Source organism: Coptis chinensis, chromosome 6 (assembly GCF_015680905.1).
Source record: "Coptis chinensis isolate HL-2020 chromosome 6, ASM1568090v1, whole genome shotgun sequence".
NCBI lineage: Eukaryota > Viridiplantae > Streptophyta > Magnoliopsida > Ranunculales > Ranunculaceae > Coptis > Coptis chinensis.
Genome location: NC_141461.1, coordinates 22,742,763 through 22,803,710, shown reverse-complemented (window position 1 = coordinate 22,803,710; position 60,948 = coordinate 22,742,763). Strand labels below are relative to the sequence as shown.

Genomic DNA, 60,948 nt, shown 5'->3' with positions numbered 1-60,948 from the left:
GGTTTGTTATTTGATTAATGTATGGATACTAACTATTAATGTTAAATTCGGCATGGTTAACATAGGGCTCCTGATAGGTACTGCCCAGACTTTTTGCTCAAACTTTGCATGCATTGCTCACATCAGATGAATTGTGGGCTCCTACTGAGGAGAAAAGGTAACATATTAACGGGGTCTTACTTGAATTTTATCAACTACAGCTATAATTTCTCTGGAAATGATTAATCCGGACAACTTTTTGATTTTTCAAAGGTTTGAGTTAGCACTGTACACATTGCTAACGAAAGCTACATTGTTAAAAGAACAACCCGAGAAAGGAAGTTCAAGCTGGTAAAGAGAAATAATATTATCCTTAGAAAGGGATGTGTATATATTTTATTCATTTTTCTATATATCCTTGATTATTTCTTGGTGTATATGGTCTATGGTACTCTCTTCAATTTGAATTTATGAGAAGTGTAAGCCTGATGCTCGGTGATCACCGCTGGATGCTGTCTAATTCTCAGCTTCTTTCTATTTATAATGAACTGATTAGTTCCGTTACTCGTTGCATTAAAAGGCGTACGGGATTGTTAAATGAATATATACTTCAGGAAAAATTAGAGCTGCTAGGAAATACTTCGGGGTTTTTGCTGTATTTCTAGAGATCCTGTTTGTGTGTTCTATTCGACCAACAGGCAATGACCACCTTCTCTGATGCGTAGACATTCAAATCGTTCACTAGTATGTTTTCAAGTTTATTTATTTGGTGATCCTGTTACTGGCTTCTGCCTAGGCCACATTATCTATTGATTTCCCGGCCTTCAAATTACTCAATATTAGTACATGAATGATTCATAGCTTTTCTCTATCTAATATGTTGCCTTTCAAATGTGCCTTTAGTAGTTTAGTGGATTGTTTGACAGTTGGGGGATGCATATCATAATACCATTTCTAAATACCCACACCATTGTTTGATCACGTCTCTCTCTCTCTCTCTCTCTTCTCCCAGAATGTTCATTTCTGGGTTCCTAACTAGTCATTGACATGTGTGGCCAAGTATGCTCAGCCGCTTCTTGGTTTATCAATTATAAGTAGTACATAGCAGTTGTGCTTCCTGTTGCTTGTATATCCATGTTTCTTTATATTATTAACACCTATCAAATCCAATCTCATCATCTGCCATACTAATATGTGTGTGGTTTTCACACTGCGATTCAGGTTATGTTCAATGCAGTCTTGGAGCACGCATGAAGTGAGCAAGGGGTAAGAATGTATGCTATGGATAGCTCCAGCAGAAATGCTGGAGACATGCTTGATCGTCTCACACTTACTTACAACATGTCTCCCATTATCTTTCTCACACTTACTTACAACACATGTATAAAAAAAAACAGGTGTATAACTTGTGCCAGTGTATCACATCCGTGCACATACTAACTGCATCAGAAATTCATACCTTTTGTTGTTGTTGCAACTTACTTATACTTGATATTGATCATTCATTTTATGATTTCTGATTATAGAACCCATCAAGAAGTTATCACCACTGAACTTATTCATCTCTTTATATTATGCCTTAACTTTTTTGTCTTTGGTTTCAGGTATGGGATCACCAAAAGATCATAGTAATACCTGATCATTATATATTCACAAGTGATGAGTGTGCGAACCGTAACGTGGACATCTTGTGGGACTTTTGTGGAGAGTAAGATATCAAGGATCTTGGTGATTTCAGGGTATGTGTTATCTCTTGTTTTGGTTGTGAACTTGCCATTGATCTTTCCAGCTAAGTGAATTTAATATTATGTTGGTATTTATCAAGTATTTTTTCAATCGTATTGCAGGCTAACCCGGATTATAAAGGTATGTCATCATTGTAGGTCTAGGGAGGTGCCTCTCTCTATCTCTCCTAATAGGCTTATTTTATTTTTGTGGTCCCTTTTATGACTTTATTTAATTTGCTTGAAGGTCCCGCTTGGTACTGATTCACACACATGTAATGCTGGTGCATTTGGCCAATTTCTCCAGTGGAATTGGAAACATTAATGCTGGTTTTGTTATGGGTGCTGGAAAACTCCTTAAGCTATGTTCGTGATTTCTTTGTAGCTTATTGATATTCCAATCCCATCCAGTTAAACTATGTATGAAAGTATAAAAACTGTTTAAACCTAAGTAAGATGGACATTTCATATTCTTGAACCCCCCCTAAAAAAATCTTCCCCGCTCCGCTCATACCCCCACTGCAATGCAATATACTAGTGTATTTGAATTACGATGCCACAAAACAATCTACTCAAAACTAACACTGCTACTATTTTCTTTCTTATTTTTTCATGTCTGAAGGGGATTGCAAGAAGGTTATTCATTTGTGGGAGTTTTTGTCTAGTGGAACATGGAAAGTAGAATCTACTCCTTTTGTTAGGCATGCCGGAAGTGTTGAGGATCTCTAGGTACACTCTAAGTTGATTAGCAAAACTTATTCCTTTTTTTTGTGTGGGTGTTTAATGCCGTAAGTCCTCAATTTGAAGTCTATTCCGTTCTAAAAGTTGTCTAAATCCTTCAAGCAAAGGAGCCCTACCGGCTGATGTTTTTATGCCATGTTTTGTGGATGGTATGTTGCCATATAGGATACCCGTTCGGGAAAAACACATGCAGTTTCTATTAAGGCACATAAAGCAGATGTGAATGTTATCTCATGGAACCGGTAATTTTAATATATTATGTTTCCAGCATTCTCTCGTGTATCTTTCTTTTTACCTTTAGATTGACCTTGTACTTGCATAATCATGAATAGGCTAGCATGACAATGTCATTTCTTTTGGTGTAATTATTTTGTGGGTTTTGACTGAGCAAGCATGGTTTGATCTTTGTCTTTGATAAAGCGAATGTGCTGGTTTTGACTTTTTGTGTTGTGTCTACCCTATGAAATTAACTCGGTTAAAGATAAAAGTAAAGTTGAATGTAGTTATATTGTATAATCGCGTATATGTTACTTTAGTTATTTTGTTAGGGAACTAGCTTTAGTGTTCCGTATTGGAACGTAGATGGAGAGCAGCAACATGAGATCTAGTAGTTAATGAAAGGTAAGATCCTTATGTGGGTTTCTTTCGTTTCATATGTGACAATTGTATGTGGATGTTGGAATATTCATGAGTTTTGTTTTGGAAGATGGGTTCTTACATGTGAGTAGTGTGAAGGTATGGTGTATATATATTCGAAGTGTAGTATTTCTGGTTGGAACTAATAGAGGTGTATAACACTTATATAAGTGGAAGTGATGTATATGTTGTTTTCATTTGAATTTTGGTATATAAATAACCCTAATATAAGTGGAAGTGATGTATATGTTGTTTTTATTTTAATTTTGGTATATAATTTATAGTGTCCTTTTGATTCGAGGATTAGTTATTTGACTTAACTGGCATTGGTCAAGATAGTTAAGTAGTTGGTTCTACGAATCAATATGAATTTGAGTAGTTGGGTTTACGACCGAGGTCTGAGGTTTTAATATATGTTATGAAATTAAAGTATATTATTTGATTTTCAGGTTATGACAGGATTTATGTCTATGAAATGTTGAAAATACAGAGGAGATTCTGCCAAAATTTTATGTCTTTCGTCAAGGTGTCTGACAAGGTTATAGGGTTTTGGGGCGTTACATAAACTTTCAATACTATGCTTTTATTGCTACTAGTCTACTACCATACTCTCTTTTCTAAATTATGTACTTAAGAATAAGATATAAGTATATATCTATACATATTTGTTTTCTACTGCCTGACTCTTTTTTATTTATTTCTATCGGTGTATATGATGAAAATGACTTTTCTGATGATATTATCCCAAAGTCATCTCCTGATGCTTGCAACTATTGAAGGTGGGAGTTCTATACAAATGACGTGAGAGCTTGAGTTTAGGGACAAGTCTCATTGATTTGGAAAACAATGTATATTTCATTCGTGGCAAGTGCTATTTATGAAAAGACGTTTTGGTGATGTTATTTTAATAAAAGATTATGTGATTGGATGTACTTGTGAGATTTCTTGTTTATGTTATGGACGATTGTAGAATACCCAATAAGTGGGGGCATCTTTATGCAGGTTAGTAGTCTCCCAAAAAGGGTGGTTTTGGGGGAAATTATTTTTTTTACATATGAAATAGTTTTGTAATGGTGAAAAACCGTAACTAAGCTTTGTAATAAGTAACACTTACTAAGCAACAAAACCGTTACCAAAACGTTACTAATTCTATAAATCAATTACACAAAAAAACGTTACTAACTTTCTAAAACCGTTACTGTTGTTGGAAAAGAGTAACACAAAAAAACGTTACTAATTCTATAAAATTGTTACTATTGTTAGAAAAGAGTAATGGTCAAAAAGCGTTACTATTGTTAGAAAAGAGTAACACAATTAAGAAAATAAAACTGTTAGCAAATATTTTTAGTTACGGAAAAAAACTGTTACAATAAATAATTTTGTAACGGTTTTAAACCGTTACGAATATTAATAACGAATTAGAAACGCCAAAACTGTGACGCAAAAAAACCGTTACAAATATTTTTAGTAACGGTTTCTGACCGTTAGGAATGTCCTGTTTTGGTATAGTGTATATAGTCCAAATTAATTAATCTACGCAAGGTATCATAATTAACATGTCTTAATCTACCATGTCATACATGTGAAGACTCAATCAAGTAAACAGAATATTCAACTTTATTGGTGCTCTTTGGCGCAATAGTAAAACAAGATATCCTAAAGAGCCCATCCTGAAGATAGCCCTTTCCCACGAATACATCATTCTTAGTTAGTACAAATTTATCAGAAACAAAGACTAACTTAAAGTCATTCTTGCTTAGCAAAATGACCGAAAACAAGTTCTTGCGAATGTCGCACATAGAGCACCTCATTCAGAGTTAGTTCCTTCCCAAAAGTCAACCTCATCACCACCTTTCATTTTCCTTCAACCTTGGACGTAGAAGAGTTTCCCATAAAGAGTTGTTCTTCCTTTTCCACAGCATGATAAGTGGTGAACATCGACTTGTTGGAGTATATGTTGCGAGTAGCACCAGTATCCACCCACCATTCCCTTTCATTTCTAATCATGAGACATTCAGAAACCACAACATATAGGTTCATGTCATTAACATTATCAGAAAGCGTGTCTATTGTCACATTTGCTTCAGTCTTTTGCTTCTTATACTTCTTTGGCTTGCGACATTCACTTGCCTTATGTCCAGCCTTCCCACATTTATAGCACTTGCCCTTGAACTTAGTAAGTGTACTACTCTCTTCGCCTTGAGCTTTGTCTTGGCGCTTCCTCTTTCCCTTAGCACTTGATCCTTCCACAACATTGGTCTTTGCCACCATGGGATTGTTGCCCTTCTTCTCAGATAGGCGGTTATCTTCCTCTATCCTTAGACGGACAATCAGTTCTTCAAGATTCATATCTTTGCGTTTATGCTTAAGATAGTTCTTAAAATCCTACCAAGATGGTGGTAATTTCTCAATCATAGCAGCCACTTAGAAAGATTCTCCTAGGGTCATTCCTTCAGCAATGACATCATGGAGGATTACTTGAAGTTCTTGGACTTGGCTTTATGGCGGTCTTACTATCCGTCATTTTGAAATCAAGAAATCGCCAACTATGAATTTCTTCATGCCAAAGATCTTCACTCTTGTATTTCTTGTCCAATCCAATCCCAAAGTTCCTTAGCAGCCTTGAACACACTATATACATTGTATAATGAGTCAGCCAACCCACTAAGGACATAATTTCTACACAAGAAATCAGCATGAAACCAAGCATCCTTGGCCAAAACCTTCTCTTTGTCGGTTTCATCAGGACTTACTACATCAGGAGCTTTATCCCATGGAAACCTTGCCAAGTTCAGGGTGGTCAGATAGAAGAGCATCTTCTATTGCCAGTGCTTGAAATCAGTTCCATTGAACTTTTCAGGCTTCTCCCCTTGAGGAACATAATGGAAAACAATAGGAATAGGAATAGTAACAGCACGAGTAACTGGTGGTGTTGCCATATTCTGAAATACAACTACACTTTATTATTCCCTTAAACCAAAAAAGAGAAGAAAACATAAACAAATTCTATTCGGTAAAGAAAAGGATGGAAAAGGAATCTGTCTTAAGTTGTTAGGAATATACAACTTAATTGTACTTACTCTTTACCAATTACCAAACTATACAAACCTTTTGTCTTGTAAGTGTCTTGTACTTCTTAATTAATTAAATCCGAGCCTAGTGTAGATACAATATGTCCTTAAGACAGATTTTCCCCCTCACGGTGCTTGAAGGTTGATGGGAAACTGTCTCCCAAGATAGAACGGATTTCCTTCTATAGAAAGTTAGCACTTCAATTCTATAGAATCAGCGAACACAACATAGTATTTGACTAAGAACAGAGGGAGAAGAGAAAGAGCAGAACTCTGTGTGATATGGTGTGTCTTTCTCTCCAAATTCATCCACTATTATAGGTGAGTGGTGCCTCTTTGAAATAACACAGTGACTCTTGGGAAAAAGTAAGCAACTCTTTGAAAAGTCACATGTTTCGAAAAGACACACCATTTCGGCATAAAGCACTGTTTCAAACTAGTGCCTATTTCGAAAGGTCACATCTTTTCAGCATGATGCACTGTTTCGAACCAGTGCACATTTCGAAAGGTCGCACCTTTTTTACATAATGCACTGTTTCGAACAAGTGCATCCTTTTGAAAAAGTTTTTCTCACTTTACATACTGTTTCAAGAAAAACCCATTTCATCTCAAGTGGGGTAACTTGGGAAACAAACTACTCATTCATATTTTAATGGATTTGTGCAAATTCAATTTTCTAACAGGTGTTAATGGAGTGACTTTGTGATGAGTGATATTGTGATGTTATTAGTTTTGAATTTTTAGGGTTGCAGGTCATAGCTCAAGTAGATTATATTTGACAAAGATTTTGCACAATAACTGACTTAGAGCAGTAAGTTCATGCGATAAATGATGCAGTCCATTTTTGTTGAAGATTTGTTTCGTGAAATGGCCCATTAATATAGAAAGTTAAGACATAGTGAAATTTAACGAATATTTTATTCAATGTCAATATATATATATTTTTAATTTGTAAATTTTCAACATAGTTATATGGGCAGTCTTTTATTTTTACATTTCTCTTTTCCTTGAGTCAAGTAGTCAACACATTTGGAAACATGCAAAGTAGAGATCCCGTTATCCCTAACTTAGTGATGTCCAGGCTATGAAGATAAAGTTCCTAACTAAATTTAACAAGCCTTGTCATAGGACAGGGTGATTACCTAGTAGTAATCAAGTGAGTAGAGCGAACCGTTGTGATTAGGTTGGTTTATGTCTGTCCTCATCTCTTCTCTTTGTCTCCCTCTCCACTCTCCGTGCCCTTCTAATTCTCCGCTCACGCCCCCACTAGTAGTAGGACCAATGTGTAAAAAAATCCCCCAAAAAAGAATATGATAGCATTGATATTTTGACAGGATAAACGTTGGGCACACGATACTTTCCAAGTCAGTCTCCGAAAAATCCGTGTTTTCGTTTCATCACGTTCTTCCACGAGTGTCTAAATTTTCGATATATTTCAACATCAGTTTTACTTTTCAAAGCGATATTCTTCAGACAAAAAAACGTATTTAGGGAGATGGGCAATACACTGGACTATTGGAGCCTTCAACTTTGAACTTTGAATCTATAGAGGTGCTATTCGAGACTCAATCTTCTTATCTTTATAAATGCTGCTCGTGTAAGTGTGAATGTGTGATTATGCATGCTTTTACTTACTTACTTGTTATGGCAAGCCTTGTGATTATGCATCTGTGTTTCCTTTAGATTGTGCGTTTCACTATTGCTTGCACCAAGTTAAATTGTTGTTGAAACTGAAGCAGAAAACTCAGATGGAAACTCGAACAAATTTGACTAGAATGTAAATGTAGTCATAATTATGACACTGATGTGTATTTTTCGTAAGACACAATTTTTATTTTTTTGATTAAAACTTAAAGCTGATAAGAGACTTCCTACTATGTGGAGAATTAACTCACACATACCATTCACCAGTATACTACTAATTTCCCACTCTTTGAAATGGTAATAGACAATCTCTTCATCACTACACCCTATGGATGTAAAGGCTATTGCTACTTTCTATCATTACGATGATATCCAAAACATCATCTCTCCAACTGCCAACTTGAATGTTTCCTCGACCGGTAATGCCTGCTGGAATTGATCAGAGACACTGGTTGCCTGTTCAAAACACCACGAAATAGAATTTAGAAAGTTGGTACAACTAATAAACAAAATGTTGTAAACACTAACTTTTTAGTTAGACCAAGCTATACATGTATCTTAACTTGACAATCCTATAAACCATAAGGTCTATAGTTTATATCGTGAGCACCATGCATGTAATTTGTTGGTATATATCGTGAGTATTCAATGACATTGTATATCTACTTTTCCATACACAGACACAAAAGGAGAAGAATAAAATAAGATATAGGACTTACATGGGCGTGGATAGTGTACATGTTCTTGTAGAGATCAGAGGAAATTTGAGCAGTGACCACATCAATTTTATGCTTCTCTAGTACACACACAATAGTAGTAAAGAGCCCTGACTTCTTTGGAGCACAAACACTAATTTGCGCATCCTCACCACACACATTCAAAACAACGTTAGGAGAAGACCATGTCTGAAAGCAAATAGGAATGCTAGGCACAACTTGGAGTGAGTTGGACGAATTTGCCACCATGCCTAAATTCATAGAAGAAACCTGCTCAGCCAAATATGCCTCTCTTGATGAATTATAGGTTAGCAGATTTGGTGTCACCATCAATGATGGATCATAGTCAATGGCTGCAGCCCCTCGCATCCTTTCTAGTTTTTGCTTTTGCAACTTCTGAAGTGTGAGCTGGAGGGTCTTGATATAATTAATAGCTTCATCAACAATTGTGGATTTATCGGCCTATAAATTTCAGTAGATGATCAAAAGAATGAAATTAAAGTTATGCACTGTATCTATATATAGAAACAAATGATTTACATGGTCAAAAATGTACATAAAAACATACCAGAAAGACAATCTAAAAAAGCACTAACCATTACCATTCTTTGTTTGTTGAAAACTAATAACCACATTAGAAAAATAAATAAATAATAAAGAAATAAAGGAGTTACATCTAAAACCCAACCGGTTTCAGTGAAAGCTTGAGTGGTAAGTGATTATTAGTGTCAGACCAGTAAGCTTAAAACAAGAAAAGGGAGGAATTATGAAGGGTTTGATGGATACTATCATACTAGCACAAAGACAATCATATGTATATATATGCCACTTTTTTTGGATGTGTGTGTCTGTGTGTTGGGGGAAGAGAGGAGGGGGGGTCTCCTAAAGCGGACCTCTATAAGCTGTAAAATGTCAATTCAAAAACTGTTTTAATGAGAAAAATACTACCTTAGATATTGCTTACCTAGATTTAACAAAACTAAAATGAATGAGAGTATAATTAGTGCCTTCCTAACAAAAGAAGGAGCAGAAATGAAAAGGAAGATCTGTGTTCTGCTGCATGCTACAATCTTTTGTAGATCGAGCATCCTGGATCCCCTCCTCTTTTGTGAAGAGTTTGTTCTTTCCTTTTTCTTTAGAACCATAAGGGTCTATAAATTAGAAGATTTGAATTAGTACTTGGGCTAATGAAGTAGCAAAAAGGGATTTTCATGGAGATATATAAGCTCTAGGAAATAGATATAAATCTTACTTTATATGTTCAATGAACATAAAAGCACTAAGTTTTTTTTTTTTCTATTTAAGCCTCATATCTTATGTGTCAAGTCAGAAGATTCTCTTTGTTATGTAGCATATTTCTAGGAATCACAAAGAAAGTGACAGCCCTTTTTCACTGAAAACAAGCAGCAATATAGAGAGCTGCTACATAGAGTCACCAGAATCTATGCTAAAGCTTGAAATTCTATCTTTGTTTTACCTTAGGAGGGAGTTGAGGAAGCAAAGCATGAAGATTAGAAAACATGTTTCTCATCTTTTTCCTCCTTTCTCTCTCAGTCCATATATGTATCTCATGATCTGATTCACCCCCACCCTCACCACCGCCACCACTACTTTTCCCATTCTTTGCATCCCCATTACGGCTTCGCTTTGGACCCGCCGGTGTTGATGGTGTGGTTGTCGGCGTGGGAGTGGGCGTTGGTGTCAGACTGTTTGAGCTTGGAAGTAGTGATTTTTTGCCTTTTAGATCGTTACTACCACCTGAATTATCTGAATTTGAGAAAGCCCATGAATTGCTTTCCCACAAAAAATTACTTTGGTCTAACTCATCACTCATAGTTATTTCAACTTTTGAAGAAAGATAGAACAGCTAAGAGTGATGGAAAGAGAGAGATAGGGGTGGTGGTTTTATAGGCCTTAAGAAGAGAGGAAGGGTGTTTGAGGGAACGTTTTGCTTAAAAAGGTGGCCAAGTGTTGTTGAGATGCAGAGACTGCAAGAAAGAGCCCAAAATACAATCATAAGACAATGCCGTTATTAGCTTCATTACAAAAACCGATAGCGACGCGTTCTCATAAATTTCTCTATGTAGGTCCCTTCACATATTTGGCTAACTAAATAACACAATTCAATTCCAAAACTACTAAAAGGGGATTCCCTTTAATCCTTCATAAATAAGATTTTTTTGGCTGCAAAGCATTCTTAAATGAGTCTTCGCTTGATACAACTTTGTGAGATATGATTGTTGTTAATTTCTTCAATCTTAGCTTCCATCAGGTGTTCAGATTGACTGTGCCCTAGCTTCAATAAAAAATAGTTGAAATTTTAAGGCTCTGATCTAGGATATAAGGTGTTCATGTCATACATTATTTGGCTGTATAATGTATATTGAAAGAAAATTGTAATACTCTCCTTAAATTCATTCAAACTAAATTTTACAGCGTAAAAGAATCTTAAGTTTTATACTTTGAGGAGTTTCAGACATTTTCTTCATCCGTTTAAAACACCAGAGACTGACAACTAAGTCTGACAATGCCAGTGGTACTAATGATTAGTATGAACTGTATGCAGTCGAATATTGATACTCAATTACTCTCAACAAAGATTCCCTTTTATCTTAAGATTGACAAGAAATTTTTATTGAGAAATTTGAAATAATTTTAGTTAGTTAGTAAGTATCGTTCTTAAGAATTGTCGCCTTTTAATGTTTTTCTTACGATTTAGAACAAAAATATACTTCCTTTAGGGAATGCATATACTGTACATCATAATCAACTTTTAGAATGATAAAGTTTTGCGTACCAAATATGCAAGGTTAAGCTGTTAAACTGCAGAAGCTATAATGTGAAGCAAACTATTAAGTGTATATATGTAGCATATATATACTGGAATTTGATATTAAATTCGAGTGCAAGGGGAAGGGGTATGAAAGACAATGTTTGCCGATTTAAGAAACGTAGGCTTGTCATGATTTGGCAGTTAAGATATCTGGCACTCAAAACTGCGGCTCTACCCCTTTCTCACTACTTTCTTTTTGATCTTAAGATAAGAAATCCAAACAACAGATACACACACTAGAAACTGCTTACCTACATAAGCCGAGTTTATATCCATTCTCTTATTAGTAGTAACTTCTTGTGTGCTGTAATAGGAAATAGAAGTAAGACTGTAACTTGCTCATTTGACGTTGCAGACTTGCAGATTCCAAAAAGCTACTCGAGCTCTTTGCTCTGTGATATCATCATCATTCTAAAACTAACTCCACTGTCCTTGAAACGCCTCCTACCATATCTTTAACCTGCCATGCTTGCCTTCTGTGCTACTCCACACAGCTGTATAGACACACATGCAACCTTCATATGTATGAGTCTGAATGTTTTTTTTTTGGTTTCGATACTGAATGTATGAGTCTGAATGTATGATATATATTGAGTAGTATCAGTCTTCATTCTTATAAGAATTTAATTCTAGAACTTATAGTGACCGCGTAATATTATCAATATCAAAGAGCCCGGCTTTCGAACATAGTTGGAGCACGCGTGGACTCCAACTTTCATATGAATGCTATGCCTAATTCTATCCAGTCTAACTAATCTGGAGAATTTTTTTTTCACTCATTTTAAAAGGACTTGGTTGAAACTTTATTAGAATGAAAATTCATATTAGCTGCTAAGCTGATTTGAAGGAATTTGTCCCATAAATATTTTCTATATCCTGTATACATTTTTCTTTTGAAAGTCCAATATTCTGTATATCGAAAATAAAGGTTTGTTTGGTGAGCCATAGGGAGAGAGAATAACTATCTATCTGTTAGAGAGGGAGACAGAATGTAATGATTTGAATGTAAGAGCCGTTTTTGGCTTTTGGTGCAGAGTGAAATAAAACAACAAATAGGATGCTTGTCGTGAGGCATCTTTAATTCTGTGTTTCCGGACTCAGATTCTCTCTTTCGGGTGGGCTGACGTTTTTGTAATCATCACCTTTCCAAACGCGGTTTCTGCTTCATCCTACAACGTGGCTTCCCCAGCCCAACATCGGCCTCGCTTCCTCGCCCACACTTTGAGCTCCACTCACCTGGTCTCGATTCTGAATAAGGGTGCGGGGGCTAGTTGGAAGGTCAGCGCAGGCTCAGTCACAATATTCCCAACTCCTAAGCTTGGGTTACCCAAATTTGAACCAGTCACAAAGCTAATGTTTCTTAGTAACATAAGAGTTCATATTTACCATGCGATGGGATGACTAGAATCATCTCCAAAATGAAGCAGGCTCACTCGTCCAATAGTTGCGCTAGACTCAACATACTCCTTAAGGATGAAGGATGTATGATACATTCATGTTGACCTGTAGCCACTGTTATGCCCTGAAAAGTGGTTAAGGCATAGTACTATTAAACAAATCAATTACCTTTTATATTTGCTAGATAAGCGACATATATATATGTTAGACTTGGAACTTGAAGTGTACGAAGATAGTGGGCTGTGACAAATTCACGCCTCACTCAATTTGGAACTTGTTCATCAACTAAACAGTGCTCAAATATTAACGAAATCAAAATTAACTGAACCTATAGTAGTGTAAATCTGGATGTTCCCATCTTGTTATCCAATTGGGCCTTCCATCTTCAATTCTACTTGGGCTATCAGTGAGCCTGGATCCAAGCGTTGCAGCTGTGTCTGCAGAAAAATTAGCTTCTCTCCAGATTGGGGTGATGGCAATTTTTAAATCTTTTGAAGGATCCTTTTCCATCTGTATGAGAGTGGCCATGGTAGTTATTGTGTACCAAATGCATGAACAGCAGTTCTGAGTCGGCTTCTATCCAAACATCTAGCCATGCCCTTAAAAGAAGAAATCCTTCACAGGTCAATAGTTTATATCTAATAAACCAGTGACCATGCTCTTATCCAGGTGACCAGGTATGATTGTATACGTGTTGAATAGTCTAACGGAACAGCCTCAAGATTATCAAATGGTTCTATGTAATTTGCTGCATGCCAATTGCATTATTAGTCTTTCACTTCTGTGGGTTAACAGTCAGGGCCTATCAGCCACAAAACTACACCTGATACATATTCGGGTTATTGTCCCGCCCAAACTCTCGCATCAACCATTTGATACGATTAGAACCAATTATTTGCAAACAAGGAATCTTAAAAACAGAACCAATCAATGGTGTAGCAACAATGTTTTTCATTTTGTTAGGAAGTACAAAATAGATAGCTTGCAAAGTTTCAGGTAAGAGACAATGTCGAACCTGTTTTGACAACACAACTCTACACAATGGAGACTGGCCCAAACAATGCAGACTACACTAAGTAAATTAACTTTACTCAAGTTACTTTACAAACTTGAATCCATATCTCAATTTTCTGCTTTGAAGCTTCCGATTCCAAAACACATACTCCAAGTTATTGCAAGCAACTGGAGCTGAAGAGATGGGCAAATGATGTTATGTTTACAACAGTCTGTATTAGTTAATCAAATCTTGAAGGCCAGATTCACAACTTCAGCCCATTCCTCATCTTGCAGGTTGGTTTTTTGATAAACTTAGTCCTGACTGTAAGCTAGTACAATTAAAATACAATGGTTCTTAAAAGATGCATTAAATAGTCTGATCAACACAGCAAAAAAATATTTGTCTACAACATTATCTTACCCATGCAAGTGCTGGATAAGAGTGTGGCTATTATCTACACCCTTTGAAAGCATGCCTTCCGATATCTCCCCTTGCAATAAAGATGCTTCCACACAGTTGCCGTGCTCTAGAACTGACGCTGTAGTCATGGTTTTCATCTTATTGTTACCTGTGACACATGATCGTTGTAAATGTATTTTAGCTGCGATGGATTATCAATCTATCAAGAAAACCCAAAATAATAAAGGGCACCCAAATGAAATGCATTAGGCATTGTAAGCTTCAAACGCTTTAAGCTGTCCGAAGGAAAATGCACAAGTAATGTACTTCTTGTGTCAGCGTTATTCATGTTGGGGTGTGTGATACATGAGACCATCAAAATCTAGAAACTCCTAAGCTCTTCCTTTCAACCAAATAGAACCGAAAGTGGCTAAGAAGACCAACCTGGTGGATGATGTGAAGCTTGACTAGCATATAATTGCTGTTGGCGTAACATATTTTTGCACTGTACATCTCCTTTACATCACAAAAATGGGTGTTACCGGGCTTTATATGACAGTATCCTAAAAATTGTTTATACCTACCTCAGGAGTTGCAGACAATTGAAAGGAGCCTTGGTGACCCTGAACTGATGAATCCAAACCATATGACCTCTCTGAAGGGATGATATTTTTCATACTTGGCATTACTATTGGCTGGTTTGAGGTTGTGCATTGGTTGGATAGACCAAAGGAAGCTTGAGTTGAGGATTCCGGGTTTGCAGGCATTGTCATTTGAGGAGGCAATCCATTTCCTTCATTGAAGCCCACTTGAGGCAGCTGCAGAGGCTGTAGTACTCCAGGTAGATACATAGGATGCAAACTAAACCCGTTCCTCATTGACAACATCTGTCCAGTAATCAACAATCAATTGGGATTAAAAACCAAACAAAAAAGTAATTGAGCAAACAATAAACAAGTCAACTATGTTAAACATCAATCGCTAAGCTCGTGTACCTACTCAATGCAACTACCACCCCAAGTAGCTAATAGGTGCAGTGCAAATCATGACACAATCAAACTACATATAAATACTGCCATGTATTAATAGCATTAGACCTTTTCTACTCCAAAAAATTTCTATCAAGGGTGTTCAAGCCAGTAAATGATCAAGCTATATTTTGAATTTCATGTAACAATCCATCCCATACTGTCACGCTAATACTCTCCCCCCATAGCCACCCAAGGTCCAACAATTGAAAAACAAAAATATATATTTAAAAATAGTTAGTATACTTTGTCAATTTGTAACCGAGCGAAACTGTGAGGAAAACATTGCTTTTGTGGGGCGCGTCAGGGGTTCCTTCACCGCTAATAAAACAGCACACTGCAAGGAGACCTGAGATTGCATGCTTCACCAATGACACCCTTCCTTGGATGGGCAATAGGTTACCAGCGTAAGAAGTTCCTCAACCTCAGATTTTGTCAACCAGAGGTGTGAGTGCACCATGTGGAATCTTCCAGTGCATTGCTCCAGTTCGGACACCCTTTCATCCATATGTTGATGATATGGTCTCTTAGGAAAATATTGGGTAGATAGGTCAATTACATGTTTTTGGATTACAGAAGGCCGGAAGGGCAGGGATCATATGATCTCTGCTGACTACTAGCTCTTTTGACAAAAAGGAACTTAGCCTAAAAAGATTCATCTCCAGATTTAGTGACAGATTGACAGGGAAGGAAAGAAATCTCTACGTGTAGGTTGTCATCTCAAGCTTCAATAGTTCAATATAATAGTTCCAGTCATCTAAACATGAGTATGCACTTTGTCCTTTTAAAGGAGTAGTCTGGTATCAAGTATGAAAGAGCTCTTAATATTTCTCACACTAAAGAGAGATTACTCACATTTCACCCTCACAAAAGGATGGCATATGTTCTTATATTGACAAATTATTCTTTCAAGAGGTATCCTTGTAATGTGAACAACAAAGACCTCTCAATATTGTCATTAACTACTCTGGTACTGCTGTCACTATCTCGATAAAAAACTTCATAAGGCGTCTTAAAAATGAGCAAGGTTGTCTTAATATTTGCTTAACTAGTTTAAAGTCAACTGAAAGGTTTATTGGAATTTAGCCACTCATCGTAATATCTGAAGACTCTCGAATTGGATATGGGTTCATGAAGTATCACTCAAACAGCACTACTACAATTGATTCTACAAATATGTTTCTCTAGTAGAATGGAAGATTCAATCTCAACTGCCATTGTGGCATATCATACACGCTTTTAAGAATTGTAGGAAAGCTCATATAGAGTACCACAGTTCTAGAGCCTCCCAAAGGTTCTGGTTCGTGGGGGTCAACGAACGAGTTCACTTCCTCTAGTAACTAAGAAAAACAATTTTGCTTCAAACGGGATCTTAGTAGAGTGTCCTTTGGATATGCCTGTAGGATGGGATGTTCTTCTAGCTCAATGGATTCAGAAAACAAAGATACATAATTTGGAGGGGGAGAAAAGCGTAAACAAGGTTAGAAGACCACTCAGAGCATTGTATAGATATACTTGGAGCATTGCTTAGATATATTTCTCATCACTCAGCTTGAGCCCCAGGCTAATTTAATGTATATAAGCTCCAAAATGGTATACTAATATTTATCATGTACACTCACTCAAATATAAATAAAATTTCAGACTATGCGAAAAGGAAGTTTTGATTCATAAGATCTTGAATTCATCTACAGTTATATACAGAACTAATTATTTACCTGATTTACCCAAAATGAAAGGCCTTTTCTTGGCATAATGCAAAGCAGTAAAAGATGTACCCTAATCATTGTCTTCTATGTGCACAAGGCTAACCAACCATATTTTGGTATAATGGAGACGGTTTTTTATCAAAATTTTGCAGTTAACTGCATACATTTGTTGGAATTGGAAGCATTAAACATTGCAAACCAAAAGTTATTCAATTATTTATTTTGTGGTTAAAGAGGCCCTAATGACCACTACTAGGATTTAGGACCCACAAATTTGTTCTGGGATTTTCAGTATTATTTGATTTTGCATCAAAGAAAGAAGGGTCTATATATGTATATATAAATAAACATTTCCAACTAAAGTTGCAACATAATCCCAATTCTTCCAGGTCAATCACCTAATACATTTTTTTTTTTTTTTAAAATAAAAATCATCATAGAACTCTTAAACAAAGATGTTAACACGACTTTATTAGCATTCAGCAATAGGAATATCCAAGCATTAACATGAAATTCAAAGATACTAAAAACAATCAACTCACTTGAACTTGAAGCTGAAGCTGCTTTAGATACTCAATAGCTTCATCCAGCATAGACGCCTTATCAGTCTACCAAAACCAGAACATCAAAATCGAAAATTCTACCAAAACCAAAACGCGTAAAAGATGGTGTTACCTTGTTAGAATTAGGAATTAAATTCTGCAAAGCTTTCATTTTCTCATTAATCCTACTTCTCCTCCTCTGTCACAAACCAAACAAAAAACCCATCCAATCCAAATCATCACCACCAATTTCATAAAACATAACTAACAATCATTACCTTCTCTGACAAATTATGAACTTCAGCTGCTCTACTTCTTTTCGAAGAATTCCTCGAAGGGGCTGACTTTGAAGATGGCCCTTCTGACCCATCAACTCCCTCCTACAAAAAAACACTCAAATTCACATATAAACAACACCATAGCTTTAAAATGGTAAAAAAGAATGTTATTTACCTCGCTTTCACAGTCGAAATCATCAAAATCACTTTCCATCATAGGAAGTTTTCTTCTTTTCAAAGAAACACTACCAGTTTCATTATCAGTAACATTAGTACTAGTGTTTAGTTGAGATGGACGGTTGTTATCTTCATGGAAAGAAGAAAGAGGAAGATGCTGTGAGTGACTGGCTGGTTTTGGGAGTTGGGAAGTTAGTAGAGAAGTTGAAGATGGTGAGTTGAGGAGATTATGAAGGAAGTATGAAATTTCGTCTGATTCAAAAGATGGACGGTTTGGATGTGGGGAGGAGCAAGTTGTGTTGTACATCTCAGGTGTACTGAATCAAAACTCTGTGAATGGTGGTAATGGAAATGGTTGAAGAAAGGGGAGAGAATTTTTTTTCAAGTTTGGAGTGTTGGGGTGTGTTGAGTAATAAATGAAAGCCAGAGCTGAAGAGTGTGTACGGTGAACTTATGAATTTTTATTATATTGAGAACTGTTGCATTGATTAATGTGTTTTGAGTACGCGTGTGTTTTTGGTTTCTCTGCAAGAACTTGAATTTCTGTGTCATTCTCCCGCCTTAAGATTGTTGTTAACGTTAATTAATAAGATTAGAGGAGGTGATTATGAAGTGGCCTACAAATCTTTATTGACTTGTTTGTAAGCTAAAAATAAATTAGTCAACAGTCAAACTCAAACAACGATATTCACATTTGATCCCAATTCTCGTTGATGCACGTATCTTTTTATCTTTAAGGCAGAAAAAAAAAACATGGCAAAATCGTCTACTTCATTGGTTTATTTGGGACTAACGAACAAAAAGAAATTGTGTTGTCCGTGAAAGTAAGATGCAAGACCTCTTGGATAAGGGAAAAATGGCACCTTGCAAAAACAAGGTGATATATACAATACTGGATTGCATTGTATTCATGTATTGTCAAATGTCAAAGTTCTTGTAAAATGTCTAGGACTACTATAAATTCACCAGGGACATCACACTTTAGAGAGGAGTAGAGAAGGACTGAGTACAACTTTTGGGACTTAATAGCTATGTTTACATGATTGCATCCCCAGTCTAAATGGGCTTCTTCTCTCTAATTGAGACAGAAAACAATTATATAAGAAATTAATTGTATGGTTACTGTGGATCCAGACTTAAGCGTGCAGTGATGGACGACAGTTAATGTTTTCTGTTCACCATGCGGCTTGGACTATTGCTGGACCAGGTCCTGTTTCAGGCTTGGCCACATTAACCAATTTTTAATTAAATATCATCTGCCATTTTTGAAAGGAAATTAGATCATTTAGATGTTCCAATTGGTGAAAAAAATGGGAGCTATGCCCTATGCTACTAGCTAGTACTAGGAATAGAGAATCCGGATACTCCACTGAAAACAAAACACAAGATGTTTGTCCTTGCATTATTCAAGACTTTCATGAATCGTGATAACATATTATTAAATTTCACCAACCTCTTTAATGGCCGGTCCTTCTAGATCTGTGTTGAATATACACCATTTTACCATGCAAGAAAGTAAAGTAACCAACAATATTAGTTTTGGAGGCAGCAACAAATAATTGGGAATGAAAACCCTCACATTTTATCTTCGCTTAAGACTTCAGTTTGGGCTGAGCCACCCCTGCATTACTTGAGGGTGCCCTCTTTGAGTCCAAAACTCCAAATGTGGATTTGGTGTAGTTGCCTCATAGAAAAGGGTCCATCCTTCGTAGAAACAATGTACTTGAGGATTGAGATAAGCGAATGAATCAAGTTCCTCAAAAATATCTCACGGCTGCCTAATGACATCTTTAGTCCGAAACCATTGTTCAAACGACCTCTTCCAACTAGATTGTCTGGATTCTGGACTGTCGTGTTAGTGTGTTACAAATATCGACAGGCAAAACACCCTGTTTTTCTCTGTCCATGGCTGCCAAAACGCGCAAAGATGGCTATAAATACAACATTTTTGGGTTGAAGCCTTAAATGCTGAGTGCTAGAACAATATCTAAAGCCTAACCATAAGAGGTCAATTGCATTTAAGTTCCTTTTGGTGGTCCTATACATAGGTCATTTTTAACATCAATGAAGTGCCTAACCTCTAAATAGATAGGAACCAAAGCACCAAAATTAGCAATTTTGATTGGAAATGTCTGAATGCAGCATTTAATGTGGTTTGACAATGTAAAAATGTGCACGCCAATAATAAGGTCCCCACAAATCCATTGGTATACTGTATGCATATTTATACAAAAGGAAAATGTGAGCAATCTATCCCTTGTGGATTATTTTAGTTGATAAGATTCTTATCTACTTGCAAGGTCTAGATTTATTTTGGAGGATGACTTCACAAGTACATTATTATGATCAATGACTGTTACGACTTACGAGACTAAAACAAGATAAATCTGCTTCAAACTTTCATAGAGACTCATGCTACATACCCTATGAAAAGTAAACAAATTTTTCTTTAGCAGATGACTTATATAAGTATGAATTCGTGGGTTTAAGCAACCCCAATGGTTCACTATTTTGAGTGTGCCATGAGTAGGTTATGAAAGTGCCACTTGGTAAATCTCGACTTCTCGAGGATGTAGGCAAGTTTAACACTGTAAACGCAAAACATAGAGCTTCCCTGGGGTTTCCTGTATCTGTTATCCTAAAAGTAGATTAGTGAAAAGCTGTAGCCGAGGATATTTAGCAATACTAGTTTGAAAGGGACAAGAAAATAAAATTTGACACAACCTACAGTAATACAGCCCTACAAGTGTCATTGCATATCCAAATCCATAGTCCCAAAAACGAATGTATACTCTCTTTTTTGGTCAAGAGAAAACGAATGTATACGCGTCTTATGCAAATTGCAAATTTAGGTTTCTTCTTCTCAACTTCATATCTACTACTACCCTATTAATGATCATAATCTCTAGATTACAATACTTATTCCAACTTCTAGAGAAACCAAATGGGGTGATTCTTTTTTTAACAAGAACTGAAACCTCTTGATAGGTCCAGATTTTGGAAATGACTGGGCGTTGATCTGGTCGAGTTTCATTGGACTATAAGAACCTAGTAATAAGATCCAAATATCCAACAACGTGAACACTAAATCTAAAGAGCACATGTTGTGTATGGTGTGTAGGCCATAATGTCACACTGCTGATTGTTAAACTCTCCAAACACTTCAGTCTTCAGACGATTTTGACAGTAGCATTTATCCGTCGTTAGTTTGGTAAGCATTTTGTGCTAATCTAACAAATCTAGGTCAGTTACTTTCATGCTTCCATCACAAGTACGTTCGTATTTAATTCAGTATTATTATGAACCTTCACTTTACATTAGGCAATAAGCCCATTAATTATGAGTTGTGAGTTGTGACAGTTGACGAAAGAAGCTCTTAGACTTTGTTAACCTTTTTTTTCGGTAAAGGTTAGTATGGTTAACCTGGATTTACCCAAAATGCTTTCGTTCAGCCCATTCTCATACTTCAAAGTACAAATTTTCGTTGACCAAGACATCTTTACACAATGTGAATTTTAAGCTTCTTTCACCGCAAATGTCAAAAGACAATTATAGAGGATGTCCAATCGAACAATCCCATCTCTGATTTGTTTGAAAAACTGATTGCAAACGTTGTTTGGCACAACGACTCTATATCATGCGGTCATACCATTTCAATTGCCTTAATTTAAATATATAAGAGTTTCCAATATATAATCATGCAACTGCGAACAATTGGTGAATGTTTTAGTCCAGTCAATTCCCCATAAACATCACACTCAATTCATACCCCACCCCAAAAGTAGGGCTGGTCATCGAGCGAGTCAAGTCGAGCACATGTGTTTCTCGAGTCGAGCTCAAATTTTTTCGATCGAGCTCGAGTTGGCTCATTAAGTATCCGAATAGCTCTCGAGTCTAGATCTTGACGGACGGTTCAGAGCTATATGTTCGAACTCCATCACAAGTTTTCAATATTTATTTGATTTGTTTTGTGCATAAGTTTGAATTCGAACATATTCTAGATACAAGTGAGCAAAAATAGATATATAATACTTACTAAATATCAAAATAATATGGAGAGATAATCTGACGATATACGTGAGTATGATTACAATTCACTAAAATAACAATGAACCTCTATCTAACAAGTATTATAAGGTGAATACACTATTGTTACAATTAATATGTGATAAACTATTATAATTCAACACACTATTATAACAATTATCCTATATTTTAACAAAATTATATAAAATACGAGTAGTTTCGAATAGGTCGCGAGCTATTTGATTTCAAGCTCGAGTTTTAAAACATGCTCATATTTGAGTCATATTTTTAAATGAGCGAGTTCGAGCCTAGCCCAAAACGAGCCGAGCACCGAATTGATCACGAGCATCAACCCTGATGACCAGCCCTACCCAAAAGGACAATTTACCAACGTACGTGTGAATCTTGTCTCGGTTTATTTCTTTGAATAATCAAAATCGTGACAATGCAACAAGAATACGAGAAACAAGTCCAATACAAGATACTCGTCCAAATTCAGTGCTTTTTACTTAAATTTTTTGAATAAATGAATAATAATATAATAATGTTCGTATAAGCACAAATGGAATAAAATAATGTTCATATAAACATACAACAAATAGAAAAATGAATTCGGTCTTATCGGACAAAAAAGAAGAAAGGAAAAGAAACACAAATAATTGAAAGAGTTGCTCGAGTGATTGAGGCAGAAGTTCATAGGGCAATCAGCCAAAGATGATAAATTTTTTTTCTTAAAATTAATAATAAACAACTCATTTTCGGGCCGTGATTTAAGGTCTCGAGCTAAAATGCCAAGCAACATGATCCCACTAATGTATAATTGTATACTACTGCTTCCATTAAATTTGACAAATTTCAGCACAGGTGTGCAGCATATTTTATTTTGGCCAAACTCACTAATTAACACATTTGCTTTCGGTGTTTATTTGATCTATAGTTTTCAAAACATCAAAGTACGTGTGAAGCTTGTGAGAAAAAGTTGTATCGATCTGGGCTATCCAGTGGTAAGACCAGTGTTCACGATTCCGAACGGAATATTTTGGTTTTCTAGATTATCGAAATTTCAATAATTTCAAAATCCCAAACTATGGGTAAGACACAACCCTTTAGATAAATTATTGTACACTAGGAATCTATGACTCTAAAGCTTAAATAGTTATAGAATTTTTGTTTGTTGATATATATATTCCTAAAAAAACTTTTTAACCTACAAACCAAGGACAGAGCCAGGAATTTGGGTTAGGGGGCAAGGTATATGAGGGGGTAGTAGTACATCCTCAAACAATTTGGAGGGGTGAAGCCTTATAGATTAAGGAATTTTTCCACTTTATTGTAGTGTAATTGGTCCGGTCTTGGGTTTGTTCTCCAATAGTCACTAGTTCGATTCCCTCAAGACTACTAGCGAGGCAGTATCTGGTCGAATTTCTAATTAGGTCCCCGGGATTAGTCGAGGTGCACATAAGCTGGCCTAGACACACCGGTTATCACAAAAAAATAAGTAATTTAATGGATTTTCAAACTATCTCCATCCTTGCCACAGACCCTTAGGGAAATGTACCAAGATCCAAAAACTTTAGAAAATGAGCTTCAAAAAAATTGTTCTCAAAGTTTTTGTACATTCATTTCAAAATATATGGTGGTTTCTTAACTAATTTTTGTAGCTAGCTTTAGGATTAGCTTATTAATTTTTCATTCTCATAAAAATTGCACTTCTCTAAAATCAGGACACGATAGTACTCGAGATTCAGAAGAGACAGAGGCTATGCCATCTTCAGATTAATAGAGCTAGTTAGAAAAATGAAGGGTCAAGAAATTTATGATCTTGACAGATTGTATAAACTTAGTTTTTGCCATGGAAAAGCGATCATGACCGCTATCATAGAGAGCGACCTCTCTTGCTCAAGATATTTATTTTCTTTCTTTAAAGTTGGATGACTATAAAACTTCATATATCAGTGGATCATTAAATAATCTAGCTCATAGTCTAGCATCTAGGGGATCGAGTTTTGATAAAATCCCTCATTGACCTTTGTAAGTGTTAGTCCCGTTGTTATGCATTGGTATGATATCATCGTGAGGTGAGGAGCTCAAGAGAGTAGTACTTACATGGTTATTTGTTTCCGTCAGTGCTTGCTGGTCTTGTAACTGAGGTCCTCTCTCTCAGTGATCTGCCTGTGTTGGCTGGCATTTTTGTATATTTGACCAATTTAATAAAAATAACTTATCCAAAAAAAAAAAATCTATTTCTGTTGGGTGACTCCATTTTTGCTTAAAAAAAATAAATAAATACAAAATGATGGCTTCTTTCCGTATTATTTTTCATGACACGTTATTTCAAAGTCGCATGAGTGCAAATCCAAAATTCAGCGCACCTTATCAAAAGGTCATAGTAACCCTGCTAAAACTTCACCTTTTTTTTATTTTAATTTTTTTTGGGTAAGACGTCATTACAAAAACGTCAGCTTAATCAGATACGAATAATAAGCTTTGCGAATATTAGCTCTGGCAGGTCATTTCGTGAGCAATATGTGTCGCCTTCTCATTGGCTCAAACATCGTCACCGTACCAAAGAAATCAAATTTTAGTGGTGTCGCTATCTGGAGATTGGCAAAACTTATAAGTACGGCAAGCAATTCGTCCGGAAAAGGCTCCTTTCTGGAAAGTCACGTGACTGAGATGTAAAGGATCCAACGGTTGGGGTGTTGACTGGTCTGATACGTGGATTTTTGTGTTCCCGATGCTTAGTTTAATGTTAAACGTGTCGTTTCCTCAAACAGCTTTATGTGGGTTGGTCATTTTCATGGGAACCATGATTGCTGCATTGTAACTGGTAATTTTGCAATTTATTATTTAAGGCACAGAATTGCAAATGTACTTGAGGGCTAGACGCCACGCACTCTTGAGTCTTGACTCTCTTATTGCTGATGGGACGTGGAATCATCTGATGCGGGATAATAAGCTAAACATAGCATTCTTGAAACTGAGACACATAGTCAGAAGTAGTGGGTGCATCCGAGACACTCCTTGTGTGATTGGCATTCAGACCCAAGACGGATTGGTGCAAAAAATATGTGTTTTATCATTCTCTTTGTTGTTACTAAAAATACTAATGGGAGGCGGTCTAGCCTGCTATGTTTGGGCCTTAATGTTTGCTACTATACAGTCGACCAGTGCTATTTGCCATGAACGAAATTTTAGAATGTTCCACGCTACTCAACAATCTTCTCCGCATTTCATCCAGATAATTATTATAATATCTCTAATATTGTTGCTAACCAAAACTTGCTATTAGCCATTACTACTATGAAATGGTATACCAAGAACTGTTAGCCATTAAGGATGGATTACAAGCTTGCAAGATGTTGCATTATAAACAAGTGGAATTGTGGAAATAGCACAAAATTATTTGTGTTGTACAAGATGTCAAGAGAGTGGAGGAACCTCCATGGTTCTATATGAATCATGAATGTGCTAGAGTCCATCTTTCAATTGGTTTTTGCTTTTGAATATGTTGAATTCAAATATATTTAGAAGGAGACTAATAAGGCTGCTGATTATCTAGCCTCCTTTTACTGGAATGAATGTAATAGTTCTAGCTATGTGTTGATATTCTATCCTCCTCTTGATAAAAGACTTAGCAACATTGTAATAGAGGATGGACTAAGTACTCTATATCATAGGTTTATTATCGAAAGCTAGGGATGTCGTAGTCCCACTTAATCGTCAAAAGGAAATAAAAAAGATGTTTGTGCAACGAAAGTACAAATACAATTAATGTACATGCAGTCTGGTTTTCTAGTCCATTTGCACGAAATTGCCTTCAACTAATGTACATGCAGTCTGCTTTTCTAGTTCATTTGCACGAAATTACCTTCAAGGCTTCAACTATATATCAATGCAAAATTAGAGTGTGCATTCAAATTCCAAAGCAGAGTAGACTGTAGTGTTTAGGTTCTTTTTGTATGTGTGTGTTGGTCATTTCACATAATAAAAGTTTAAGTAGATGATGACAATGAAAATTTTGCAAAGTAAATTGTGCACTTCAAGTTTGCAAAACAAAACAGACAACGTATTGACATAGACCAGTGCACATTTATAGCCTCCGAGCTACAAGTATAAAAGTAAAAAAATTGGCGCGTACATGTTTTCCAAATGTTATTTCGAAGTGGAGTCTCTTTGCTTGTTCCACGTAATCACATACAGGTGTGCAAATTTGCATGTTTGATGTACACAATGTGGAGGGTTTCTGTCATCAGCTGCAATGGAGAGAGTTCTTTGGGAGCGATCGATGCCTAAATTTAAAATTGACACATCGCATTGGAATTACAGCCCAGTTTACTGTCATCATTTTAGTTAAAACTTTGAGCCCGTTCACAACCTGAAACCTTATTACGACCAACCCAAAATGTAAAAAAGTAGCAAACATAGCTTGGACCAAGATACGGGCTTCAAATTTGGGATAACAGTAACAAAATACCCCATTAGAGTTGGAACGAACAATCACCTCTAGACTCTAGTACCGAATGATTTGCTAGTCTGTGGTTCCATAGAGTTGTGCTTTGCTCGGATTGGAATGTAAAGAATGAACGAATTTCCGAATTCAAAGCATCGAATTTCCATACAGCCTTAATACAAAAATCAAGTCGGATTCAGAAAAAAAAAAAAAAAAGCAAACTGGTAAGCAAACTGATGTCGATGACTTCAGCAAACCAAATCACTGCACTCAAGGCAAGCATCTTGCTTTAAGTTCAAAAGTGCATCCATGGCATACGAAGTGCCAAGAAATAAAACGATTAGCTTGAAACTTTCTCGGGAAGTCACACCAGTAGAATCTAATCAATGTTTTACTCCTAAGCCTTATGTATTTGGCGTATTATTATAGTATAATCCTCTTGTCACACCCCAAATTTTCAGAAAATTAAAATAAAGAATTATCTTCACCCTATTCCATCTTCTGAAAATCCAAGATGAAACAAAACTCTAATAACCCATTTCTAAACACGATATAAAAAAAATATATCAAATTAAAACCGAAAAAACAACTCTTCATTCACAAATAAAAAAATTATTACAATCATTTCAACTTGGAAGACAAATTAGTCCCGTTTTCTCAAAACGGCATGTAGTTTCTTCCCAAGTAAGATTTAAATCCCAAAAATACATTTCCAAAAAACTCATATAACAGTACTCATCATTCCCATTTTCCAAATTAACTTACAATATAAATACCACTTACATTCTACTTATTAAATACACATATGATAATTTAATTAAATATGAGTTTGATACATCTTATCTTTAAGCCAGTACGTCATTTTAGGGTAGGATATTTATGTCCCCTGCATACAAGATTAGCAAATTCTACCCTCCTGCAAAACAGAGTTATACATCACAATAACAGGATTTATCTCAGCTAGTCAAATTTTCGTTCATAATCAAACCTTATTTAAGACATTGAAGTCTAATTGATAAAATACAGTTTGTCCCTCATATTCGGGGAATACCACTTATCATATCACTAACAGGTCATTCATGACACATTCAATGAATACCTTAGGTCATTCCCGCCACATTCAAAGAATACACATCGTAACACCAACAGGTCATTCATGACACATTCAATGAATACCTTTTTAAATAATCACTATCACGTACATAATTTAATACCAACATTGTACACATATAGTTATCACGAAACTAATATATAATATATAATATGGTGGCTGCACCTTTACATAAGGCTGCCTATGTATCCAATCCTTCCAGATTAGAATCAAGCCTTACGTAGCTTTTAACCAATAAATATCAACATTTTTGTATGTATCTTTAAGGAAAACAACAATTTCTACTATATCTAATCACATACAATAAGTTTCAAATACTCCCACAATTATATACATAAAATTTCATATCCAGAGATACACTATGAACTTTTAAATACAAAAACTCATAAATGGATATTCCATCATAGAGGCAATGTTCCAACTGTCGCTTAGTTAGAACTATAACAAGAATATTGATATATTTGAAAGGATCAATTAGTGAAGGTCTTATATACCAAAAAGAGCTCAAGTCAAATCACAACATTCTCAGATGTTGATTGGGCTGGATGCCCCATTGACAGAAGATCAACTACAACTTGTTTTTGCATCTAACCTAGTTAGTTGTTGTGAAAAAAAGAAATTGACAAAGCAGAGATTGCTTGGATAAGAGAGCAATGAACATTTAAATGTTCCAGTTTTAAACGAAACTTTATTTTTTTTGTGTCGTGCCAAGTCCATTTCCATTCTTATCTATGTCCACTGTTCTCAGTAGAAGTTCATGTAAAAACAAAGGTTAAGATAGACCTTGAGTGATAGAAGCTAAATAAAATAGCAAAAGAAAACACTATCTAGCTTTGGGCTTAAGCAAGTATAACGTCTAAATTTAAGATCACATCATCAGGAAACCATATAAGTCTACTTTTGTCATTTTATGAAGTTTGGATTTTTGTACTACTCAGAGATCTTCATTATAACTTGCAAGACCAAATTATCACAATGACCGGCCTATTTGTCCTGCCAATTTACACAACGTACTATTGAATCAAATTCAATTTTATACGCAACACAAATTTCCGTAAACTAAAGGCCAACTTGACGGCCTTTTTTTTTCTCAAACTGTTGTGGGTAAAAATAATTAAACCAAGGAGAGAAAACACTTGATACCACAAGACTTGACCCAACTCCACCATCCCAATTCTCAAAGACATCAACTGTTGTCACACTTATCGGTATATTTCATTAACACTATTAGTAAGATGGGCTCAAGAAAATTCATATCAATCTGCAGGTAATATATATAATACTATATACTGCAAACAGTAAAATGAAATAATGGTAATTCATTCCTTACCCCTTAGCCCTTGCCCAACGAGAGAGCTGATAAAGTTGCACTGCCTCATTTGAGGCAGGACAGACAAGAAGCAGATAGTTACGTGGCTGAACCATCCATGAACATCTCATAACCAACCCCGAGTAAACACACATGACTGTAGTCATATTGCCAGAGATTATTTCAGGAGGCTTTTGCATGTCCATCAACCCAGTAGCAACAAATTCCCAATTGGCAATAGGTCCCAAAAAAAAAGAGTTGTTTTGGGACATACAGGACTGTTCAAGAATGATTTGAAAGCCGACATTTACAACTACTCCTGAGATTGGAAACCAGAGAGATAGAGAGAGAGATTTGTGATTCATCATTGGTTGGTTTCTCCTTTTTTTTTTTTTCGTCTATTTGTTTTTAAACCTAGAACTTTTCCTCTCCTCCCTTCTTTCTCGTGTCTCTTGCAAAAATCCCCCTATACAAGGAAAGAGGTTTTGTGGTTATAACCCCCTATCCCTCTATCTACTCGATCATGTTTTTCTCTTTCACTATTTATCCTCTTTTTCTTTTCTTTTTTCTAATTAAAGCCCACTTAAGCCCATATCCAAATAATACTGATAAAAATAAAATAAAATACATGCTATAAATATTTATTTATTTAATTAAAAAAATAGGATTGTTATACCTCTTGTCGAAGACTCAATATCCAAGTTTGTCATTCAACATCATCTCTGTTCTCTACATCAAATTTCAAAGGTAACATATCTCTATGCTAACCAAGGGCTATGCTTCTCTACATCAGATAACATCAACTTCTCTACATCAGATATCCAAGGGCTATGCTAACCCTCAAATTTCAAAGGTAACATATCTCAATGGGACACAAACATTTCTCAATATACCTTCTACTAAACCTTCATATTATTTACCAACTGTTCATTGTTCTCGTAGACTTCAGAAAAGTTGAGACCACAGTTGGACAAGGTTCATGACGGATGATCCACTCCTGCAGTCCTACTACAAGGCGAAAAAGACTAGGACTATAATGGACTTAAACAACACTGTCAAGCGTATTATAGAGTAGGGGAAGCGAGGAGTACTCAAAGAAAAACCCAAGCCCATCTACAAGGCGAATCAAGCTACATACCTTTCAACGAGTAACCGCGTACAACATCACAGGAAAATGCCATCCAGAGCTCTCGAGACCATGCTGAAGAGCAGAACTGGATATCTTGCAATACAGATAACGATCATCTCACTTTTATCTTCACATTCAAGAGATTCTTCTGATCACAGGTTCGAAATTAGCCTAAGGACCCACAATTACAACCAGTGGCCTAAACCTCTTTTCCTGAGCTCCAGAGCCACTGTTTTCCATCATTTGCCAACACAAATATTTCCCTGCACATACCTCCCTATGTGTAGAATCTCAACTTTGCTGGTTCGTATTCTCGTACACAAAAATTCATAGCTTCTCATCAATGATCGAAGAACATCAACATGTTCTGCTTTAGATGATTGCAGACCTTGGCTGTTGAAGATGCCATTATGTGGCTTCCAAACAAGTTCCACGGTCCTGCCAACTGGATGAAAGTAAAACATCTTCCAAATCACATGAACATACACCACATAAATATAGTGAAAATAACTTAAGAGAATTCCAAGAAAATTTAACCAAATCCAATGTCTCAAACCATATATTAAAAATACTTTGTTCAACTAAAACAAGATCAACTATTTTGACCCAGAGACCTTCATGCCTTCTGCAAACTGGTGACTTGAAAATTCCTGATTCCAGTCATTACGAGCCAAGACTCGCGCCCTTCTTATAAATAGTTGGCTTCGTAAGATTGGAAACAGGGTCTTTCAGTCTTTGTGGCTCATGTGCTAAGTTGAGCCGCTTTTAGTCTCACCAGCTGTTGAGCTGCTGTCATGAGGCATTGCCGTTTATATTAAATAAAACAAGAACAAAACCAAAATAAGAAACATTGTCCTCAAGATTTAGGAGGCAATAAACACAATGCAGAAACTCCAGCCATCAGTCGTCAAACGTTTCAGTCACGACAGGTGATTTGCAAATGGGGCAACAATTCACGTCTGGCAAGGCGGTCGTTCTGCATATGGGACACACGTTCTTTTCCATGAGCCATTGTTTGATGCACCCAGAGTGAAAGTTATGCTCGCAATGAAGTGTCCCAAGTTCCTCTCCTTCAACATATGCCTCCTGCCATGAGGCCCACAAAAAGATCAATAATTTGGAGATGGTTGTCTACTTGTCTGGATCAACTGATAAAAGAAAAACTCAAGTGTCACTCACCTGGCAGATGCAGCATGATCCGTCGTCAGCAACTACACAATTTCTCAGCGTTAAATGTCTTGAAATAGTCTCCTCGCTCAAACCGATGGTTACAGCACCTAGTTCCTCTTCCAAAGCCTGTAGTTCCTAAAGTTCCAAACTCATCACGTCAAGAGGACAGCCTCTCCGTCAAGATCAATGAAAATATGAGAATTGTGGTGTGTTTGTGGGATGGAGCTAATTACCTCATAAGAAAAGCTATCAATGTCTAGCCCCATATTGTCACGCCTGTCATGCATTCTTAGAATCCCTGAAGCTATTATATGAGGGATACGCAACTCCTACAACATCATCATGAGTGAAAGTCAAATCTCCAATCTAAAGAACAGTAGAGCACAAGGAACCATCATTTGCAAACCAACAAAAAAAAAATCAGTGGATAGTAGCATTGCATATACAATCTAATTTGAGTCAATGCTTTGGTTGACATCTGTAAATTGCCTAATGAACCTAGTCATTATAGAATCTCACTACTAATTCTTAGAAACAGTTATACTGTACTTTATTTTCTATCTCCTACACTGCCTACACCTGTCTGTTAGAAGAAAAATCCTCTTAGACAACTTATGCTCCAACAAAAGACAGCATACATATAATCTCAACAGTCAGGTGGACAATACAAGGGTATCAATCTCTTTCTGTGAACTCATTGGGATACCAGCATTGTGCTCTTAATAAGTATGACCAATCATACTGAGTTCTCTTTTCACTCTACATTATCTGTGAGTAACTTCTTTCTGGCTCTTTGGAGAACTCTAATGCTAAACATTTATTCAAGGAGATGCAATTGCGTACTTGGAAGAGGGTTATGGTTTATAGTTCTCTTTTGGATAGACTTAGCTCTTTAGGAGAGCTGTGAAGACATGCACACCAAACACAAGTATGAAACACATTAAATTGGCTAAACTTTGCCAGCTGAAAAGCATTATGAGGAAATCGTGGGGAAATTTCAAACCACTTGGTAAACTAGAATATATATGTTTTAACAACGTTTTTTCAGTAATAATAATAATAACATGTCACTGGGATTCATACATTTAGCTGCTACCATATTTGGGTCCAATATGGAAAATAATCAAAAACTGATTTTGAGGCAGTCACTAAAAGTAACCAGTTCCTCAATAAAAGATGTCTGCATATGCTTTAAGAATTCTTTCTCAAATAATTTGGTTAAAACAAATTAATGAGGGTGGTACTGGAAAAGCCAATAACATGAGGCCTAAAACTAACTAAGCCCAAAATTGATTGAAAAATGAAGAAAAGGGTTTTAGCAAGATTTATATTAAACACAATGAGATCCTCTTAGGAAGAAGGATACTTAAACGACATCCAAGGACAAGATTGAAATCCATTCAGACCCTACAATGAAAAAAGAAAACTCCATTTTCTGAAAGAACCCTACTTGATACGATGCATGAGAGTGCATTTGGCAATCAAATATGATGCAAGTGCATTTTGAGAACATTTGCTTGGTAAAATAATAAAATGAAAATCTCCTGGTCAATAATAATGTAAATAAATAGATATACGTAAGACGATCAAGCTAAAGTTTGTCAGAAATCTTTGTACCGCAAGCTCGTTTGTGTACAGCAAACAGATGCTAGTTTATCTTCTGTTAACAGTAAGAAGCGAGGCTATAGCTAGACAAGAAGAAATGTTTGGGATATTCTTAAATTAGAGAAGAACTAGACGAGAGATAAATAGGCTCCAATGGGTTTCTTAAGAGAAAAAGAGAGGGCTGCATACACATAACAATTAAAGTACGAATCTGACCTCAAGGTGTCTCGCATTGTCACGAAGGAGGTCCAACACACGATGAATCTGTATGAAGAAATCAAATAAAATTGTAATATCAACAAGACCTCCAATTATATGTTTCTCAAATACTATCTAGGAACTTTTTTATCCAAGAAAATCTTTACCTTAACAGATAAAAGAAAATTACAATTTAGGACTTCAAAACACTAGATATAGGGCTAGAGACCTTCAATGTATTAGACTATTTATAAAATAAATTATACGAATAGACCTAATAATTCCAACAAAAAATTTGAGAAAGAATTGAATAAAAAAGATAGCGGGTGCTTTTGGCATAATTTGATTCATTTATGAAGCATGACTTAAGGGACTTCTCCTACATATAAAATGTATTTTTGTAAGTATCAAGTAGAAATAGATATTTGTTCGGAATTTGCTATCCATGACTGGTCTCACTTGGAAGGTACAAGTCAAGCTCATCCCAAAAATGTAAATTTCGGTTGATAACCGACTTACAGATCTTTTCCAAAATTTGTTTGAAAAGTCAAAATCTAGAAACCTTACATTCCCAAAATGTTTACAACAGTTGGATAAGAAAACAAAATTTTTCCCTCCAAAACCAACCTATTTTGCAATATAGAATAGTGGGAAAAGAATACTCATTTACTTGGGCATTAATGCATTATAAACAACTCGCTCAAGAATTTGAGACTTCTTGTAGCATTACAATTTGCCCCCTGTATATAAAAATATAATGTTACTTGTTAGGTCTTGCGTTGCGGGGTATCCACCTTTAGCACCTGCTAAAAGATTTATCCCTCTTATTGTGGCTTGTATTGACCCATGTAACAACTTTTCGCCCTAGTTCATCGCTAATACAGGTAGTCCTTGGCAGGTAAGGGTAAGCTCCAAGAACAAAATGCTACATGATGTCTTTAAAACTGATATTTAAAAAAATATCGGTAAATATCGATTAGTAAGTTGAATTTTAAAAAAATAAGTAAATATACAACAAAATTCAGCAATTTTTATTGAATATTCCGAAAGTGTCCGTATCTCTGGGATTATTTTTCGATTATTTAGAATACTTTGCTCCATACACAAAAGCAATCAGAAATATGCCCATTTTGCTACGCGCCGAGTACTTTTAATAAATTCTTAAACCGGTTAAGGAAAGAGGCGTATGAGTTTTTGACTTTTTGCTAACAATGGATTTAATCGTTTCGTGTTCTAATTTCATTGGACCCGATTTAGTAGGGAAAGGATCCCCATTTATTGGACCTGTTTTATTAGCATGTTTTATTAGGGGAAGAGAATTCCCCCCTTTTTTAAGGGATGACGTGGATTTATAAGAAATTTGAAAAATTGTTTTACTGCGATCTTTAATCATAATACTAGAAATTATTCCTGTGCATACTAAACCTATCATTCACCCCAACTATGATTTCTTTAAACAAAAGGGTATAGCATTCGTTTTAAGTTCCTTTCATAAGTCCAGTTGTTTCACGATTGATTTGTTTGTGCAATTATTGGAGATCCCCTCTTTTCTCTTTGAGGTAGGTAAATAGTACATACGATATTTTAATGCAGTACTTTTTATTTATTTATTTTTATTTTTTCCAAGGATCAAAGCATGTACAAGTATACAAAGATGTAATCACAAACAATATGGAATCCGCATGAGACGGTATATATATAAATCATTAGCTACCAATAAGACGAAATGCTTATGTGCATACAACAGCAAATGCCAGTGTGAACAGCAATAACAAAAGACAAGAAACGTCTCTTGAATTGCTAATATTAGGATACAAGTGATATCATGTTTAATTTCATAGATCCTGTATCAAAATATTGTGTTCTTTGTCAATAATACTGTAATAGAGAGTATAAACATCATAGAAGTACAGAGTTACGAAATGAAATATCAAGAACATTTTTACTCCTGACAACAAAATAGAATCATAAGCATCTCTAACATTCTACTGAATTTGAATATTAATAAGGAAAAAATGTGGGCATCGAGAACAAACCTCAGACAGTAGCCTGTTTGTCAGCTCGTTCCTGGCACTCCAAGTTTGATATAACGAGGGAACTCCAGGAAATACATCCCTTTCTATGCCAGGCCTTAATGCTGGCCCTGGGTAATGCTGATAATCCCCCTGGCGACCCATCTCTTGTGATATACCACGAGACGTATGTAAGAATGGAGGAATGGCATTATTCTCATCCTCAGGTTCAGAGTCAACTTGCACGAAATACTGAGGTGGACCATTGTAGTGAGGTACAGGTACAGATACAGATGCAGAAGGTCGGTGAACCATTGAGTTAGGGCCAACATGAGAGATGGAATCAGAAATGCTTATGTTCGAATTGGTTAAATCCAAATTTGTTGGGCCATGTGCTGAAGTTGTCAAGTCAGGCGGTGATGGTACATACATAGCAACTTCCTGTACGGTCATACGTCTGTTTCTTGACTGTAGTTCCCTAGATAAAACGGAAGTTCTTTCTTCAAAGATAACAGAAGACGAACTGCCAACTCTTGAGCTGAAAGTCCCATCGGTTGCAAAAGGGTCCATAGGTCCATGAACAACAGGAATGTTATTTAGATGTGAAGGACTCTGAAAGCTAGTCTGGCGCTCTGGTGGCCATGAATTCAGTGATTCATCTATGGTGAGAATATTTGAAAATGTCTGAGAAGGCAAACGAACAACCCTTGTTAAATTCCCTGCCGATGGAGTTGTATCCTGTGGATGAACAGGATGGACTCTCGTACGGGAGTTTATATGCGAGGTTAATGAAAAACCTGTTACACTTGAAGCTGGTTGGTAAGATGATAGACCTGTACTCCCAACCCCATATTGGGAATTCAAATGAGGTGGATGATTAACAGGAACATGAATCAAATGTGAAGGAATCTGAGCGTTAGTCTGGACCTCTGAAGGCCAGGAATTCAAAGATTCATCTACCGCAAGGAGATTTGAAAATGACGGAAAAGGCGAACGAACCAGCCTTATTGAATTCCCTGCTGATGGAGTAACATCCTGTAGATGAACAGGATTAACTCTGATACGGGAGTTTCTCTGTGGCAGTACAGCATATCCAGTTATGCTTAAAGCTGGTGGGTGTGATGATAAATATGTCCTTCCAACCCCATATTGGGGACTCAAAGGAAGTGGATGATTAACAGCAATAGAACTTTCTGTCGCTGTAGAGATGTTAGCAACATTGTCATGAGCCGGAACAGCATGCAATACACTGTTTTCAGAAAATTGATGTGCACTTCGCTGCCATCTAAAGATAAGTGCCCAGAAACTTCTCCATCAGCCTTCCTTTTGCAAGGTAAATGTCGTGTATCCAATGAACAACCTGGTCCATCATCACCTTCGTCTGCAAAATGTCCATCATCAATGTCTCCTGTATAAGCTGCATTCAGGTTTATGTCCAATGGGGTACGACCAGACCGCTCATTTTCGGTCGAAGAGCGTCCCTTTGAGGGGAAGGAATCTTCATTACCACCTTGTCCTTGCATCGGGGGATGAAATGGTTTCCCTTTTCAGTGTCTACAAGATTTTAAAATAACATATTATTTTTAAGTAATGAGACACGTATAAAACTGACAACACCTGAAATCATGCAAGTCGTACACAAGGAAACAACTGGTTTGTTAGAACAAAGCTATCAATTGTACATGTTAAAGGAAGTCTTGTCCTAATTAGTTTGTCTTCCCCAATCAAGAATTTAAATCACAGAGCCAATAAAAAATAAGACTTCAGAACAGAACAGTTGTTTCTTTAATTTAATCAGCAACGAAGTTTGGCTCTAAAGAAAGCTCCAGTAATGTGGTGTAGTTATTATTTTGTCCTTTTGATACTGAAAACTCTTAAAATATCAACTCATTGAGTCGACATCAAGTCTTCAGGACATATCCTTTTATCTTAGATTCATCTTATAAGTTGCTTGACAATGTGTGTTATATAATGCAGAGCCCATGGGCAATCAACATTGGGTATAATCTGAGGAAGAAAGAGTCTGCATAACAAGCAATTAGGCGCATGTGACTGTCAAATACCTCAAAATAACAAGGCAGTTTTCATAAGCCTGAAATATAGAGACCTCACCTTGCATGTGCCATATATTATCTAGTAACATTAAATGAAATGTCATTGTTAAATAAATGCTAGATAAATAAGTGAAATCTATTTTTCTTTCTTTCTTTTTATATGATTTATTTCTCATTATATAAACCAAATCAAAATTCGCAAATAAAAACCTGGTCTACCACACGTCCAACTTATCAAGTTGAATGCCCAACCAAGACCTCTCCTGACTTGAGATACTTGAAAACCCTCAACACAAAATATACAAATTGTGTTAAAAGATAATGCATTATATATGGTAACTAGTTAAACTAATATACTAAAGTCGTACATCTTTTTACGGAATCAGTGGCATTAATGTGCAATTCAGGTCCATCATTCAGCGACAGTAATTAAGACATGAGATGGAAACATTTTCAAGCACGACAAATTCTGTACAACGGACAGTTCACAAAACCTAAAAGACTTCTATTATACAATATACTTAAAACGTCACAACTCACAACACACTACATGTTACGACGTGTCTCAGGTGCCTCCGGGCGAGCTCATGTGCTGATAAAGTTTAGTTCCTTGTCACATAGGGTAAACTCATAGCCTAAAGGTTTTATCCAAACAAAATATCATCTGGTTAAGAATGAAGGGAACATTCGTCTTTTACTGAAAATGTTTATGTACACTGATGAAACTATGAAATAATATCCCTCACAGAATATGAGAATATGGTCAGTTGGTCACTAAACATCTATGGATAGCAGCTGCCATTGTAGGAATGGTCACATTGTGGAAACATAGAAATAGAATTTTGAAGTCTCTAAATTCTTTTGTGAAAGGATGGTCAGGTCACATGTGACCCTTGCATTCCAACTCTCAAAAGGACATACAAATTCTTCCGACGTCGATATTTGTATCGAATGGGGATTGCCGCTTAGACCAGGCCCAGCTCCCACCACTAGAAGATGCATGTGGTTGCCCCCAACTACACATCAAGTTAGGCTTAACACTGATGGTGCCGCTAGAGGCAACCCAGGACCAACTGGTTATGATGTTTCCTGAAGGGACCATCATGGAAATTTCTTGTGCGTATTTGGATAGGGACTAGGAGTGACCACTTGCAATTCAGCTAAATGTGTTGCTATAATGGAGGGAGTGGAAATGGCTCTCTCAAGGGATGGAAGCATCTATGGGTAGAATTTGTCTCTTCTGCACCTGTAACTGCCTTCAACTCACTGTCCATGCCTTGGGAACTTGTGAACAGATGGAAATGGTGCTTGGGTACAAACTGAATCAATATATGTTACACACATACGGAGGGAAGCAAACATGGCAGCTGATGCAGTTGCTGAGAGAGCTTCTAGATTGAACACAAATGAGAATATAACTTGTAATGGCAGACCACCATGGCTTGATAACTGGGAGGAGCCTTATGGTATTTGTGTCAGATGTGAATGAGTGACTCTAGGTGCTTTGGCGCCTTAGAAAACTTGTATTTTTTCATTTTTTTTTTCCTTAATATATTTTTAACTTACCCAGCAAAAAAGAGAGAGAAAAAGACAGGTGAGCCACTTGGTGGCCTCAGCCCACCCCAACAATCAAAGCATCAATACAATAGTATTATGACTTCATTGTTGATGCCCTTTTGGATGCATACAGGTTTTCGGTATTTTGACAAAACAACAAAATTAGTTCTGATATAAGAAAATAGGGTTTCAACAATACTTTTAAAAGTTTCGTTCCCGTGAAAACATGTAACAAGAAATTTCCTTAAATAAGCCAGACGACAGTTCGGCATCCAACTTAGATTCACTCTCTTGTCTAAAAACTGATCGAAACCAATAAAAGTTACATCTTCAAAATCAGTATAGCATCTCCTTCTGACACATTGAGTCTTGATTCGGGAAAAACCAAACATATGATTTTAACTCAAACAATTCAAGCAACAACACTAACCAGACAAGCAAAACTAAACCCTCAGTAACCCATTTCCACCACATAAACTTCATCTAAAACCACAAGCCTAGGTTCCTACACAACATCAGACCCTTCTACAAAAATCAAGCAAGAAAAAAGACCTATCATATTCAATTAGACTTACCAAGATACCAAGGTGGATGGTATAATTCAGTCCATTGGAAAACCTGCATGCGTGTAAGATTATCATCTACATTCATCAGCAAACAACCTAGACATACTCAATCATCCAAAACCTGATTTAAAAACAAATGAAATTTCCATTTCCTTTAAAATCAATAAAGCCTCTCCTTCTGGTGAGTGTTGATTGGGCTAAACCCACAAATCTAACACAACTTAAACCAACAGTCATCATCAAGGCTTGAAACCAAATTTATTCAAATAATTTAACCAGAAAACAGAAATCAAGTTTCAATACTAACCAAATAAGCAAAATCAAGCCCTAAATAACTTGTTTCCACCTTAACCGTGGAAACAACTCTTTTCCTCATCACAACTTAAGCATATTCAATCATTCGAAAACTGATTAAAAACAAACACAATTCAATTGTTTTCAAAATCAACAAAACCTCTCCTTCATCTAACGAGTGTTGATTGGGCTAAAAACAACATATCTAATTTAGTTTCCATCAAAAGTCTTCCTCGGCTTAAAAACAAGTTGATTCAAATAATATACCCAGAAAACAGAAATCAATAATCAAAACTAACCAAACAAGTAAAATCAAACCCTCTAACTCCTTTCAACCTCAAACTTGAACATGCAAGCATCATCCATGTAAGATTCCCATCAACAACCTTCATCCAACAACTTAAACATACTCAATCAAACTGATATATCTAACAAAGTTTCTCCCTGTAATGAGTTAATCAAAAGGTATCACATCAAGGCTTAAAAACAACTTGCTTTAAATAATTTAACTATCAAACCATAATCAAACATCAAAACAAACACATATTAACCATAAACATCTCATTTCTAGTTCACAAACATATACAAATAACATCAGAAGATAAAAACATAAAACAACAGTATAACAAGTAAAGTAAACATGCATAAAGAAGAAGAACAAAAAGAAGTCGAACCTGAACAGCCCTGACTGATCACAACTTCTTCTTCTGAACAAGAAGAAGAAGAAGAAACAAGAGAAAGTATAAGACTGAAAGTTTGAAGAGAAGATGAAAAATGAGTAGAGAATGAGGGGAGTATTTATAGAGAGATGAATGCAAATGAGGAAAGTGAGGCAAGCAAAGAAACGCTCTTCTTCTTCTTCTTCTTCTTCTCAATCCTGAGCAAGTAACCAACTTTGTTGCCACGTCTCGTTTCTCAATAATATTTGATTCTCTTTTCCTCATTTGCACATTCATTGCATCACGTTCACGTACTATTCACCACCACCTTCACGCAGGGCAGGAGCATCTTTCTTGCATTGTTTCCATATGTAGAGAGTAGACTTCTGATTCTGTGTTTCACATTTTAAGTCATTTTTATCATCTTTTTGTTTGTCAGTTTCGGTATGTTTATCTTTTTTTGGTTGTGTCACCACAAGTCTTTCCATTTATGTTTTTGGATTGTGGTTTGGATTCTTTATAAGATTTTGTTTTTGTTGGGAAAGGTTATTAATGCCATTTAATATTTTATTTCTTCCAAATTTGGCTACATTTTTTTTATTTTAGATATTCACTGAATTTTCAATGGATCTTTTCTTTTTGCAATAATGGATTTGATGGAAATTGAATTATAGATTTGTGAGGTGTCTTGATTTGATTTAAGGCAAATGCAAAAGAAAATTTCAATGAAAATAGAACTCCAATAATGCATAGATTTTATTGATTGTAGATGTGCAAACTCATTTCAACAAATTTAGTCAAAATTTTAGAGTAACTCATAAAATTGGCATCTTGAATTAAGAAATAGAAGTAGTCTTTTAGAAGATTGTAATGAGTTAAAGACATTACAAGGAAAACAGAGCATCGTAAATGTGAATCTTAATAGGTCTAGTTTTTTAAAATTAATCAAGTTCTCGAGACTTTCATTTTCATATAAGATGTGTTTGGGTCGTGGTTTGTTTTAATGGAGATGTTGCGAAAAAGACCTACCGGCGTTGCTACAGATTTTGTCATAAAATTATGACAGTTGCGTTGATGGTGGATTAAATTCAAATTCCGCGCCTTTTATGGTTGTTTTACTATATTAATTATTTGTCACTAGAAAATAAATTTTACAAAAGATCGTTAGTATTAAGTGGTGTTGATCGATAATTGTTAGATATTCTTGTCAAACTAATAATACCGTTAAAACCTAACAGTGTCTTAAATTCACGGTAATGGATTTGATGGAAATACTTGGAAGGAAAAAGAATAATGGATTTGTAAGGTCTTTTCAGATTACTAAATGTCTTGATTTAAGGTGAATGCAAAAGAAAATCCCAATGAAAATAGAACTACAACGATGCATAGATTTTCTTGATTGCAAATGTCCAAACTCACTTCAACAAATCTAGTCAGAATTTTAAGGTAACTGAAAAAATAACACCATGAATTAAGAAATAGATAGAATAATTTAAAATTAAAGAGCCAAAAACATTACAAGGAAAATAGAGTATCGTCAACGCGAATCTTAATATGTGTAGATTTTCAAAATTAATCAAGTTCTTGAGACTTTCATTAGATATTTTATTTAATATAAGATGTATTTAGTTTGTGGTTTGCTTTAATGGATGCACATTGATCATAAAATAAAGATATGTTACGAAGAAGAGGAAAGTATGTAGAGTGCTACTGCCAGCAGTTGCAGATTTTTCAGAAAGTTATAAAGTTATGACAGTTGCGTTGATTTGGGGGGGGTGGTTAAATTCAAACATTCGCGCCTTTTATGATTGTTTTACTATAAAATTATTTTTCACTAGCATATATAAATATTAAGAAATGTTGGTATTATAAATATTAAATATAAAATTAAGTTGTATTGGTAATTGTCTTATATTCTTGCTGGTATAATACGGTTAAAACCTAACATGGTTGTCTCCAAAATTTATGACAATGGTTCACGACAATAGTTAGTTACATGTAGTCATACGATGAATTAAAACACTGACAAATAACAATAATGGTTAAATGTGTGCAGTCATACTATGAAAATACAAACAAATGATGATGGTCAGTTGCATGCAGTCATACGATAAGAATATGGTATTGGTTAGTTACATACAGTTATTTAATAAAGTAAGATGCTGACAAACAACGGTAAGGTTTAAATGAAAATGATGGCAAAAGAATGCAAACTACAAATGATGATGGTCAGTTGCATGCAATGTCATACGATAAAAATGTGGTAATGGTTAGTTACACGCAGTCATATAATAATAATGCCGACAAACAACGATAAGGTTTAGAAAATAATGCAGGTTATTATATAGACGTCATAAGTACCATTTGATTCATTGCATTCTCTTACGTAGAACTTGTTAACATCCATACACGATTACAAACACATTTTTTCTATTTTTATTTGTTGCGATTGATACTATTTACTATAGAGTATCGATTGATAATGTTTACTATATGGTTCTCCAATCGTTGTTCGAATGGTGCATGATAGTCCCTCTCGACACTAGCTATCGTTCTACTGGTGAGCGATCGGAACTTGACGATGGAAAAAACTTTGGAATGATGAAGTTACGTTGGAATGCTTTCTAGTTTACGCCACCCAAATATCGTACAGTTTTCGGTTATAGCCGATATAGAAAATACTGTTAGTAGACTCTCTACGTTGGAATATTTTTCTAATCGACCTACTTTGAAATACATGTTTTGTTTGAATCCAACTCAATTGACTTGGAAAACTCATTTCCAAATCATACTCGGAGTTGCAAATGCGTTTAACTACTTGCATCAACAAATTCCGAGAATTATTTACTACAATATTAATCCGTTGTCAATCTATTTATCTTATACAATTTACACCCCTCAGCCCACTTTGAAAGACATGTTTTATTTGAATCCAACTCAATTGACTTGGAAAACTCATTTCTAAATCGTACTCGGAGTTGCAAATGCACTTAACTACTTGCATAAACAAATTCTGATAATTATTCATTGCAATGTTATCCGTTGTCGATCTGTCTTTTACAGTTTTCCCACTTTGAAAGACATGTTTCGTTTGAATCCAACTCAAGTGACTTGGAAAGCTCATTTTCAAATCGTACTCAGAGTTACAAATGCGCTTAACTACTTGCATCAACAAATTCCAAAAATTATTCATTGCAATGTTAATCCGTTGTTGATCTATCTTTTATAGTTTACACTCTTCAATGGAGATGTCCTTATAAAGTTGCATATAATCAGGCTAAACTTTTATAACTTACGTGGATAAGATCTTATGTTAGGACACAGAGAATTATTATGGATAATGATCTAGTTTTAAAAAAAAAGAGCTGAAAGAGGAAATGGCAAAATCTAACACAAAATTTGTTTCCTTCATATCAAATGTGTTTGGTTCGTGTAATAGAGGCACATTGATCATAAAGAGATGTTGTGAAGAAGAGAAAAGTATATAGAGTGCTACCGATACAGCTGCAGATTTGATAGAAAGTTATGACAGTTGCATTGATGGTGGGTTAAATAGTTAAATTCAAATTTCAAGCCTTTTATTGTTGTTTTACTTGAAAATATAATTGTTTTTCACTAAAATATAAATTTTACGAAAAGGTCGATAGAATTAAGTTGTATTGGTAATTATTAGATATTCTTGTCGCGTATCCTTTAAAACCTAACATAATTGTCTCTTAAATTCACGGAAACGATTAGTTGCATGCAGTCATACGACGAAATCACCAACAAATAACGGTAATGGTTAAATGTATGTAGTCATAACATGAAAGTATACAGACAAAACGATGATGGTCAGTTATATGCACTCATACAATAAAAATACGGGCAAATAATAGTAATGGGAACTACCGACAGATTTAGAAGAAAATGATGACAAAATAATGTAGGTTAATTATAGACGTCATAAGACTATTTGATTCATATATTGCATTCTATTACGTAAAACTTGTCAACATAAATATGTTAGCAATAAAAGAAATAATCAAAGATGTTACGATTGAGATTATGTTTACTATATAACATCAATTAGATTAGGGTTTTCATAAAGGCACAATTTATTTTACCAAGGGCTGCCCACACCCAAAACAAAACTAAACGAATCCCGAGACCAAATGGGCCCACTTAAGATTTTTATTTTATTTTATAAAAACAAATTGGTTAATTTTGATTAGTTTGGTTTTATCTTACGTTCCATTGAATCAATGTGCCTTTTCAATGTTGACAAAATTTAAAATTTTAATCATATTCCATAAAATTGAACATATTCAAATACTCGATTGAATAATTTCATTAAATGTTTTGCTTTAATTTCAACTGTAATAATGTGGAGAAAAGATTATGGATTTGATTTGTAAATTATTATGAGACTTATTTGTTTTCATGTTGGGGTTCTTCAAACTTTGATAAATTTTATAATTCAATCAATTTTTAAAAATAAAAATAAAACAAATAAATTAATGAGTATCTTCAATTAGTGATAAGTTTTATAAATATTTCTTGTTTGATTTTGAATATTATAAAATTTTGTAAAAGAATTGTGTTTTGATTGTTAATAAACTATTTCAGTGGATTATTCTTTTTAGTCCTAATTATAGGACCCGTTTGTGTTTGTGGTTAGTGTGTAGTGTGTATCAGCCTATTTTATGACCAATGAGGTGGCATGTCCTCAGGCCCGAGGTAAAATAAGGAGAGGGGAACGCGAAGCACCGAAGCAAGTCCGCGGAACCCTAGAAGGATGTGGGTCGCATAAGGGCAGGTGACCCAGAGGGAGTCAGGGTCAAACCAAAGGCAAGATAAGGAATGGGAGGTACAGGAGCAGGGCAGCGGAACCCTAAAGGGACAGGTGTGGGGGAATTAACCGTAAGATGGAGGGGAGATCAATGGATGGAAGGAGGGGGAAGAGGAGATAAAAAGGAACAGTGGAGAATAGAAAAAGGAAGAGAGAAAAGAAAAGAAAAGAGAGAAAAGAAAAGAAAAGAGAAGAGGGAAAAGAAAAGAAAATAGAGACTAGAAAGAAAGGAGAGACTAGAGAGATTGTTAGGGAAATTTGTGGTTATCACATTTGGCGCCATCTGTGGGGACGAGTTGGTCCACGATCTGTTAAGAAAAGAGAGTGTAAAGTATGGCTATTGTAGCTAAGAGAGGGAGAGGAAGAGGAAGAGGGAGGCCCAAAAGGGTGAGGGCTGAAACCATTGAGGAGAAAGCAGTGAGTATTCAAAATGAAGAAATGGAGGAGGAGAAGGTTGAGGATACGGTGGCGGAAGCAACCAGGTTGCTTCAAGAAGAGATAGGGAGGCTTAGAGAGGATAATGATGAGTTGAGGAGAGAAAGGGAAACCACTCAGGGGGGAGCGGGAACAAAAGCACATGAGGGTAGTGAAGTGGAGGGGCAAGGCAAGGAACCTCCTTATGAACCCGGCGCGAACAACGCGGGAGATATCACCATGGAAATGGTACATGCAATGATTGAAAAGGACAGAGAGACGAACCGTGCGGCGGAAAAAGAAAAACAAGGCGCGACAAAGAATGTGGTGGCCAGCTTGAATCAGAACCCACTGGTTGACTCAGTCTGGAATTCCGTGGTACCCAAGAGGTTCACGCAACCACGGTTCGAGAGATACGACGGGAAAGGAGATCTGGCGGACCATTTGCATCACTTTAGGCAGCAGATGCCACTATGGCAAGAGGGAATGTATGATGGGCTCTACTGTATGATGTTTCCTGCAAGTCTGAAAGGGGGAGCGTCGGACTGGTATTATCGGCTGGAGTCGCAAAGTATACAAAGGATTGAGGAACTGGAGCAGGCCTTCGTAAATCACTTTATCCATCAGAAAAATAGGATAGTAGATGTCGCAGATCTCTTTAATGTCAAGCAGAAGCCCACCGAGACACTTAGGGATTTTTTGTGCAGATTTAAGGAAGAGACGTTACGAGTGGAAAATTTAGATAAGCGCACCGCGATCATAGCGTTTCAGTATGGATTGAAACAGGGAACCAGAGTCCATGAGTCTGTGTCTAAGATCAAAGTTACTACATTACATGCTTTGTATCTGAAGGTAGAGAGATACATAAGATACGAGGACATTTTGCAGAGAAATAGTAAGGAACACAAGAAGCCTGAGAAGTCAGTGCAAGTCGTGGGAGTGGAGGACCGGAGAGACCGAGAAGAACCATGGCACGAGAGGGGGGAACCTATAGAGGGGAGACACAAAAAGCGGAAAGAGGCAGGGATCAAGGCAAAAGAGAATACAAGGAGAGAAAACCTTATCGCGAAATAGAGCTAACACCGCTGAACAAACCATTGGAGGAAATCTTGTCGTTAATCAAGGGACAACAATATTATGAAGCTCCATGGAACACACCCAGGGAAATAGAGGGAAAGCCGTTTTGTGCATATCATCAGGTCAGGAATCATGCCACCAATGAATGTTTTGCATTGCAATGGTTAGTAGAAAGAATGATTAAGAGAGGGAAGTTGAAGGAGTTCATCAAGGAAGTGCAGCTGGTTGAAAAAGTTTTGACTGCGGCTAGGATCGATCTTGGGTACGATTAATGTTATTTTTAGTGGAGAAATGCTGTGAAGGAATGCCCACAGAGATAAGGTGAGGAGGACAGCCAGTCTGCAGCTGATAAATGAGGTTATGAGTAGTCTGCGGTCAGTTCTAGGAGATGGCAAGGGAAATGACAGGATAAAGTTCACCCCAAAAGATTTGGAGTCAGTAATCTCTCCTCACGAGGATGCGGTGGTGATCACAATAGCGATGGGGAATTATTTGGTGAAAAGGGTCCTGATAGACTGCGAAAGTTCAGTGGATATGTTATTCAAAGGTGCTATGGAAGAGATGTACACTGAAAGGAAGCAGATGAAGTCCCCACAAACTAACTTATTCGGCTTCAATATAATGACAGCATGACGGAGCCATTAGGGGAATTGATACTACCGGTGACCGCAGGGCCGGTGACAGTTTTCACCCATTTTATGATAGTAGATACCAACTCGCAATACAATGCGATCTTGGGAAGAAAATGGATTCACGAGATGAAGGCAATCCCCTCCACTTATTACCAAGTGATTCACTTCCCAACTAATGGGGGAACGTATGAGATAAGGGGCGATCAGATCGCGGCACAAAACATCCACCAGTTGACAGTGAAATGTTTAGTCCGCGCACCAGATAAAGAGGCATTGGAAAAGGGTGACAAGCTAGCATAGCAATTACAGATCGCGGCCGGCGAGAAGGAGCTGCTTGTTGGGGCCAAGACGATGGATGAGATTGAAGTCGTGAATATAGGGTTGGCAGAGGAGGAAAAGTTTGTGAATGTGGGGACAAGTTTGTCGGAGGAATGGAAAGTGAAGTTGACTACCTTGTTAATCGAGAACAACGACGTGTTTGCATGGACAATCGAGGACTTGGCGGGATTAGATCCAAAGTTCGCGTGTCACATATTGCATATGAGGGAAGGTGCCCGACCAGTCCAGCAGAAGATGAGGGGCGTGAAACCGCAGTATGCGCAAGGAATTCGAGAGGAGGTAAAGAAGTTGAAAGACGCTGAAATCATCCGCGAATGCAAGTTTACTGAATAGCTGTCAAACGTAGTAGCAATCCCCAAAAAGAACAGAAATGTAAGGATGTGCGATGATTTTACGGACGTCAACAAGGAGTGCCCGATTGTTACCCCATGCCACAGATAGATGAGTTGGTATGTGGATTGAACTGCGGGATTCAAGATTTTCTCGTTCATGGACGCATCGATGGGCTACAATTAGGTGGTGATGTATGACCCTAACCAAGAGAAGACCGCGTTCATAGTGGAGGGGGGAACGTACTGTTATACCAGAATGCCTTTTGGGCTAAAGAATGCCGGGGCAACATTTTAGAGAGTGGGGGAGAAGATGTTTGAAAGCAAAATCAGAAAGGGAATGGAAATCTATATAGATGATATGGTGGAAAAGAGTATAACCGAGGAGGAGTATTTAGCAAGGCTAAGTGAAACTGTCTCTATACTGCGAAGACATAAACTGATGCTGAACCCAGAGAAGTGTACGTTTGGGGTGACCTCCGGAAATTTTCTGGGATACATTGTCACATACCACGGAATAGAAGCAAACCCGGACCAGATAAGGGCATTGTTGGAAATGTCGTCTCCGTGGAATGTGAAAGAGGTTCAAAGGTTGGCCGGGAGGGTCGCAGCTCTCAACAAATTCATATCAAAGTCCTCGGATAAGTGCCGACCTTTGTACCGACTCTTAAAGAGGACAACTAACTTTCAGTGGACCACGGCATGTGAAAGGGCTTTCCAGAAGTTAAAAGAGTACTTGGGAAAGGCCCCAATCCTGTTGCCCCCAGGGCAGGGGAAGAAGCTATATTTGTATTTGGGGGTGTCAGAGTACGCAATCAGTTCAGTGTTGATAAGGGTAGTGGACAAGGCAGAGAGGTCGGTGTACTTCCAGAGCAAGACGATGTTAGACGCCAAAACGAGATACAATAAAATCGATAAGTTTGCCTTGGCTTTGATCTTTTCTGTGCTGAGACTGAAGCCTTATTTTGATGCTCACTCGGTGGTAGTGGTGACCAATTTGCCACTAAAGCATGCTCTGAAGGTAGAGAAATTAGGGAGAATATTGAAGTGGGATGTGATGCTGAATTCTTATGACATTGAGTATCAAGCCAGGACCGCAGAGAAGGCACAAGCTATGGTTGAATTCCCGGCCGAGTTTTCGGCATGGGGGGAAGAGATGATTATGGAACAGGAAGTGGACCAAAACCGCGACCCTCTGGATCTTTGGGACATGCGGAATGGTTGGAGAGTCTTTGCAAATGGGTCCGCTACAGATACATGAAATGGAATTGGGGTGGTGTTGGTCACACCCGAGAATACTCGCCTAGAGTTATCAATGAAGCTGGGTTTTGCCGCTTCAAACAATGAATCTGAATATGAAGTAGTGATAGCAGGTTTGGACTTGGCCAGGGATCTGGGTGTGAGAGAGCTGATTGTGTATTTTGATTCGAACTTGGTAATAAGTCAGGTCAATGGAGGATTTGCGGCACGATGCCCTAGGATGGCGAAGTATCTTGAGGTATTGCGGAGAAGGCAGGCAAATTTGAGAAGATCAGTTTATTCATCTAGGCCGGGGAGAGAATAGATACGCCGATGCATTGGGATAAGTTGTCGCGGTACTCCCTGATCCATTGAAGTCAGGGTGCTGAGCAAACTTAGTACCGCAGAGGAAGAGGGGGTATGGCTAACTACTGAGCAAGAGTCGGGATGGATGGAACCCATCAAGAGTTTCCTTTCGGGGATAGAGATAGAAGACAAGCAAGAAAGGAGGAGGATGGAACAAATATCACAGAGATACACCTTACTGGATGGGGATTTGTACCAATGAATTGTCAGCAGACCTCTTCTGAAATGTCTGGGACTGCAGAAGGTGCATGAGGTGTTGGGAGAAATTCATGAAGGGGATTGTGGGAGCCATTTGGTCGGGAGGACAACTGGCTCACCGGCTACTATCATAGGGGTACTTTTAGCCACACATGAATAGAGATGCAATCGAATATGCTAAGAGGTGCAGGAAATGCTAGAGCTTCGCACCGCTAATACATGCACCAGCATAACACTTGCACAAAGTCTATAACCCATGGTCGTTTTCCATGTGGGCGTTGGACATTGTCAGACCTCTGCCCATGGCAAGCGGCAAAAGGAGGTTTATGCTCGCCGCGACAAATTATTTTACAAAATGGGTTGAGGGTTTGGCTCTGCAATAGGTGAGGAAGTTCCTGTGGGAGAATATCATATGCAGGTTCGGATTACCACACACCATCATCGCGGATAACGGTACCCAGTTTACAGGGGGGAACGTGAAAGCATTTCTCAAAGCATTCAGAGTGAAGCAGGGGTTCTCGGCCCCTTACAATCCAGAGGGGAATGGACAGGCAGAGTCCTCGAACAAGGCCATAATGGATAATCTAAAGAAAAAGTTAGAGGAACGCAAGAGATCTTGGCGGAGGAATTACACCATGTACTTTGGGCATACCGCATGACCCCACAGACATCTACTAGAGAATCGCCATTTGCAATGGCCTATGGAGTGGAGGCAGTGATTCCAGTGGAAATGGTAGTCTCCACAACCAGAACCAAAGTTGTTGAAGCAGGAGTTAATGAGACAATATTGGTCGTGGAGCTGAACCTTACAGAGGAAAGGAGAGACACCGCGCGCATTAGGTTGGAAGATTACCACAGGAGATTGCAAAGATAATATAACAAATGCGTGAAGTCGCAGAAACTCAATGTCGGAGATCGCGTACTTCGGCGGCTGACCCCAGCCACCAAGGAAGAGACAAATGGAAAGTTGGGTCCCAACTGGGGATGAGCCCCTCTTGGACGATGAGGTCCGAATTCAACTTGGGGGCTAAATTGAGATGCCCCCAAAATCTCCATGGCAGCGAGGGACCGTATACCGTGGTGGAGGCTGGAACTTCCGGGACCTACAGGTTGCAGACGCCGCCTGGGAGAGAACATCAAGCGACCATGGAACACGGGATGTTGAAGAAGTTCCATGAGTGACTTTGTATATAGTTTTTCAGTTAAATGAAAGTTTAATTGCTTCATAAGATGTGACCATCAAGCTTTGTAGTGATATTTTGAGCCAGTTGATATGTTAATAAAAAAAAATAGCAAACTTCCTCCATCTGATATGTGTTTATACAATTGTATTTGGATTAGGCCAAAGACAGCGAACGATGAGGTCTGAATTCAACTTGGGGGCAAACTGAGCTGCCCCTAATATCTCCATGGCAGCGGGGGGGATGAGCCCCTCGCGGACGATGAGGTCTGAATTCAACTTGGGGGCAAACTAAGTTGCCCCCAACATCTCTACGACAGCGGGGGGAATGAGCACCTCGAGGACGATGAGGTCCGAATTCAACTTGGGGACAAACTGAGCTGCCCCCAAAATTTCCATGCATGGCGGGGGGAAGGTCCGAATTCAACTTGGGGGATGAGCTCTCTCCATGGCAGCGATGAGGTCTGCCCTTCAACTTGGGGGGCAAACTCAACTGCCCCCTAACATCCATGCATGGCAAATGGGATGAGCCTTTCATGGATGATGATGTACGAATTGAACTTTGGGGCAAACTAAGTTGCTCCCAACATCTCCATGGCAGCGGGGGGGGGATGAGACCTCTGTGAATGATGAGTTCAGAATTCGACTTGGGGGCGAACTGAGTTGCCCTCAACCTCTCCATGGCAGCGGGGAACTGAGCCCTTCATTCGTAGACGATGAAGTCCAAGGTCAATGTGGGGGCAAACTGAGTGGCCCCCAAGCAGTTTCCCATCTGTTAAGGACACTCTATGGTGAGACTAATTTGTAGTATAGGCAAGTACATGGATGGCATGATGAATTTGTGAGATTTAAATAAGTTGCAATGCAATAATCAAAGTGACATATAGCTTATGAAGCATATATAGAACAATGGGTTGATAAGAAATAAGTTTAAGCACAGCCTGTTGGGATTACCCAGAAATCCAGGCCCTTAAGTTATAACAAAAAACATAGTAATATGTAACATAACAGCTTGACCGACAAAACAATCCTCGAGCGAGCTTCACTTTGGATCGTCAGACACACCCTCTTGTTGTTGACCCTCGTCTACCGCCTCAGTGGTTTCATCGACGGTCAATAGGGGAGGTTGCCATGCCGGGCTAAGGAGTGGCTTCCGTTTCAGGCACTTGGGAGGGGGTTGTGGAGTCGAAAGGACGAATGGAGAGGCCGAGTGGGGGAGGAGACATCCGCCACGCCAAGGGCTTCCAGCTTGTTTGCCGTGACTTCCCCGCTATTTTTGGAGGCTAAGGTCTTGAAGTGTTCAGCAGCATCCTTCAATGACTGGTCCAGGGCAGCCTTAGCCGCGACCCTATCTGCCTCCCTTTGACTCTCCATCTTGGAAGTGACTCCAGCCACATAATCCTTATGGGCTTGTTCAGCGTGCTGGAAATCCTGGTGATATTGATGCGCCACGACGCGGGCGTCATCTCGTTCTTTTTCCAGCTGCGCATATTTCACCTTCCACCCCTCTGGACCGTGGATCTCGGTCTTGACAGACTCCAGTGCGTCTGGTGTGTTATTAAGACCATGAATGACATAGCCGATATCAAGGCTCAGCTATAGAGGAGTACAAAGTCAGAGGAAGCTAATAGCAAGAAAGGAAAAAATAGGGAGAGGGAATGGCGTACTCTCTCCCAGCCTGTGTAGATCGCAGCCCGATGAGAGGTGAAGTAGCCAGAATCTCTGTAAGCCTGATCCCTGGGAAGATGGGAGCTAAAGAACAGTGACGCGGCCACAGCTGGATTATCCAGAGCAGAGTCACGGTGGTGACGTCCCGATCCCTAGCTTTGAACTGTGGATGCCAGACTTCTACCGGCCCAACAACTATAGGGCCAAAGGGGACTGACTCTTTCCCAGGGCGGCGTGGTGGAGCCACAGGCCGCGGTGAAGTCGGTCGAGATGTAGTGGCTGCGGCGGTGGAGGCGGTGACCTTGGCCTTTTTAGTAGGAGGACCCTTGGCCGCAGCGTTGGTGGGCTCATCCCCATTGGAGTCGCTATCCCAAAGTTTAAGCTTGGAAACATCCATTTCAGAGGAAGTGGAAGCAGGGGTTGGCAAAGTCATCTTCCCAGTCGACGATGGAAGAATACAACCTCGGGATAGGATCGGGGGTGGTCGAAGAGGTGCCAATGGGGGACTTGCGAGTCGGGGTGGCGGTGGCCCTCCGAGCAAGTGCTTGGGAATGAGAGATCTTGGTGGTAAACCCAAATGACCGATGAACTGGGCATTTTGCTTTCCTACCTTTGGGGGGAGATGGTTTGGGTTTCCTTTCTTTGGGCGGCGACAGCAGGTATAGAGGGTCGTGATACTTGCCAATGTCTTTGAGTGAGGGGTCTAGGAGGAGCGGACTATGATAAGAGCCCAAAACTGTAGTTTTAACCCCTTAATAATCATACTTTTAGACCAATTATGTGAGTAATAATTAAGAGTTAATACTGATTACGTGTTTTTATGTGTTTCAAGCTTTAAAGTCAATTATGTGCAGAAATGTGCCACTTTGATGATATAAAGGAGCAATGGTTGGTTGCTAAGGAGTTCTGTGATTAAAGGCCAAGATTCAAGAAGACAAAGCCTTTGTAAAGCCCGATCAAAAGGTGAAAAGTCAAAGCCCACGCGGGCAGAAACAGTGAACAAAGTCAGTATAACTTTTGAAGACCGTATATTTGAACTCAGACCTCAGATTTGGGCCTACCTTATGTCAAAACGACCGGCTCGGAAAGAGATTTCCAATGGTCCAAGACTTGGCCCAATCAGAGGAGCAAAAGTGGACGAAAAGTTTGTTGAAGCTGAATCCAGCTAAAAAGGGGTCTGTGGACTGAAGGAATTGGGTTTTGGGCCTGATTCTCTGGCCCAAAACATGGCTCCAAGCCCATGCACGATTTTGGATCTGATTTCCTCCATATCAACAAAGAAGACTTAACTCTTAAGATATCTAGGAGCTTAGGATAGAAAGTAGCCATTAGAATAGCTTCTAGATCTAGTTTTAATGTTTTTTTAATTAAGTTTAGTTTCATTTCATTCCTTGTTTTAGATTAAACCTTTAGAATATTGTTATTCATTTGATTAGATTAATAAAATAGTTTATTATTATTCAATTTGTTTTTGTTTTTGTTTTGTCATTTCATTTATAGATCTAGTTTAAATTTTTGTTGATATCATTTCTTAATTATTAATTAGATTTCAATTATTGTTTGTTAAATTAGTAAAGTTGGAATCTTGATATTATGTTTAGTTTAGATTCATATGGAAATGATTGTGGAATGATTCTCGGCTAAACCTCCATTTGAGGGGGTTGAGAAGCCTTGATGAAAGCTTGATTCCAATTATTGTTGAGTCATCATAATTTCTATTCCACTCTAGAAACGATTAATTTACCATGAGAATGGGTTTAATCGTTCACATGCTAGTTATGAATTGGTAGAAGTGCCATGTGTAATTAGGGATTAGGAAGAACCAATTGTTCTCAAGTAGATTCAATTCAATTCGGTTTACTTAATTTTCGTCGTTAGTAAGTTAAGTTGAGTTAAGGTGGAATCAATCCCCCCTAATTCCTTATCATAGAATCAACGCAGCATTCGGTAGTTAATTAGTCGTATCTTGTGGGTAGTGCATCGTAGTTTATAATTCGTAAATCTCTTATTAGACGGTTAGTTAAGATTATTTAAACTTAGAGAACATTACTATGTGAAAGAACTAGGAGTGGAACGAACTTCCTACTCCACTATATCTGTTCAATAGATAGAGAGTAGAAAAATATCTTTGATAAATCTAGTAACAAAACAGTTTTAGTTTTACTTTCGTTTAGAGTTTCATCGCTTTATTCATTAGTAAAGCTATTTATTTTACATTTATCAAATGGCGCCGCGCCGCTGCCATCTTAGTTTCACTTTTGCATTGTTTTCGTAGTATAAGTACTCTTCTTAAAGTCCCATTTCACCCACCCACCCTTGTTTGATTCTAGTTGTGGTTGTCTTTTTCAGCATTAAACTTCCTCGCAAAAATTGCACGGAGCACACCTGCGCCCCAAAGGAGCTCGACCTGCGCTAAAGTTACTGAAGTTGAGTTGACTTCGCTACCAAATAGCGACCAAACAAACAGAGCGCGACCAGCTCAAAACAAACAGAATCTCGAAGTTTACACCGAGTTTACTACAAAGTGAGCACACACCTTTCGATTTTTGCCGGATTTCCACGGGTTTGTTTCAACCCGATTTTTCAAGTTTTTCGTTGTTCTAACTTGTTATATACACCGAACACGCTTTAAACAAGACGCTATTCATAAGCCGGGCAAGAACGCAATCGTAGGTATTCCTTTCTTCCACACCTCACATCTTACGTTAGGGTTTATACTAGAATATCGATTATTTGGAGGTTGTCGTGTTTAATTAAGTTTGGTCTTAACCTTGTATGAGATTAAGGTCCGGTCAACAAAAACACCTAACGTAATTACACGAAACGCCAACAAGCACGCCTATCTAGTATACCACTCATTGCACCTCTAGCTACTATTCCACATACTCTACTACTGCGACACAATGCCCGACGAAGAGAGACTCCTTTCTCGACTTTTATAAAGCCTCGAGCGATAGCCCCAAATCTTGCATCGTTCTTGCAGACCCGATTGGGGGATTTCTGAATCCCCAAATATTTTTAATTTGTTACCCGTTTTCCATGGTTTAGACCATGAAAAACCTTATCAGCACATGCGTAGGATTGAACAAGTTCTTACAACATTCCACCATCCTACGGTGAGTGTTGAACAAATTAAATTCAGGGTATTTCCTTTCACTTTAGCCGATAAGGCGACGTCTTGGTTAACTGCCCAAGCGCTTAATTCTGTGGACTCGTGGGCTAAACTTGTTCAGCTGTTTATGGAACATTTTTACCCACCCCTAAAGACGGATGAGATGCTTTCCAAGATTCATTTCTTTTCGACAAAATCCTCATGAATCATTTTCGAGGCTTGGAATCGTTTCACCGATCTCCTTATAGAGTGTCCACATCATAACCTAGCGAAGACACGTTAGTTTGTGCCTTTTTCAAAGGACTTCTACACCACCATAAAGAAGTCATTGACATAATGAATGGGGGTAGTTTCCTAAGTAAAGGAGCCTCGGAGGCTTATAAATTTTTAGAGGATCAAACTAAGCGAAATAACAACTGGGGTAGTGATGATATCCACCGCTCCGCTAGTTCTTCTAATACAGTTAAGGCCGCCGGTATGTTTGAGATGAGCATGATCCCGAGCTTAAAACTCTAATCGAATCACTCACTAAAAAGGTAGAGGCCATTTCTGTACAATAAAAGCATATCCCTGTCATGAATGTAAATTCCAATCCATGTAGTTTATGTTGGAGTCCTGAGCATCCCGACTCCCACTGTCCTATAGCCTATGAACATGCTTGTTCCATTAATAGTGAACCTAATGCCCCTTGGAGACAAAATCCCAACTTCGGTTGGAGAAATATCCAACAAGTCACACCTCCAGGGTACAATAATCAATATGTTAGGCCAACGCACAGTTATAACCAAGCTCCACCACGACAAGGACTGGGTCAGGGTAATTATAATAATTATAACAACCAAGCGCAACCTCGACAAGGTCAAGCACAAGGTCAAGGTAGTTATAATAATTATAATGCTAATAGAGGTATCGTTCCGGTAAATAATAACTATCACAATCCGCCCATAAATAATCAATGCGAGATAGTTCTATTCACACCACCCGTGACCACTACACCCACCTAACCGGATTGTCTTGACACCTTCATACAGGTGAGCCAACAACTCTTCCAAACCATGGCTCAATCTAACCAATAGCTTCTACAATCTGTTAATAATTTAAGCTAATAGTTGGCCCAAGATAAAGCCCAACCCAAAGGTGTGTTTCTAGGTCATGCGATACCTAATCCTAAAACAACAAACACGGCTTTTGAGGTAACCGATAATACTAGTAATGAAAATGAAAACGTAGGTGAGCTAAATGCCATCACCACTCTCCGTTCTGGCAGAGTGGTTGATAACAAAGTAACTATGCATATAGTTACCCCATCAGTAGCCCCTACACATGCTACTTTACTAGATACCGAAATAGAAACTGAAGAGTCTACCACTGTAGAGGTACCGATTCTGACACAACCTAAGAAACAAAAGCCAAGGTTAAACATCCAGGTGATACATATGCTAAATATAGAGAAAACCACCGTTTCCACAAAAATTAGCCATGTTAACTAGGGATACAAATTATGAGGAGATTAGGAACGCGTTTTCAAGAATCTAACTATAAACCTTCCTTTTCCTCGGCTATTAAAAAGCTACCACACCATGCTAAGTTTCTTAAGGAGTTGTGTACTACTAGGCAAGACCAATATACCAAAAGACGACTTTTTAAATGTAACAATTCCCAACTCTATCCTGAACATAACGGAATTGTTAAGTACAAGGACCCCGGTCGTCCTATCAGATAATGCACCTTAGGAGATTCCTATCACGACGACCGCGTTATTAGACACGGGGGCTAGTGTTAACTTACTCCCCGTTTTATTTGTATAGACAAATAGGTCTAGAGGAGATGTAACCCACTAAAATGACGCGTTGCAATTAGTTGATCGGTCTATTAAGTATCCTAAGGGTGTGGTTGAAAACGTCTTTGGTAAAGGTTCAGATTTCTACTATCCGGCTGATTTCATCATCCTCGATACGAAGTCGCTTACGACTCTGTCCCAATCATCTTAGGGGCGTCCTTTTCCTCGGCAAACGCCAATGCGCTCATAAATTGCACATGGTTCGATGTCCATGTCTTTTGGCCATCTTTTGTGTTGGAAGTAAATGTGTTTAAACCAAAGACACCGCGATTACCCGATTTGTCTATGGATGGAGAGGTTAGCATGATCGAGAGCTTCGCCGAGATTATTTCAACAACACATTCCCTCGATAATCGGATGCCCAAATTTTTTTCCTTTGAAGGTTCGACTCAACGCGTTTTCATCCCTACACTAGTCGATACACATATTATGGATGAGGATGAGATAGATAACTTTCTCAAAGATATAGAGGAATACCATTGGATATGACCAAGTTAGATGAGGAATTTGATGAGTTTCTTAGAGCGGTGATGAGTCACCCTATCAAGAACTACTTTGCATAATATCCCTCGACTCCCTTCTTCCACCACCCTTTCAAAGGAATCTCGAGTTTTGCACTCGATCCTTTTGTTTCTCCCGTGCTTCATAATTTTTTAAATCCTACTAGAAAACAAATACTTGGAAGGACAAACCATTTGACACCTTCATTTTCAGAATTGAGACAAATCCTACCTACACCATGAATGAATGAGTTTGTGCTAAACCCACATCCTTATTTTTCCATGCTTTCCTTCTACAACTTATCCATATCCACCATATTCTCCACAACCATTCACTTTTCCACACTTATTCACTAAGACACTCTCTCGTTCAAAGATGAAAAAGAAGGTGCATGCTAGGTTACGTTATAAGTTTATCCGACTTCGCTTTCATTTCACTAGGTTTAAATCATAGAAAATCTTGGTGCTTTATTATGTTTGGGTATGTTTTTTGTGATATTTATTTATGGAATGATCCACAACTATTTCGGTTGTTGATATATGATAAACTGCATGTTCATACATATGTTTAGATAAAGTCTCGAGTATCTGACTATAAACGACTCAATTTTTGTGTTTGGTGCATTTCCTTTCATTTCCATATATTGGTGAGTGCACCATTCAGGTAACCGGGCCCTCCCTATAGAGTGTATGGCTGTAAGTACCGGATCCTAAGTCCATGTTTAACATAATTCATGTTTTCCACTCTTGCATGTTTTCTCGGATTTTTGAGTCATGTTTCTCTATGGGGTGAATTATGTCCTTATTGCTTATTGTTTTTCCTTATAAAGTAAAAAAATATTAAATAATAAACATAGTAATCTAGGAAGTCTCGGGAATCTGACTTTAAAATACCCACTTTTAAAAAAAAAAAAAAAAAAAAAAACAAATTTTCTAAACTCTGTTGTAAAAATTTGTTTGGGGGGTGGGGTGTTCGTGTTTCCGTTCTAGAATGTTTTATGTCCCATTAGAGTTACTTAGGCCATTAAATTGTATTCCAATTCGGGTTGACATAATCTATGAATTTAAAGTTCATTTGTTCGCATAACTTACATTATACACGCACTTCGAGGCGTTTTCCATTTATTTATATGTCACCCATGGTCGGAATCGAGTGTTTTATGGATCATTGGATTGAAAATTCTCTCCTGATCATTTCCATATCTCATTCGCAAAAATCAGGCCGGTAACGAAGCGGCAATGTTATTTTGAAATTATGCGAAAAATCGAAAATTGTCCGAATTCGAATTGGGCTTGGGCCCAACCCACACCTGCCGCGCACCTGCGCCTTAACTTAAACCTTCAGCTCGCGTTTTCATCTTCACCGCCGCCATTAACAAGCAAACAAGCTTCAAACCCTAAACCAAAAATTAAAATTAAAAAGAAAACTAACTACACCCATGCCAAACATCCAAACCCACTCCAAATCTTCTCAAAACCGTCCCACCACCACCTCCATCAATTTACAAAACCAAAAACCACCGAAAAATCCAAATATTGGAGCTGTCGCGCCACCACACCACCACCACCATCGTTTTTTAGTGAGGTTGTCCCTCATTGCTTCCCCCTACCTTATTCAAACCAACAAACCTTATCAAAACTTTCAATGGCTCAACAACGCCGGATTTTGCCAGAGCAAGTCTTTACTGGCGACCACTTTGCGCCGTTTTACGGTGACGAAATGGTTAGTAGAGATTGGAATAGCTTGTGGTACTCAACTGACGACTTTTACCACGAAGAGTTAGTCCGACGGTTTTACAACACGAGGGAGTTGGAGAGGAATCAAATTTTTGTTACGGTGGCAAAGAGGAGGAAAGAAGTATCTGTTGGGTTGTTGGCTGAGATTCTAGGCATTCCGCCTAGAATCCATCTTGATGCCACGTTACAGGAGTCCCAATATACTGGGGTAGAGCCCTTGATGCACGCGACTGTTACCGAAGGGAACTACAATGCGAGCTCACATTATGTTCGCCAGGCATCCCTCATAACCAACCAACCGGTCAGGTAGCTTCGATGGAGATTGGTAGGAATGTCATAGGGAAGGAGAAGGTCAAATGACATCGGTCCGAATCGCCTTCACGCTCTATGGATACTCCAGAGCGTAAGTATGAGTTACGTATTTTGGAGTTTTTGCTTAACATGATTAGGGGAGTGGGAAGTCTATTGCACCTCTCCCTATTTTGATAACCAAGATCATGATGAAGTTGAGAGCAACTCCGACGTCTGATAGGATTTGCCTCACCCAACACCGAAATCCTCGTATTTATACCGAGTGTATCCAACGAGTTTGGAGGTTGCCCGAGGATAGGGTAGTCGAATTTGGAGGGCGCGGAAATGAGAATGACTCGGAGGATGAGGAGGACATGACATGTTTTGATGTTGATGCCTTGGAGAGGTGTTGGTCAGATGCAGAATGCATGGCTGTGATTCATCTTGGCATGTGTTCCCTCAATACTATTTGATTAGACCTCCGGACTCGATATGCTACTATGCACCATAACCGAGATTCGCACCAAATGAGAGGATGAGCGGTGGGACAAATGAGGGCTGAAATGGAATCTCGATTGCCGCCCGGAGCCGATATGCTTGCACACTTTCCACCTCACGGGATTCTCCTTCCGAGGATACATCATCGAGGCACGAGCGTCGTCGCCAAAAAGAATGGTGGTGCTAGCCCATCGGGAGCTCGGGAACCATCTCCCCGAAAGGCAGTGCCCTCCGCTACCGATCTGCGGCGTGTTTAGGGATAGTATAGCTTGATGATTTTTATTTGTAGTTTTATTATTGTTAGTTATTTTAATGTAAGTTTTAATTCGGTAATTTGAATTTTGTAGTGAAATGTACTTTGGATGAAAATTTTAATATAATGCGGTTATTTTCATTGTGTGTGGTTGTTTAATATTGATCCCACCTTCCCAAATTGTTTGGGGGTGGTATTATTTATTCCAGCATGATTTTTATATGACCCTCATTTCTAGAAGTTATTTCGGAGTTAGGGTGAGAATATTGTCGATATGGGCATATCTATGAATAAATATGGGGTAGGATGAAATCTCGATAAGTTAGGTAGTTTTATCCTAAATTCAACCTAAAAGATACTAGGGTTGTTTTTAGAATCAAGAATATGAGTTGTTTCCGCTTTTGGGTTTGAAAATTTTAGTATTTCCGG

At 37.8% G+C, this 60,948-nt stretch overlaps 3 protein-coding genes, 1 long non-coding RNA gene and 1 pseudogene across 6 annotated transcripts; 1 reads left to right on the top strand and 4 right to left on the bottom strand.

Annotated features, from left to right (window-relative positions):
• The first annotated feature begins 7,559 nt into the window (after positions 1 to 7,559).
• On the top strand, positions 7,560 to 12,029 carry LOC147492139 (uncharacterized). Its single transcript, XR_015199832.1, has 2 exons — positions 7,560 to 7,702; positions 11,700 to 12,029. It is a non-coding gene; the product is annotated as an uncharacterized LOC147492139 (long non-coding RNA).
• On the bottom strand, positions 7,601 to 10,345 carry LOC147492140 (transcription factor bHLH95-like). Its single transcript, XM_086565270.1, has 3 exons — positions 9,989 to 10,345; positions 8,515 to 8,973; positions 7,601 to 8,251 (listed from the first exon to the last, which is right to left on the bottom strand). Exons 1-3 carry the CDS (start codon positions 10,343 to 10,345, stop codon positions 8,156 to 8,158), a joined length of 912 nt encoding a protein of 303 aa, XP_086421396.1. The 3' UTR covers positions 7,601 to 8,155.
• Positions 12,030 to 13,673: 1,644 nt separating the features above from the next.
• On the bottom strand, positions 13,674 to 18,493 carry LOC147492138 (transcription factor SPATULA-like). 2 transcript variants are annotated; one of them, XR_015199257.1, is made up of 8 exons: positions 17,871 to 18,493; positions 17,696 to 17,797; positions 17,551 to 17,616; positions 17,418 to 17,483; positions 14,723 to 15,025; positions 14,583 to 14,654; positions 14,160 to 14,307; positions 13,674 to 14,067 (listed from the first exon to the last, which is right to left on the bottom strand). XR_015199257.1 is itself a non-coding variant. In XM_086566822.1 (7 exons), exons 1-7 carry the CDS (start codon positions 18,177 to 18,179, stop codon positions 14,293 to 14,295), a joined length of 933 nt encoding a protein of 310 aa, XP_086422948.1. In that variant the 5' UTR covers positions 18,180 to 18,493; the 3' UTR covers positions 13,674 to 14,292. The 2 variants fall into 2 exon arrangements, 1 of the variants encoding a protein (XP_086422948.1); XM_086566822.1 differs by having other exon boundaries at positions 13,674 to 14,307.
• Positions 18,494 to 26,922: 8,429 nt separating this feature from the next.
• LOC147492137 (mitochondrial pyruvate carrier 1 pseudogene) lies at positions 26,923 to 29,078 on the bottom strand (annotated as a pseudogene). The gene has a single exon (XR_015198218.1). The product of XR_015198218.1 is annotated as a mitochondrial pyruvate carrier 1 pseudogene (transcript).
• On the bottom strand, positions 26,923 to 40,505 carry LOC147492136 (putative E3 ubiquitin-protein ligase RHG1A). The gene is given in 7 exon segments (XM_086565272.1): positions 26,923 to 30,986; positions 31,080 to 31,205; positions 31,304 to 31,399; positions 32,892 to 32,939; positions 34,910 to 36,046; positions 36,049 to 36,439; positions 40,031 to 40,505. Coding segments are annotated over 6 exon segments (1,953 nt in total). The 5' UTR covers positions 36,409 to 36,439; positions 40,031 to 40,505; the 3' UTR covers positions 26,923 to 30,800.
• Between the last annotated feature and the right edge of the window lie 20,443 nt (positions 40,506 to 60,948).

Bases quoted from the DNA above. Each gene is read 5' to 3' on its own strand.
- LOC147492138 (XM_086566822.1), bottom strand. From the start codon at position 18,179: ATGTACAACACAACTTGCTCCTCCCCACATCCAAACCGTCCATCTTTT. The intron at 17,617-17,695 runs GTAATGATTGTT...GGTTTGTGACAG, and splicing joins TTCATAATTTGTCAGAGAAG to AGGAGGAGAAGTAGGATTAA. The intron at 14,655-14,722 runs GTAGGTATAAAC...TGTGATGTAAAG, and splicing joins AATTGTCTGCAACTCCTGAG to GAGATGTACAGTGCAAAAAT.
- LOC147492140 (XM_086565270.1), bottom strand. From the start codon at position 10,345: ATGAGTGATGAGTTAGACCAAAGTAATTTTTTGTGGGAAAGCAATTCA. The intron at 8,974-9,988 runs GTAAAACAAAGA...TGAAATTTATAG, and splicing joins TTCCTCAACTCCCTCCTAAG to GCCGATAAATCCACAATTGT. The intron at 8,252-8,514 runs GTAAGTCCTATA...TGTTTTGAACAG, and splicing joins TGTACACTATCCACGCCCAT to GCAACCAGTGTCTCTGATCA.